Source organism: Strongylocentrotus purpuratus, unplaced genomic scaffold (assembly GCF_000002235.5).
Source record: "Strongylocentrotus purpuratus isolate Spur 01 unplaced genomic scaffold, Spur_5.0 spur5_scaffold_19, whole genome shotgun sequence".
In the NCBI taxonomy this organism is placed as follows: Eukaryota; Metazoa; Echinodermata; class Echinoidea; order Camarodonta; family Strongylocentrotidae; genus Strongylocentrotus; species Strongylocentrotus purpuratus.
Genome location: NW_022145604.1, coordinates 16558390 through 16630478, shown reverse-complemented (window position 1 = coordinate 16630478; position 72089 = coordinate 16558390). Strand labels below are relative to the sequence as shown.

General features: G+C 38.9%; 4 protein-coding genes across 5 annotated transcripts; 2 read left to right on the top strand and 2 right to left on the bottom strand.

Annotated features, from left to right (window-relative positions):
• The first annotated feature begins 4448 nt into the window (after nucleotides 1-4448).
• LOC105438523 lies at nucleotides 4449-10116 on the top strand. Its single transcript, XM_030989814.1, has 7 exons — nucleotides 4449-4511; nucleotides 5240-5345; nucleotides 5873-6079; nucleotides 6573-6773; nucleotides 7229-7453; nucleotides 8849-9066; nucleotides 10000-10116. The coding sequence occupies exons 1-7, from the start codon at nucleotides 4449-4451 to the stop codon at nucleotides 10114-10116; spliced, it is 1137 nt and encodes a 378-aa protein (XP_030845674.1).
• Nucleotides 10117-22340: 12224 nt separating this feature from the next.
• LOC586282 (DNA repair protein XRCC2-like) lies at nucleotides 22341-32849 on the top strand. The gene is made up of 2 exons (XM_030990429.1): nucleotides 22341-22392; nucleotides 31685-32849. Exons 1-2 carry the CDS (start codon nucleotides 22363-22365, stop codon nucleotides 32768-32770), a joined length of 1116 nt encoding a protein of 371 aa, XP_030846289.1. The 5' UTR covers nucleotides 22341-22362; the 3' UTR covers nucleotides 32771-32849.
• A 4171-nt stretch (nucleotides 32850-37020) lies between these two features.
• Nucleotides 37021-46600, bottom strand: LOC115918768. Its single transcript, XM_030989813.1, has 9 exons — nucleotides 46571-46600; nucleotides 45865-45978; nucleotides 45115-45289; nucleotides 44261-44335; nucleotides 43218-43324; nucleotides 41688-41787; nucleotides 40721-40981; nucleotides 39949-40275; nucleotides 37021-38617 (listed from the first exon to the last, which is right to left on the bottom strand). The coding sequence occupies exons 1-9, from the start codon at nucleotides 46598-46600 to the stop codon at nucleotides 38586-38588; spliced, it is 1221 nt and encodes a 406-aa protein (XP_030845673.1). The 3' UTR covers nucleotides 37021-38585.
• A 177-nt stretch (nucleotides 46601-46777) lies between these two features.
• LOC115926066 lies at nucleotides 46778-59848 on the bottom strand. Of its 2 annotated transcripts, none has more exons than XM_030990428.1 (3): nucleotides 59763-59848; nucleotides 47592-47819; nucleotides 46778-47120 (listed from the first exon to the last, which is right to left on the bottom strand). In XM_030990428.1, exons 2-3 carry the CDS (start codon nucleotides 47775-47777, stop codon nucleotides 46851-46853), a joined length of 456 nt encoding a protein of 151 aa, XP_030846288.1. In that variant the 5' UTR covers nucleotides 47778-47819; nucleotides 59763-59848; the 3' UTR covers nucleotides 46778-46850. The 2 variants fall into 2 exon arrangements, with proteins under 2 accessions (XP_030846288.1, XP_030846287.1); XM_030990427.1 differs by lacking the exon at nucleotides 59763-59848 and adding an exon at nucleotides 54966-55102 and having other exon boundaries at nucleotides 46779-47120.
• Between the last annotated feature and the right edge of the window lie 12241 nt (nucleotides 59849-72089).

The window sequence follows — 72089 nt, the reverse complement described above, 5'->3', positions numbered from 1 at the left end:
TCACTTTTCTTTGAAATTCAGTGCTTTTCCCCGCATTATTGCAATATCTCGAGAGCCATTGGAGCAATGAACACCAAACTTGATACTAGTATGTACATGTAGGTCAAAGGTTGTAAGAGGTCAATTGCCATGAAACTCTGTAATTTGTTATGCCCATGCAGTTATTGCGAAGACTAGACTGGACTCGGAAGGTAATGTCTGTACATGTACATTATTACATGTGCATTTACGTATAGACTGATCATCAGATTAATGATAATGAAAATAAATCTATGTCTTAAAGTACAGTTCTAGTAGTAGGGAGAGAGTGATAATGAGCAACTAATTGCAATTTGGGTCATAAAAATAGTGTAGTTGGGGCTAGAAGTAGGCACTGTACATAGTCACAAAAAGAGGAAAAATCTACTGTTATTGTTATTATTATTATAGTTTTTAATATTGTTATTGTTCTCATTATTTTTTTATTGTTATTATTATTGTTGTTATGTTTTTTTGTTTTTTTTGTATTATAAGATAATGACGTGGATCCTTATCAAATGATTGGTCATGTACACGTGACCAGGCATTTATTTTGCCTTGCGCGTAATTTGGATATAATGACCGGTCATTATCCAAATCATGTTATAAGACATCATTTCATAGCTCAAATAAAAGATAATCTTATAAAACAAATAATACACATCATTTTGTTCGGGCATTAGTAAAATTACCCACACTCGGTACCTTAATTCAAAACAGTCCAAATATCCTCGGCTATCGCCTCGAGCATGTTAGACTGTTCTAAAGGTACCTCGTGTAGGTAATTCTTAATAATGCACTTACTGATGTGTATTATTTGTATATTATGGTAATGATGGTGATGATGATAACGACTGAGAGCTTAGAATTTCTAATTGCTATATTAAACTGTTCTTTCTTTCTTTTTTCTTCACAGGTACAGGTTTCCAACTGTGACATGGATGCTGATTTGAGCATGTCTGTGGATGTGCAAGACACAGATTCAGACTTTTCTCAAGATTATATTCTCGGTTATGATTCGGTGAGTAGAAAACATTGAAGTGCCACATCCTATGCTATAGCAACTACATGTACATGTATACATGTATATGAATAGGTATGCTCTTCATAGAGTTAAGTTGAAATGAGAGAAAAGAGATATAGAATTGAGTGATTTTTGTCATGGTCACCTCTTGCACGGTACGTTTAGTGAATGCAAAAGTCTCTGCTTTTACAGTATTTATACAATTTGTTTAATCTCTAACTTTTTTGGAAACAGGGTTTTGCTGAGACCCTTGAAGAAACTAAAGACTCGCGGGCTGTGGATAATGTTCAGATCAATGTCAAGCTTCAAGATAAAATGGATACGCCTAATGATGTCATTAATCCAAGCTTGCTGGAGGTCAGTCTTTATCATTGTTTTAATAATTCATCTCTAGCTGGTCACGAATAACAACTTTTTTAACAATGTAAGAGAATAAATCATGGGTTAAAATATAATAATAATAATATCTGTCAATTAGGAGTGCTAAAAACAAAATGTACCATAGTGCTTACAAAACTACAGACAGTGAAGAAGAAACATGAAATTATGAAAATTGGTAAATCATTATAATTAAGTAAAGTTACTGAGGGTAGAAGTATTTTTTTAAGGGATCTTTTGAAAGAGGCAAGACAGGTTAATTCTCTGATGGAAAGTGCGATATTGGCCCAAGTTTTCCTAGTAGCCACTAGCTGTGAGACGGTTTTCGGTAGATGAGAGCCTGAATTTGGGAATAGTTAGATTATATTTGTCAGATGTTGAGCGAAGGTTATGAGTTGGTGTATATATTTGGAGGGTGTCATTAAGATTCAGTTTCCATGTGATTAAGAATTTTGAAGATATGCAAGCAGACCTTATAGTTTTAAAAAGAATGTGTTGTTGTAGAGGTAACCAGTGGAGCTCCTATAGCTTAATCAAGGGATTAGTACATCATGAGTACGAGATCCAAGGCCAAAGATTAATCTAACTGCTCGATTCTGGACAGTTTCAAGTTTCCTTTATCTTTTGTAGACAAAACATACAAACTTCATGTATTACAATAAGCTAACCTACTTGTAGATATAAAGATGTTTTGGTTCAATAATCTACAAACTAAACAGTTAAGTTGAACATGTAAATCACTATACATTTGCAAATTCAGTAATTTCGTATTTTTGTCTCGCACTAAATGAGAAGTGGGCATCTCCAGTGAAATTCACCATTATTTTTTTGTGTAACCATTATGCTTACATAACATATACATGTACTTGTATGTACATATTCCTTTTAAAAACTTTGATGTTTTAGGCTGACCTTGAGAGGAACGACCTTCAGGGTGGAGAAAGACATGGAGAGACTGTAGGACTCACACAGACAAGGAAAGACTACAGCCCCAAAGAGGTATGATCTTGTTGACTACATATGAAAACCTAGCCTTGCTGAAGGTCAATTTTCATGAAAATCGTAGATAACTTGTCTCGAGATATCAAGGGCCATGTTGGCTTTAGCTTCAAATCTGGTGTCAGCCTGTTATGAGTAGATATGGGAATCTACAGGACAAAGGTCAAATGTCATGGATCTTATGAACCCTTTGTGGTGTGAACTTGCGCTGTAATGCACTACTTCGAAAAGAAATTACTTGACTTCGAAGGTCACATTGTCAGCTTTTCTGAAAAATCCTCAATCAACATCTCACTGTTGTGACATCTGAAGAATTATTCCTGGTGTTTTCTTCAAGAGTAAAATGCATCATCGGGAAAGTTGCAATGACTAATGAGGAGTACCTGTATATAGACATTTGAAAGCAAATGAGCATAATAATTACCCTTTGCAAGCCGATAGGGTAGACCAGTGAACAACCTGTAGTCTTCATAAGGCATTTCACTTTTGGTTGTTGTCTATATTCTAAAACAAATTAAAATTGTTAACATATTGTAGAATTGCTATATATTTGTCAATTCTATTTTTTCATGCAAACAGCAAGCTTTGTTGACTCCATACACCATTCCTCTGAAGGAGATCTTGCAATCCGATAAAAATGGAGGGATCTTCTGTTTGGATGATATCCTACAGATCAATCGTGATGTCATGACCGACCTTGCTGATCTACATGATAAATCCATAGTACATGGAGATGTGCAAGGTGAGGATGCTATTTGTTATTGTATCCATCATATAAAGAATCTGACTGAGGCCTGATAGCTCAGTGGTAGGGTAGTGGTCTCATAACCGTGAGGTCCCGGGTTCGAAAACCAAGTATGAATATGAGGGATATATTAAACAAATATTGACTATCTCTATATCAAGACATAACTAAATATTTGGGGTCTTGGCCGTTGCATTAGTAGTCTAATAATCACGGGCTACTTGGGCAGTGGGACAGCTATCTTTGCACAAGTGATGTTTTAGTCTTTATCCATCTTGTTTTTCATTACAGCTTGCAATATCTCCATCAATCTTGACGACATGAAAGCATCTCTCAGCTCTGAAAAATCCAAGGAGCAGAACAACGGTAAGAGTGTGGATGCTCTTCTGTGTGGTTGTGTGGTTGGGGGTGGGGGCGGGGGGGGGGGGGGGGGGGGAGGATGGAGGAGTTGAGGGGTTGAGGAATTTATTGTCTGTCTGTCTTGTCCACATGTCAGTCACTATATGTTTTATGTGATTAATTTTATTTTTTTTTAAAAACACAACAACAATACCAATTAACGACAAAAGAAAAGGTACAGGGAAAAAGGAGAGAAGAGAAGGGGAAGAAGGACAGGAAAGGAAGAAGAAAATAAAGCAACCTCCTAAAACCCAAGCTTTCTGTTGGGGGGGGGGGGGCAGAGGGTGGGGTTAGAGCTTGTTGTTATGATGTTAATATTAAGGATAATGATTGTCTAGATTTACACAATTTCTCTACATGCACACATTGTAAAGTCATTACCCTCTTCTCTGGATTCTTTTCTCTTGCGCAATGCATGTGCACACAATTTTTTATTATAGCACATGCTCTAGCCTTCTTCCAGGTGGAATATTTATTTTATTGCTGTCGAGGAAATCATGCACTATAAGCCAGAACATGAATTCAGATCTATAGTGGTGACTGAATTGCACTATGACGAATCCTTATACCTATGCCAGGGCAGTCCACAAACCAAAATTCAAACATGGAAATTTGTAACTTGAAAGGAGTATGAGTGGATTGTAGATGCTCTCTGGTGCAATCTGGGCCATATTTTGAAGCATTTCAGACAATTTATGACTCACATTTTAGAAATGATTTTGGTTGAGAATAAATTTAAACTTGTAACTGATTTTAATACCTGACACCTTTTACATGTTAAACCCGTTGTGGACCACCCGACCTACACCATTTCAATTGTTATTTTGTTTAGAGACTGCACTTCTTGAGGAATCTACCGTTGATGTGAAAGCAGTGTGCATGGTCATGGGTTGTCTCTGCGAATTCTACAGGAGGATGAAACCTCAAGACTCTCAGAATAGCAACCAGGTACATGTTACAACTTTATTGTATCATTAGGAACGAGAAGGAGATTTTAATGTGATGTGTATGGCAATTCCTGATTGTATTCTGTGCTTTAATAAAATCTGTAATGATTCTTTCGTAATACCTTAAACGAGAGGGAAAATTATTTGCTTATGGTCACAGAAAAATGAATTGTTTGGATTCTTCAAGTAATATCAAAGGCTAATTATCTTAGTTAAATATGGAGGAGAGTTGCAATGAGAAACATATTTTCTTTAAATTACGATTAAATCTAATCTTCTGGTCTGTAAGTGCATGAACTTGCATAGAGGGAGAAATTAACTTGTGGCGATTCTAAATCCATATTGTACGGTTATTTTTGCGAATTTTAGAACATGCACACAATTTTCAGCATATCGTGATCATTGCATATCGTGATCATTAACGTACAATGTAAGTTACATTGTATGTCGCACACACCATTAACCACTATAGTAAGAGCCATGGGGGCTTCTAAGGCTCCCCCTAAGATGTTGAAAGATGAATCATTATGATGATTGACAAATGATCTTTAAAAAGATGAATGACAACATATTTTTTTTCTCCTTTAGGGTTGCTATATACCGCTGCGAATGGGAACAAGGATATCTTTCCATTATTAGCAGATGTCAAGATTACATTTAATCCCTCTGAATGATTTTACCTTCTTATCATGAAGTTCTCTTTTTCTGTGTCTGTTCTACAATTTATAGAAAGCAGAGACAGCATTAGCATTGTTCGCTCTTCTTCGTAGAGGGTACAGAGATGGTATATCAGCAAAGGCCTTTTTGGAAGAGCTTGGGCGAATCGTAGTTGATGGTAAGACTTATATCCTATACCTGTGATAGACACTAGAGTCTTTAGGAAAGAGAGGAGTTTAATACATGCTTTCTGTATGGACCTGCTGTTAACTTATTGTGCTGTGTCTATATGCAGTGATATAGCCTAAATTTGCTAATTCGTTAGTTTGAAAACGTACATGTAGTATCGTGAGAGGTTTAAATCGTACAGCTGCTACTGGTAGTTTTCTGTCTGTCTTTCACTTTTAAAAATGCACGCATACCAATGCTTCTGTCATCCAACATTGGTAATGACACGGGTTATGTCAGCCCAAATAGCCCACATTTTCTATCCAATGGTGAGTAATACTTCTCCATGTGTTCTTATACCAAGCATTTAGACATACAAAGCATTAACATACATGTACATGTAGGGCTGTTGGCGCAACGAATACATTGGGTATGAATCTGAGATTCATTAATTAACGGTGCTTATTCAACACTCTTCAGTAATTAAGTAATTCAGTAATTAACTGTACTAATTCAATATTTTTCTCATGAATACAGATCGAGTAGGCGAGCAAAAAGAGGCTGAAGCTGTCACTAACAAGATTCCAGAGCTGGGATCTGAAGCTCATGTCAGCAACAAAGTTCCGCTGCAAGCATCAAGAGACACCAACAATGGAAACAAGGCTAGGGACAAAGTCAGTGAGCTAGATAGCAGAGCCATGGAAGATCATTGCTCTACATATGGAGCAACCACCTATCATGAAGGTATGTCCTTGTCAGTGAGTTTTATATCTATAATGATACTTGTAATGATCAATAACTACTGATTATACTTCAACTGTGCATCGATCAAAACATAGTCAGTTTGGAAATTTCCAATAGTCCCAAATTATTCATTACACCTGAAACAAGCACAGGCTGCAGAAAGTAGAAACAGACAAATTAATAATACATGCATACCAATGCCTCTGTAATCCAATCCAACATTGGTAATGACATAGGTTATGTGAGCCCAAATAGTTCAAGTTTTTTATCCAATAGTCTGAGTAATACTTCCCCATGTGTTTATATACAAAGCATCCAGACATACATGTACATGTAGGGCTGTTGGCCCAACAGTTGATCTCCCCCACTCCACCAAAATACATTGGGTATGAATCTGATATTCATTAATTAACGGTGCTTATTCAACACTCTTCAGTAATTAAGTAATTCAGTAATTAACTGTACTTATTCAATATTCTTCTCATGAATACAGATCAAGATAGTAAGCAAAAAGAGGCTGTCACTGACAAGATTCCAGAGCTGGGATCTGAAGCTCATGTCAGCAACAAAGTTCCGCTGCAAGCATCAAGAGACACCAACAATGGAAACAAGTCTAGGGACAAAGTCAGCGAGCTAGATAGCAGAGCCATGGAAGATCTTTGCTCTACAGATGGAGCAACCATTCATCATGAAGGTATGTCCATGTCAGTGAGTTTTATATCTATAATGATACTTGTAATGATCAATAACTACTGATTATACTTAAACTGTGCATTGATCAGAACATAATATACATGTTAGTTAGTTTGGACAATTCCAATATTGATTACACATGGAGCACAGGCTGCTGAAAGTAAAAACAGACAAATTAATAATACACACATACCAATGCCTCTGTAATCCAATCCAACATTGGTAATGACATGGGTTATGTGAGCCCAAATAGTTCAAATTCTTTATCCGATGGTCTGAGTAATACTTCCCCACGTGTTCATATAAAAAGCATTTAGACTATGCAGGGCTGTTTGAACGATTGATCGATCTCTTGAATCTGCAGAAATATATTGGGTATGAATTAGAGTGTTGTTAGATTCAGTAATTTACGGTGCTAATGGGAATACTTATTGAACATTCTTCTCTTGAATACAGATCGAGTTAGCGAGCAAAAAGGGGCAGGAGATGTCACTAACAAGATTCCAGAGCTGGGATCTGCAGTTGTCAGCAACCAAGTTCCGGTGCCAGCATCAGCAGGAGCTACAAACAACGAAGGTCCACGAAACGAGTCTAGGGACACAACCGGCGAGCTAGATAGTAGAGAGATGGAAGATGGCTACTCTACAGACGGAGCATCCATTCATGAGACGCTCTTGGCAGGTAATGTCAGTGAATTTATCATTGGATGATACTTGTAATGATTAGTATAACTATACTGATCATCATACTTCAACTGTGCATCTATCAGAACATGATGTACATGTTAGTCAGTTTGGACAATTCCTATTCCCACAAATTATTCATTACACATGAAACAGGAATAGCTAGGCTGATGAAATTTTAAAAGAAAAAATTTTAAGATTTTTCTTCATGTGTTCATCATAAATCTTATACAGAAATGCATAAGTGAAAGTGTGAGAATAATGACACAAATAAGGACATCATGAATGTTTGAAAGTTTGGTCACCAAATGCATGAAAATGTAAAATTTGTAATGTGATCATGTGACTTTGATGAATTAAAAAATATTGTGAAGTGGTGAATAGTAGCCACTTTATGTATCATCAGAAAACTATGGAAACTTGGCATGCCAGCCAAGTTGTCATTTTGAAGGAGAGTGCAAATATACAAAGGTTGCTGCTTCGATCTACTTTGAGTGCATTTATTGGCCAATTTTTTACCTAGAATCAGTGTTTTCAAACGTCTTTCAGGCAAATTTTTAAGGTGATAAACACAAAGCCATTTTCAAATGTCTTAGATATGGGCATATTGTAACGCCGAAAAAAGTGTGTTAGTACAAGCATGTGTGTTCAATTTCTCCTTCTTTTACTATTTATGTTATTCTTTTTATATTATTCTATCAGTTTTTAAATCTTTCGTCAAAGTCGGAGAGGATATATATAGTAACTATACCTTCCGTGTGTGCGTGCGTCCGTTTGTGCGTCCGTTCGTAACAAATTTGGTTTCTGATTGATAACTTCAGTAATGTTTCACGGATTTTAATGAAGTTTTATATAATGGTACATGGTATCAAAAATACAGGCTAAGTTCGATTTCGGAGTATGAAGGTCAAAGGTTATAGCTCATTACATATGTGAATCTGGTTTCCAATCCATAACTTTAGTATTGTTTGACGGATTTTAATGAAATTTGATATGAAGGTTCATGATATCAAAACACAGCCTAATTTCAATTTCGGAGTATGTAGGTTAAAGGTCATAGCTCATTGAATATGCGAATCTGGTTTCCATTCGATAACTTGAGTAATGTTTGACGAATTTTATTGAAATTTATTATGAAGGTACATGGTATCAAAATACATGTACATTTCTATCCAATGGTCTGAGTAATACTTCCCCATGTGTTCATATAAAAAGCATTTAGACATACATGTACATGTAGGGCTTTTGAAACGATTGATCTCCCCCACTCCACCAAAATACATTGGGTATGAATCTGAGATTCATTAATTAACGGTGCTTATTCAACACTCTTCAGTAATTAAGTAATTCAGTAATTAACTGTACTTATTCAATATTCTTCTCATGAATACAGATCGAGTTAGCGAGCAAAAAGGGGCTGGAGCTGTCACTAACAAGATTCCAGAGCAAGTACCTGAAGCTCATGTCAGCAACAAAGTACCGCTGCAAGCATCAAGAGACACCAACAATGGAAACAAGGCTAGGGACAAAGTCAGCGAGCTAGATAGCAGAGCCATGGAAGATCATTGCTCTACAGATGGAGCAACCACCCATGCAGGTATGTCCTTGTCAGTGAGTTTTATATTGTAATGATCAATAACTACTGATTATACTTCAACTGTGCATCGATCAAAATTTTAATGAAATTTATTATGAAGGTACATGGTATCAAAATACATGTACAGCCTAAGTTCGATTTCTGAGTATGTAGGTCAAAGGTGAAAGGTCATAGCTCATTAAATATGCAAAAACACCTAATTATATATGTGAAAATGTGGTTAACCTTCCTTGCCTAGTAATATAATAGTATAGTCCAATGGAGGTAACTTGTTCTGACGTACATGTATATATATAAGCCATTTATACCCTGCGAGGGGATGCTACACTTTGCGTTGACTTGTTTTAATTATTCTATCACTTTCTCTCTCTGTCTTTCCTTGTGTCATTCTTTGTTTCTTCCTTCTATCACCTTCTCTTTTTGTCTTTTCCTATTTTATTCTTTGTTTCTTCCTTCAATCACCTTTTCTTATGTTATTCTTTGTTTTTATCGTTCTATCCTTTTCTTCCTACCATTCCTTATATTATTCTTTGTTTTTCCATCTTTCTTCTTCTCTTCTATCTTTGCATTTTCTATTCTTTATCGTCTTCTCTTTGTGTCTTTCCTTATGTTATTCTGTGTTTTTTTGTGTCATTTTGACGATTGGGTACTAGTTTTCTGACGAACCTCAAATCGTGGATGAACACGTTCTCATTTGGCCTGAAATTGCCGAAATGACGTCACAATATTCTGAGAACCTGTAAATGGAATACAATAAAACTTGAATTCAAAAAATTGTCTCTGTTTTGGTTTGTAAAATCGCTCTATGGCGGAGGCGTGCAGTCAAAGATCCATATAATTAATTATTTATAATTACATGTTTTTGAGTTATATTCCGATTTCTTTCACCGTTTCTGTTTTTTTCTTCTCTAGTGTTTGAGATGGAGAGGTTCCAATCTGAATGACAGAGCAAGGCATCCAACGATGCGCTGGTCAGACCCATCTTTGAGTACGCCAGTAGTTCATGGGACGGGACATCCTTCTCATCGAATCGATACAACGGAAGACCGCCTGATTCTGAATGAATGATTAATAATAATAATAATAGTGGCTACTTGTATAGCACACAGGTCCACCTTTCGGTGCTCATGGCACTTATAGAGAAAAGTACATGTAACAGACATAAGAAAGAAAAAACAATAAACTGAAAAACAAATTCGAAATTCTCCTACACATAGTAAATTAGAATATTGCAATAATTACAACGAAAGAAACAAATACGTTTCTAGTTGTAGTTTGAATGTTTCTGTCGACGACAACTAGTTGACGTAATTTTAGAGGGAGCTTATTCCAGAGTTTTGGACCCATGGCTAAGAAAGCCCGTTCCCCCCAAGCATGTTTTATTCTGGGTGTATTAAGTAATAGTGTGTCTGATGAGGAGCGAAGACTTCGTGTGGGGTTGTATTTTGAAACAGAGTTGCTCAGGTATGTAGGGGAAGAAAGAGAGTAAACTGAATGATGTACTAGTAACATAATTTTAAAAATAATCCTTTCGTCAACTGGCAACCAATGGAGAGAACGGAGAATTGGTGATATGGAATCAGATTTTTTAGTGAATGTTAATAGGCGGGCTGCAGAATTTTGAAGTTGTTGAAGTTTTGTGACATCTTTTTTGGAAGGTTACAGAACAATGAATTTGCAAAATCTAAACGAGAAGAAATTATAGCATGAATCAAGATCTCAGCCGCAGGTTTAGATAACACTTTCTTATGAAACTTAGATTACGTAATTGGTACCTTACACTCTGTTGAACATGTGTTATGACTACGAAAGGACATTTCCTGATCAAATATTACACCCAAATTTTGAGCTGTCTTTGATGGAGTGACTGTGATACATGTTTTTCCAATATGGAGATGACACGATTGATAAGTCAACCTTCCCTAACATGTGCTTGGCACCTAATAATAAAAACTCAGATTCATCATCATTCAGCTTAAGGCCATATTAGATATTAGCCAGGATTTGAGTTCTTCAAGACATGTTTCAAGTTTTGAAACAGTTGATGACAGTGAAGACATTGTCGGTTTAAAAGAAAGATAAATTTGGATGTCATCTGCGTAGCAATGGTAACTAATACAATGTTTGTGAAATATCTTGTTGATTGGTTGCATATAAAGAGAAAAGAGCAGTGGTCCTCCTACCGAACCTTGGGGTACACCATACTTCATAGTAGTTTTAGCAGAGGTAGAATTACCAATTTTTACATACTGAGATCGTTCAGAGAGATATGATATAAACCAATTAAGGACGGTACCCTTGATACCTAATGATTTCAGCCTTCGAGTCAGGATAGAGTAATCTACTGTATCGAAAGCTGAGCTCATATCTAACATAATAAGAGCAGTAATATTACCGCAATCCAGTTCTCTAAAAATAGTATCAGTTATGTTGACAAGTAGTGTTTCCACACTATGACCAGGCATGTAGGCAGATTGACATGGGTCAAACAATTCATTATCTCGCAAATATGCAGTCAGTTGTGAGAAAACAACCCGTTCCAGCAGTTTACTCAAAAAAGATAAGTTTGAGATTGGGCGGTAATTTTTGAGACACTCCTGATCTAAGCCCGATTTTTTCAAGGTTGGATAGATGACAACTGTCTTACAAACCTGTGGGACAATACTTGAACTAAGGCTAGCATTAATAATGCTTGTGATGACAGGTGCCAAGACTGTGCTACACTTCTTAACCAAATCTGTTGGGATTGGATCAAGCTCACATGATTTATTTGGTGAGTTCTTGATAAATGTTTCTGTCTCACTGATAGTGACCGACCAAAACTCACTCAACTCTGATTCGACTTCACAAACAGTGTCATCCAGCTGTACAACATGAGTTTGGAAGCACTATCGGATTGTTAGAATTTTGTCTACAAAAAATTGATTAAAACGATTGGCAAGCTTCAACCGATCACCATGAGTGAGATGTTCTGGTAAAGGAGATGGTTGTTTTCTGTGTAGTAAATTATTAGCAACTTTATACAATTTCTTTGTGTCTTTCCCACAATCCTCAACTTTTTTTGAGTGATAGTTTGACTGAGCAATCTTAATCAAGGCTTTTACATGTTGTTTTGGGGTACGATACATCTGCCTGTGAATCTCCAGTTTGGTGGACCTTGATCTTCTTTCTAATTGTCTACGAAGCAGTTTTGCTTGAGCTATATCTTGGTTATACCATTCAGTATTTGGGTGAATTGTAACACGGAGTTGCTTCTCAGGTGCCAATGTATCAAGTGCAGATGTGAGTAAGGTATTTACAAATTAACTTCTTCATCTACACTATTTGCATGAGAACCGGTTGATATAAGAGACTTTACATGAGTGTCATCTAAAAACTGTTTTGGGTCTACAGATTTCAAGTTCTGTGTTGTAACAAGCTTTTTGTTAGTAGATTCAAATGTGAAACACCTCTCCTTCCATAGCACAACCACGACCATACAAATCAAAACGAAGTACAGTTAACCCTGAGTATACCGACGCACCAGAAACAGAAACAGATGCAAGGTTTACCATATGGGGGATGGGTGGAAAATGCAGAGCATGTTCGACATATTTAGGCTTGTTGGTCATACAACTGAAGGATAATCCTGGTGATAACACTTGAGTGGGTATCCCGCATGGTGTTGAATTTCTCATTAATAGAGCCCGCTACTTTGAATATTCTAAGATTTAGGGTTAGGGCTAATGTGGGGTTTTAGGTTACGTTTAAGTATAGCAGGGTTCCCACAGTGGTGGACATAATTTGGAAAGTCATGGAAAACGGCGAGAAAATCTCCCAAGGTAATATTGAAAGTCATGGAAATTGATCATAGTAATGGGATGTGTGTGGCAGCCATGGCAGCCTTCCAGGTTAAACTAACAAGGTTGTGGTATTTGTATGCAGCTTGGATGCCGCAACCTAAACCAAAATGGTACTGACCCGGTCATAGGAAAAAGGCTGTTGGTATTGGAATTGGTTCTCAAATTTCTTGTTAGAAGACGATATGTTACTGTAGGGCCATTATCTGAACTATTTTTAGGCCAGATACACAGCATTATTTGAATAATTCTCTATTGTTTAAATGCATTCGACCATCAAATCTTTTACGATGTAAAAACAAATTGTGGTCCTTTCTATCATGGCTTTGAATTAAGTGATCATTCAATTTATTCTATTACCTCCAGAAGGTTGCCAATGATGTGCAGCTCCAATGGATTTTTTCAGCGGTATAAGAGCACGCCGGTTATTATGGGCAACTTGATGTTGAAATTTGATACTTATGATGACTCAACAATCACCCATATACCTCAATACATGTAGTTTTACATTCATCGATTTTGTTTATGATTTTGTTGTTGATACATCAAATATTGATGATTTAGTTGAAGTGTGTTCATTACAACTCTTTATAACCGAAAGTTTGTAGAGAATTTTTTTCAAAAATCATGAGCATAGAAAGGTCTGAAGGTCATTGTGGCAATCAACTGCAGCTTCTCTACACAGATGATTATCAATTTAGCAAGATATATCAATTATAGGTGCTTTGTGCATTGAAATAAGTATTATATTTGATTATTTTTACGAGATTGTTTTAAGAGGTATTTGGTAGACTTTACCAAGTGTCCATTTTTTATTGTTTTTTTGTTACAACTAAGTTTACGGATTTTTATAAGTTTTTAAGAAGATTATATATGCTGTGCTGAAATAGAGGAAGTCTTGGAGAATATCATGAGATGTTTCAATATGAAATTGATTTATACTCTAAAAAGTGCTTTCATGAAGTTTGCTCAAGTGATGATCAATTAAAGCTGTTGGTTTAGTTGTTTATTATAACATGTATAATAAAGCTCTCAAAGTGCTCTTAAAAATAGTTTTTATAAACCATTTCTTGATCAAAGAATGGAACTTACAATGGACTGAAATCCCGAGAAAGATTCTATTGAGTTTAAAACTCGCTATTATGTTGTATGTGTCCCAATCTATCATTGTCTGTGCATATACCTTTGCTACTTTGGCAATATTTATGTTTGAACTTTGAAGAGTCTTGTTGTATAAATCTTGTTGATCAAACTTTTAAAAAGTTTTCTGTAACGCCCATCACATATATATTGAGCTTCTACAACATTCTTTCATTAAGGCTGAAAGGGGCCAACATAAATTTACCATTAAAAACAATAAATACCTTGGTTTTGGTATGGTTGGTATGTTTTATTCTGCAATATGTGAAATGAGAGCAATTGAGGGGTTCGACTATTGAAGATAGAGAGAGAGAGAGAGAGAGAGAGAGAGAGAGAGAGAGAGAGAGAAGGAGAGGGACCGTGAAACAGAAATAGAAAAGAGAGAGTACAGAGATTAGATTAAGAAAGAGAAGAGATATAAAGCAGGGGAAAAGACAGAGATATGAGACAAAGCAAAATGAAAAGAGAGATTCGGAAATAGAAATAGAAAGGAGATTACAAAGAGAAATAGAATAGAAAGTGAGAAGAGAAATGTGACAAAAGGGACGGGAAAGAGAAGAGAGGTATGATAAACGAGACAGGAAAGAGAAGAGAGAGTGGTAGGAGGATCAAGAGGATGAAACGAATGAGGAGACAGTGCGGACATGTGCCGCCGCCCCCCCCCCCCCAAAAAAAAATATATATATATATATATATGTAGCGCCCACCCGGGAGGGGGGCATATACCTTTTAAGGAAGACAAAATAAAGATAGGTGATGACTAGGATGCGTGGCAAAACAAAGTCATTTTATTCTTAATCCTTTACAATATCATTCTATTCTAACAATACTTAATTATATACGAACACAGATAAATCTACCTTTTCTCATACATTTAATTTGTTAGCACTCTTGTGTTCTCTTTCTGAAGTATATCGCTATGAACATCATCTGGGAAACTTTCATAACGTTAAAATCTCTAAAAGAAACTTCTCTTACTTCCGTGCTTTATTTAAAAGCGCAATATCACTCTTCATCGATCTCATAATAATAACTTGGCTACTAATAAATAACTTAACCAACGAATGTCTATAACAATGAGATATCAGTCAATCTACCATAGCTTCTAATAATATAACTCATCACTTAGCGTCTCTATTAAGAAATCATATATAGACACAATACAAAAATGTTGGCATAACCATCCCTATACTATTGCCTAATGTGTTTCCTACTTTACGCTCCAAGATTGAGGATCTTTTGTGCACATAGACCCTATTTTACATTCAGCCTTCACTAATCTCTAAATTTACAAATAACTTCTTGTCTCAGGTATTCACATTAATCCTGAATAAACTCATAACGCTTCCTAAACTATTCATGTATTTTCCAATAGTCATCTGCATCACTTTGATCCAATACTGCCTTTTTTCAGCGAGATAACTGAGCTTGAAAAGATACATGTACATCTTTAACAACTTTGATATCCTAAACTTCTTACAATATTTACAGAACTGGCAAATAGTCTTAGTCTGCACTACATATAGCACTAGCAAACTTACAACCAATGTCACGATTTCCTCCTATTGTAATTCCATCTTCACATACATAGACTTCATATTCTTAGCTATTCATATTCTAATTCTAATTAACAAACAATAGTTATCTAAATACATGTATATTCATTTCATGGTTACATACAAAACATTGAGGGAGTGAAATAGAGAAGGGGTATATAAACAATACACAGAGGGAGGGGGAGATAAAGAGAGAGAGAGAGAGAGAGAGAGAGAGAGAGAGAGTATAGCAACGTGCTTTGGCATAATACCTAGTAAATGGCACAATAAGAAAATATATACACATTTATATGAAAAAAAAAGACAAATATATTGACAGTAATAAAGTATATTATCTTCTCATAACTTACTTAAAATGTTGGCTAAGTCAAACAACATGAACATCAATTTCACAAACTCGATAATAGTTTCTTATTTATACTACAAGTGATTATGTTGTTGTCATCAATGACATTATCTCTTCCCATTTCTTATATTTCCACCCATAGTCAAAATATCATATAATCCAACATATCATAGAAAAAGACCATTAATATGTCTTTTTGCACACTACAAGTCAGGCGCGTAGCCAGGGGGGAGCGGTGGGGGCGGTCGCCCCCCCCCCCCCCCCAAAAAAAAAAAAAAAAAAAAAAAAAAACGCCGACCAAAAAAAAAAAGAGAGAGAGAGAAAGAGAAGAAAAAAAGTAAAAGGACGTAGGAAGAAAAAGGGAAAGGAGTCGAGAACGGTACAACGAATCGTCTTCTTTCTCTAATAATTTAATGAAACGTCAAAGCTTCCGCGCTTCGCGCGGAACGGGGGAAATTGAGTTCAAATTAAGGATTAAGAGTCGAGAACGGAACAAAGAATCGTCTTCTTTCTCTAATAATTTAATGAAACGTCAAAGCTTCCGCGCTTCGAAAGAGGGGGACTGAATACAAATAAGGATTAAGGGTCGGGAAAGGTACAACGAATCGTCTTCTTTGTCTAATAATACGTCAAAGATTCCGCGCTTCGCGCAGGAGGGGGGGGGGGGAATGAATTCAGACAAGGATTAAGAGTCGAGAACGGTACTTCGAGTCGCCTTCTTTCTCTAATAAATTAATGAAACTTCAAAGTTTCCGCGCTTTGCGCGGGAGGGGAGGAAACTGAATTCAGATAAGGATTAAGAGTCGAGAACGGTACATCGAATCGTCTTCTTTCTCTAATAAATTAATGAAACGTCAAAACTTCCGCGCTTCGCGCGTGAGTGGGACTGAATACAGATAAGGATTAAGGGTCGAGAAAGGTACAACGAATCGTCTTCTTTGTCTTATAATACGTCAAAGCTTCCGCGCTATACGCAGGAGGGGCGGACTGAATTCAGACATGGATTATTAGTCGAGAAAGGTACAACGAATCGTCTTTTTTCAAAGCTTCTGCGCTTCGCGTGGGAGGGGGGAAACTCCCCCCTAAAATGAAATCCTGGCTACGCGCTTGACTACAACAAGATTATGTGAATAGTGAAGCTAATAGTTTAGAAATACACATTTTATGAATAAAATAATATTGAATAATACTTTTTAAGGAAGACAAAATAGAGATAGATGGTGACTGGGATGCGTTGCAAAGCAAAGTGAGGGGCCACTCCTGGTATCCCAGCTGGTGTATAGATTTAGTTGTGGCCTGTCGAATGTGGAAGAAATCTTCGAGTTAACAAGTCCCCAGGATTTCTTAAGTGTAAAAAGCACGAGTATATTAAGTTTTGCAATAAATAAAAAGAGCACATCCTGGTTGGGTTTAAGAGCAAGTCCCCTTCAATGATATTCAGTATGAATGTAATATTTTTCGTCAATTAATTGCTAGGGTGAAATGCCAATTATTGAGTCGACTAGGTGTCACCTCACCCACCCCCAGTGGCGGGCCCAGGCCCCCTCGCCCCCCCCCCCCCCTTGAGAAAAAAAATCATGTAAAAACAAGTGATTTTTACCTTTTGGGGGGGTGCAAATTTTTAAATTTTTAAATAAGTGTCCTGCCAGGCTCACAAATAACGTATCAATATATGCTCATCTGAACGTAATTTATCCGCCCCCTGAAACCCCACGCCAATTCGTGACCTGCCAGTGTCACAAAATAAGGTATCAAAATATGCTCATCTGACGGTAATTTATTGTATGAAACCCCTGAGATTCTTTGGGCTCCGCCCCTTGGACCCCACACCAATTTGTGTCTTGCCAGTGTCACAAATCCTGCCTGCTATGACAAACTGCAGTACCCTGGTAGCTGCTGATCTCCGATAGAGCGGAGGAAGAAGAAGAAGAAGAAGGTATCAAAATATGCTCATCAGACCATACTTTTTTGCCAAAAAACCCCTGAGCTCCCAGGGGCTCTGCCTCCTGGACCCCACGCCAATTCGTGACCTGCCAGTGTCACGAATAAGGTATCAACATATGCTCACCTGACTGTTAGTAAATGCCTATACCCCCTGAACTTCTGGGGGTTCCACCCCTTGATCCCCCACGGGGCTTCGCCCCTAGACCAGGGGCGTCGCTAGACCTTTTTCAGTGGGGAGGGGGGTGTAGAGGCCAACGATTACCGACAAAAGTAGCCACCAATTACCGACAAAATTAAATTTCCAATATCTACAAAGTCAACCCTATAAACCTGGGGCCGAAGGCTAAATTGTTTTTCATATGGACTATCTATAGTACTTGCATATGCGCAAAATGGTCATTTTTCCTCGACGACATTAATATACGAATTATTTCTTAAATTTAGTCAGCATCATAGCTATATATTTTAATGCAGGCGCAGAGCTAGGATCTTATTTTAGGGAGGGGCGGTAGTGAGCAAGAGAATCACTTAAAAGCGCGCTCATAAGGGGGTGTGGGCAAAGACGTTTGTGGGTGATGAGCCTCCCGCACGAAGCGCGGAAGCTTAGACGTTTCCTTAAATTATTAGGAAAAGAAGACGATTAATTGTACCGTTTTCGACTGGTAATCCTAGGCTGAATGAAGTTCCCCCCCCCCCCTCCCGCGCGAAGCGCGAAAGATTTGACGTTTCATTAAATTATTATGAAAAAAAGAAGACGATTTGCTGTACCATTCTCGACTGTTTATCCTTTTCTGAATTCAGTATTCCCCCCCCCCGCGCAAAGCACGGAAGCTTTGACGTTTCATTAAATTATGAGAAAAAGCAGACGATTCGGTTTACTGTTCTCGACTCTTAATCCTAATCTGAATGAAGCTTCCCCCTCCCGCGCGAAGCGCGGAAGTTTTGACGTTTCATTAAATTATTAGAGAAAGAAGACAATTCGTCGTACCGTTTTCGACTCTTAATAAGCCCTACGGTATTCATCTGAATTCAGTTTCTCCCTCTCGCGCGAAGCGCGAAAGCTTTGACGTTTCCTCATATCATTAGAGAAAGAACACGATACATCATACCGTTTTCGACTTTAAATAAGCCCTATTAATTTTGTCTGAATTCAGTATTCCCCCCGCGCAAAGCGCGGAAGCTTTGACGTTTCATTAAATTATGAGAAAAAGCAGACGATTCGGTTTACTGTTCTCGACTCTTAATCCTAATCTGAATGAAGCTTCCCCCTCCCGCGCAAAGCACGGAAGCTTTGGTTTTATTAAATTATTAGAGAAAGAAGACGATTCGTCGTATCGTTTTCGACTCTTAATAAGCCCTATTCATCTGAATTCAGTTTCCCCCTCTCGCGCGAAGCGCGAAAGCTTTTACGTTTCCTCATATCATTAGAGAAAGAACACGATTCGTTGTACCGTTTTCGACTTTTATTAAACCCTATTAATTTTGTCTGAATTCAGTTTCCCCCTCTCGCGCGAAGCGCGGAAGCTTTGACGTTTCCTTAAATTATTAGAGAAAGAAGACGATTCGTCGTTCCGTTCTCGACTCGTCTAAATGAAGTTTCCCCTTCCGCGCGAAGCGCGGAATTTTTGGCGTTTCATCACAATATAGAGAAAGGAAGACGATTCCTCGTACCGTTTTCGAATCTTATAAAGCCCTATTCATCTGAATTCAGTTTACCCCTCTCGCGCGAAGCGCGAAAGCTTTGATGTTTCCTCAAATTATTAGAGAAAGAACACGATTCGTTGTACCTTTTTCGACTCTAAATGAGCCCTATTAATTTTGTCTGAATTCAGTTTCCCCCTCTCGCGCGAAGCGCGGAAGCTTTGACGTTTCCTTAAATTATTAGAGAAAGAAGACGATTCGTCGTTCCGTTCTCGACTCGTCTAAATGAAGTTTCCCCTTCCGCGCGAAGCGCGGAATTTTTGGCGTTTCATCACAATATAGAGAAAGGAAGACGATTCCTCGTACCGTTTTCGAATCTTATAAAGCCCTATTCATCTGAATTCAGTTTACCCCTCTCGCGCGAAGCGCGAAAGCTTTGATGTTTCCTCAAATTATTAGAGAAAGAACACGATTCGTTGTACCTTTTTCGACTCTAAATGAGCCCTATTAATTTTGTCTGAATTCAGTTTCCCCCTCTCGCGCGAAGCGCGGAAGCTTTGATGTTTCCTTAAATTATTAGAGAAAGAAGACGATTCGTTGTTCCGTTCTCGATTCGTCTAAATGAAGTTTCCCTTTCTGGCGTTTCATCACAATATAAAAAAAGGAAAATGATTCGTCGTACCGTTGTTTTAAATTTTAAACCTCTGATTTCTTTAGCTGATATTATAGGAAAGTGAAACTTCGAGAAAATACAAGTATTGTAGTTGTAGTCACTCTCGAAGTCGTCACAGCGGATAAGAAGTCGCAGTTCGTAGGGAAAAGAAAATTGTCGGCCGACCGACAATAATCTCACCGACTTCAAACTTATGCATTGATGAGGATCGAGCAAGAATACCGACACAGCTATCTTTTATGTTTTCGTACGTTATAGAAATTCTACAAATTCATCATTATTTTCCTCTTCTTCCTTCTCCTCTTTTTCTTCTTCTCCTTCTTCTTTTTCTTCTTGTACTTAATATCATTTCTATCATCAGTTTAATGTTGTTATTATTATTATCTTTAATAAGTAGTTCTTTTAATTTTCTTACCTGTCTGTAAATATTACTATTTTAACTTATTAATTTTATACATGTCTGTAAGGGACCCCACTGGAAATAAGCTCTCGAGCTTTCGTGGGTTATCCTGTTCAAGCTGACTTTTTTGATCTGTTATTATTGTATATTGTTGTATGTTGGAAGCTTGTCGAATAAAAATCAATCAATCAATTCAAGCTGACCCGACACAGCAACATATTTACCCATGTCTTTCTTGCTCCCTCGACGAGACGACTCCACCCAACAACCCCCTTTTCTCTTTTACTCCCACTCCTCTCTCAGACTCTTACCTCCCCTCTCTCTCCAGGCTCTTTCATCCCCCGTTTCTTTTGTTTCCCTTTCAATCTTTTTTCTTCTTTTTTTTTCCTTTTCTTTCTTTTCTTTTTTTCCTTTCTTTCCTCTCCCCCCTCTTTTTCTTTTTTCTCTTTCTTTCTTCTCTTTCCTTTCCTTTCTTTTCCTTTCTTTCCTTTCTTTTCCTTTCTTTCTTTTCTTTTCCTTTTCTTTTTTTCTTTTCTTTTCCTTCCCCTCTCTTTTTTTCCCTCTCTTTTTTTCCCTCTCTTTTTTTCCCTCCCCCTTTTCTCTTTTTCCCGACGGCAGCGCAATTTTACCGACAATATCCTGACAGGTGGGGGGGGGGGGGGTGTCGCACCCCCCCCCACACCCCCCTTTGGCGACGCCCCTGCCCTAGACCCAACGCCAATTTACGCTACGCTCTACCAGCTGATCATAAATACCACCCCCATCCCCACCTAGCTATAGAGAAACGTTCCGCGCCTGAGTGCCCCAGCCCCCAGGCCATGCCCCAACTTTGGTTGTGGCCTAGAAATGTGAAGCCTTTTCCTTTGCGGTGAGAGACTACTGGCCGGAATGCTTCCCCGCCCCCCCCCCCCCCCCCCCACTCAGTGCTATTTAGGGTACGCATATGCTTGTTCCCTCTTTTTGAAAGCACCCCCTAGCTATCTGAGGACTGCCAACATTTCCGATCGAACCCCCCTTTCGCTGGATTTTTGCGGGTTTTTTGCGGGCTTTTCCTGCCTTGGAGACCCCCATAAATCATGAAAAATGCTCAATGTACCCCCCTAAATTCAGAATAATTTCTCAGGAGTCCAAAGAGATGAGAGAAAAAAAAAAAAAAAAAAAAACCCTTTTTAAAGAAATCTCTGGGTGACAAGTTAATACACCCCTTTTTTTACAATTCTCGGGCAAGATTTTGTCGCACAAAAAGTACCCCTTTACCGGACATTTTGGTAACACGCATGGGGTCCGTCCGTTCTCGGAGTGGGGGGGGGGGGGGGCCGGGAATGCTTCAGGGAGTGGAGATTGTGCAGACAATATAGTATATATGTAAAGCACTTATAAAAGCGGAATATTATTATTAATTATTATTATTACTGATTTTTACCATCGCCCAGGGGCGGATCCAACTGGCGGCAAAGGAGCTGGGGCCAAAGAAAAGGGTCCCAATTCGGGATAAATTATTAAGCGGCGAAAGAGCCAGCCGTTTATTCGATTGAATAAACGGGAAGAGGGGGGGGGAGGGGGGGGGACATTTTTTTTAAAACTCAAAACCCGGGCCCCCAGCACCCCCCCCCCCCCCCGACCCCTCGGATCCGCCACTGCCCTCTCCCCAGCAAGAGAATCTTAAATTATGAAAATCTGATAGCAGACGACAGAAGTAATTCAGTTGACAGCTGCCAACTTGTATATTATACGCGTATTATTAGCGTAGAGGGCAAAATGATAAATTCAGATGGCGGCGATTTCAGAAACTGGAGCGCAGGTAATGTGTCTTAAATGTCAATTCCATGGAGATTCAGATCCATTTCGAAACCTTTACTATTTAAATGGTATTTGTTTACATGAAATCCGGGCTTAACTTTAGAATACCCCACCAAAACGTAGTATCTCCGTTGGTCGCCAACGCGCCAACGTACCAATTTAGTGTAGTCCCTTCCTTTCGTATTCGTGACCAGTTTCTGAATTTGCTAACGCATCAAGTCGAGCATGGAAATATGGTTATTTGTTATGTTTTAACTCCTTCCTATTACCTCTTACACATCAAAGTATTTTATTTATAGATTGTTAAAGATGTTCTCACCTTAGTTGGAATGTTTTACTCTTTATATTGCTTGAAAATCGTCAAAAAGCAATGTAACAACTGTCGGAAAGTATCAGTAAAGAGTGAAAAAAAATCGGAAACTTATGGTGTCCATTAAATGGCAAACAAAGAAAGGAAATAAGGCGCGTTGGCGCGTTGGCACGTTGGCCCGTCCCTCATTGACAAACTGAATTAAAATATGAAATAAGTAGCCTAAAAGTAATGGGGGAAAAAAATCAGGAACTTGTGGTGTACTTTAAATGGCAAACAAAGAAAGGAAATAAGGCGCGTTGGCGCGTTGGCACGTTGGCCCGTCCCTCATTGCCAAACGAAAATAATATAGGAAATAAGGAGCGTTGGCACGTTGGTCCGTCCGTCATCTGGCCATTGACCGAATAAGGAATATAACATTCACATTTGTCTTTCTAGGCACGATGGAGATTTACAATTTTATTTCTTTAAAAGTACTTGGGGGAGCTGTTTCAAATTAATGCGATATGAAATTAATGATTGAAATGTCACGTTATTAACTTCATGTTTCAGTGTTAGTACGTTGGCATGATGGCGATTTATGATCCATTGTCAGTACGTTGGCACGCCACTGGTGATTGAAATTTCATTAATAATTAGAAAACAAAGAGGATTTGTTGTACCATTCTCGACTCTTATTTCTTGTCTGAATTCAGTTTTCCCCCGCGCGAAGCGCGGAAGCTTTTGCCTTTCATCAATTATTGGAGAAAGAAGACGATTTGATGTACCATTCTTGACTCCTTATTCTTGTCTGAATTCAGTTCCCGCCACTCCCCCCCCCCCTCCCCCGCTCTCGCGCGAAGCGCGCAAGCTTTGACCTTTCATTAAATTATTAGAGAAAGAAGACGATTCGTTGTACCATTCTCGACTCTTAATCCTTGTCTGAAGTCAGGTTCCCCCCTCCTGCGTGAAGCGTGGAACCTTTGGTGTTTCATTAATCGGTTCCCCCCCCCCTCCCCCCGCGCAAAGCATGGAAGGTTTTAGCTTTCATTAATTATTAGAGAAAGAAGACGATTTGTTGTATCATACAGACTCTTATTTTATGTCCTAATTCAGTTTCCTCCCCCGCCCCCCCCCCCCCCCCCCTCCCCTCCTGCGCCTCGGACATCGTAGGATCGTTGGCAGGCAAAACAATCTCGGCAAAGTTTTGTTCAACACATGCATGTTGGTGAGAGACAACGACCAACGATGTGCTACGCACAGGGTTTGGTGACGTCACACAGTGTGGACATCGTTGGCAGACAACCCAATCCTGGCAAAGTCATCAAAGGAGAGAGGAATGAAGTACAGAATAATAGAAAGAGTCTATAGTCCGAAGACAGATGAGAATTAAACAGAATTATTATTATTAATATTATCATTATTGATAATATTAAAAAGAAGAATAAGAGAAATGGGAGAAGATGAAGATCGGAGAACAAGTAGGGCCTAGTGGTCGTGGGTAAAACAAATTGAAAACAAAAGAAAGGGGAATATATAGATCGAGGAATAATACTACAACAATGATAACAATAAGGGTGCGCATGCGCACATGGTAACGTTAGGTGAATGTAAATCGGCAAAGCAGTGAATTGGCTCAATATAGCGTTAAGATTTTTTAATGCCTGATTTATGTCTTAGTTTCAGAGAAAAAAACGTTGGGAGAATTTACTGTTAATCACTGTTAGAGAGTGTTGCACAGTGACGCCTTCAAAGAAAACCATAAATATCTTTGTGGTTTAATTGAGAAGATGAAGATCAAAGGAGAAGAAAAAGAAGAAGAAGTGGTCGTGGGTAAAACAAATTGAAAACAAGAAAAGAGGAATAGAGGAATAATATACTATAACCATAATATATCAATAAAAATCCATCTACCACAAAAATCTGTACATTTTGATGTACACCCCCTACTAATTTTTTTTCTTCCCTTTTTTCCATTTTACCAATATTTTTGTCTCCATATTTGTATTATTATGTATCCATTGAGGGTAGTCATACTATCAAGCTTTGCTTACTTTGTCAACCCTCCTGTTTGATGTTTTCGATTAGTTACGGCCAACCTTACTTTGTTTAATCTTTTGTCATGTATAAATGTTCAATGATTTGTTTGTTATATATTTGTAAAACTGAAAAAGAAAAAGAAAATCAAGCAATAAAAAAAAAACCTGATTGATGTTTCTGATTAGTTACAGCCAACCTTACTTTGTTTCACATATACTCTTTTGTCATGTATAACAATGTTTTGTTTGTTATATATTTGTAAAACTGCAAAAGAAGAAGAAAATCAAACAGAAATGGGACCCGGTGTCCTAGGGTTAGGGTTAGGGTGAGAGTTAGGGTAACGCGGAACCCGGTGTCCTATGGTTAGGGTTAGAGTTAGTAACGCAAACTCCAGTGTCCTAGGGTGGCGCGGGACCAGATGTCCTAGGGTGACGCGGGACCCAGTGTCCTAGGGTTAGGGTTAGGGTGAGAGTTAGGGTAACGCAAACTCCGGTGTCCTAGGGTGACGCGGGACCCGGTGTCCTAGGGTGACGCGAGACCCGGTGTCCTAGGGTGACGCGGGACCCGGTGTCCTAGGGTTAGGGTTAGGGTGAGAGTTAGGGTAACGCAAACTCCGGTGTCCTAGGGTGACGCGGGACCCGGTGTCCTAGGGTGACGCGGGACCCGGTGTCCTAGGGTTAGGGTTAGGGCGAGAGTTAGGGTAACGCAAACTCCGGTGTCCTAGGGTGACGCGGGACCCGGTATCCTAGGGTGACGCGGGACCCGGTGTCCTAGGGTGACGCGGGACCTTGTGTCCTAGGGTTAGGGTTAGGGTGAGAGTTAGGGTAACCAAACTCCGGTGTCCTAGGCTGACGCGGGACCCGGTGTCCTAGGGTGGCGCGGGACCCGGTGTCCTAGGGTTAGGGTTAGGGTGAGAGTTAGGGTAACGCGAACTCCGGTGTCCTAGGGTGACGCGGGACCCGGTGTCCTAGGGTGATGCGGGACCCGGTGTCCTAGGGTGACGCGGGACCCGGTGTCCTAGGGTGACGCGGGACCCGGTGTCCTAGGGTTAGGGTTAGGGTGAGAGTTAGGGTAACGCAAACTCCGGTGTCCTAGGGTGACGCGGGACCCGGTGTCCTAGGGTGATGCGGGACCTGGTGTCCTAGGGTGACGCGGGACCCGGTGTCCTAGGGTGACGCGGGACCCGGTGTCCTAGGGTTAGGGTTAGGGTGAGAGTTAGGGTAACGCAAACTCCGGTGTCCTAGGGTGACGCGGGACCCGGTGTCCTAGGGTGACGCGGGACCCGGTGTCCTAGGGTTAGGGTTAGGGTGAGAGTTAGAGTTAGGGTAACGCAAACTCCGGTGTCCTAGGGTGCCGCAGGACCCGGTGTCCTAGGGTGACGTGGGACCCAGTGTCCTAGGCTGACGCAGGACCCGTGTCCTAGGGTTAGGGTTAGGGTGAGAGTTAGGGTAACGCAAACTCCGGCGTCCTAGGGTGACGCGGGACCCGGTGTCTTAGGGTGACGCGGGACCCGGTGTCCTAGGGTTAGGGTTAGGGTGAGAGTTAGGGTAACGCAAACTCCGGAGGGTGATGCGGGACCTGGTGTCCTAGGGTTAGGGTTAGGGTGAGAGTTAGAGTTAGGGCAACACAAATTCCGGTGTCCTCGGGTGACGCGGGACCCGGTGTCCTAGGGTTAGGATTAGGGTGAGAGTTACAGGTAACGCAAACTCCAGTGCCTAGGGTGACGGGGACCTGGTGTCCTTGGGTGTTCAAAACAAAGAATAACTTGTGGAAAGATAGAAATGGAAGATTAAACAAAATAATAATATGGAAAGAAAATTTAAAAGAAGGAGGAAATAAAAAATACCATAAGGAAAGACAGGTGCTAATAAGCAAAATGTAAATGGAAAAGAAAGAGAAATAAAGAATAACATGAGGAAATTAGAAAAAGAAGATAAAAGAAGTTTTAAACAAACAAATACATAAGGAGCGGTGGATATGGAAAACCCGCGCGAAGCGCGTAAGCTTTGACCTTTCAAAAATTATTAGAAAAAAAAGACGATTCATTGTACTATTCTTAACTCTTAATCCTTGTCTGAAATCATTCCTACCCCCCCCCCCCCCTCTCGCGCGAAGCTTTGACGTTTCATTAAATTCATAGAGAAAGAAGACGATTCGTTGTACCATTCTCGACTCTTAATCCTTGTCTGAAATCAGTTTTCCCCTCTCGCGCGAAGCGCGCAAGCTTTGAACTTTAGTAGTAGTAGTAGTACTACTACTAGGTACTACTACAGATTCTGAAAATGCCTTGTTTCACTATCATTATAAGTATAACTTATCACTCGGTATCAGCAGTCAAGCTTGCAGTTGAAGCATAATCAACAGCGTTAATATTTTGTAAACCAAAATAAATAACAGAGAAAATGGCAAACATATTATGTAAATAACCCACTTACCAAATTAGGAGAGCAGTCATGAGATAATTCGTTCATATGATTGTATATGAAATAGGATGAATATCGCCTGACCTTTATAGTTAACAAAACGTTTTACATTTGGTCGAGTATAAAACAGTTTCGATTAGTCATTTAATGCTTAGGATATTTTACTATTAGACGAATATTTAACTGGTACAAGCGAAACTTTCATTTAAAATTATAACGTTTATAAAAGTATATACACATAATTATGTGTGATGTACGTTGTATGTATGTTTATCAGAGGCGGCGCTCCCGGAAGGGGGCACAGTGCCCCCCCCCCCCCACTTTATCAAGTTCTCCAAAAGTGCCCCTTTTAAAACAGGAAAAGTGCCCTTTTAACTTTGTAAGAAGTGCCCCTTTTTACATAAAAAGTGCCCCTTTTACTTTGAAAAGTGCCCCTTCCCCTTTCCACCTCTGACATAAAAAACCCTCTTCTTTACACGTACCCCTTTTCGTTCGACAAGTTCCCATTAAGTGTTCATTTTCCATTCTCATAAGTGCCCTTTATAATCTGTAATAATTTAAGTGCCTCTTTTCAGATAGAAGTGCCCCTTTTCACCTCTGATAATTGCCCTATTCAAATCTGATAAGCGCACCTTATATCTTCACATGTGCCCCCTTTCCTTTCTAATAAGCGCCCCCATTTAAAAAAGAGCCCCTTCCCTTTCTCATAAATGCCCTTTTTCATCTGTGAAAACAGTCTCCTTTTTATTTATGAAAACAGTCTCTTTTCATTCTCATAAGCCCTTTTCTAAGACGATGGCGATTTAACTTCAAGTCTCTCAACTATGGCTCGTTGGCACGTTGGCAATATAAATTCAAGTCTCTCAACTCATGTTGGCTCGTTGGCACGTAATTGGCACGTTGGCGATATAAATTCAAGTCTCTCAACTCATGTTGATTCGTTGGCACGTTGGCACGTTGGCGATTTAACTTCAAGTCTCTCAACTCATGTTGGCACGTTGGCGATATAAATTCAAGTCTCTCAACTCATGTTTGCTCGTTGGCACGATGGCACGTTGGCGATTTATCTTCAAGTCTCTCAACTCATGTTGGCACGTTGGCACGTTGGCGATATAAATTCAAGTCTCTCAACTCATGTTGGCACGTTGGCGATATAAATTCAAGACTCTCAACTCATGTTGGCTCGTTGGCACGTTGGCACGTTGGCGATATAAATTCAAGACTCTCAACTCATGTTGGCTCGTTGGCACGTTGGCACGTTGGCGATATAAATTCAAGACTCTCAACTCATGTTGGCTCGTTGGCACGTTGGCACGTTGGCGATATAAATTCAAAACTCTCAACTCATGTTGGCTCGTTGGCACGTTGGCGATATAAATTCAAGTCTCTCAACTCATGTTGGCTCGTTGGCACGTTGGCACGTTGGCGATATAAATTCAAAACTCTCAACTCATGTTGGCTCGTTGGCACGTTGGCACGTTGGCGATATAAATTCAAGTCTCTCAACTCATGTTGGCTCGTTGGCACGTTGGCACGTTGGCTATATAAATTCAAGTCTCTCAACTCATGTTGGCTCGTTGGCACGTTGGCACGTTGGCGATATAAATTCAGTCTCTCATCTCATGTTGGCTCGTTGGCACGTTGGCGATATAAATTCAGTCTCTCAACTCATGTTGGCTCGTTGGCACGTTGGCGGCACGATTGCGATTTCCATTCAAGACTATATCTCGGCACCAAGTTGTAGTACTTTAACAAGTTGAAGCGTTGGGTTGGCGGATCAAAAAAAAACCTTTAGTTCGCATGGTGGGGTATTCTAAAGTTGTTCCGAAATCCGTAATTTGAATTGATAAAAACCAACTCGAGACCGCCGCAAACCGTGAAATACATGCTGATGAGTGCCGCTTTTGACAGCCTGTCTGCAACCGATGACCATGAGCTATATTAGCGCCTAGCCTAGCGGCCTGGCTCAACGGCCTAGGGTCCACTCGAGCCGAACGAGCTATTGGCTATCCACCTATTGAACTGGGCCTGGCTGGGGGAGGGGGGGGGGGGGGCCGGGGGAGCAGATAATATTATAATAAGACTGGGCGCTGGTTCAGAAGTATATCCAGACTTTGACACGTAACTCTGGCATGGAGATAACTTACTAAAGTAAAACATAACCTTAAACCAAAAGCAAGTAGGGTCTAGGCCTAGATCTAGACTCAAGGCCTAGCCCTAGATCTAGATCTAGTAGTAGGTCTAACTCTAGGCCTAGATCTACTAGATCTAGACCTAGATCTATTTCTACTTCTAAGTTCTACCAGACCTAGACCTCTAGGTCTACTTAGATAGAGCCTAGCTAGGCCTAGGCCTAGTTCGTTAAGCCTCTTATTTGGGTAGGGTCTGCTCTAGCGACCCTACCCAAATGAGGCTTAACGAACGAAAGAGACAGAAAATTCAGTCTAACTAGACCTAGATCTAGGCCTTCACTTTTTTCAGTACTAAATTCATCAAATGTCATGATTTGGCGCTTGTTCAGAAACCTATCCAAAATTTGACCCGTAACTCCTAGACCCTCTAGATCTACTAGGTCTAGTCTAGAGTCTAACTAGACTAGACCTCTAGGCCTAGAGTACTAAAGGAGCCCGTTTTCGGCCACTTAAGACAAAATCCTATTTTTAGGACTCTTTATTTCGTATTTATTATCATTTCTTGTTCAAATCATGAAGCAAATATTATTATTATTTAAACAAAAAAAGAATCCCAGAAAAAAATCACGAATTGCCATGACAATATTCATTTCAATTTTCACTGTTTTGGAGCCCGTTATCGGCCGAGCGTTTCAGTTTACGGCCGCATGTACAAAGTCAATAGGAAGCGCTCGCGCGCGCCGTGCGTTTCCGCGCTGATGTACAGCACAAGCGGGCGGAGCAGGTATCCCACGCCGGAGCTCCCTGGTGCTCGCCTGGCCGAAGACGGGCACAGCGGTGATCGGAAGTTGGAATCTGAATTAGACAGAGATATCGTGTGTGCGTTGCGGTGTGCGGCTGCATTGATTTAATACATGCGATGAGATACTTTTGAGCTTGCGACCAGCACAAAATCGGGCTTTGAATCTGAAAAATACTTGAAATAAAGCTCATTTTATGGTACCCATATTTCTTACAGACACGCGTAAGATACTCGATTTTTCAGATTTGGGTAGCGGGACCGGCGATTACATCGCTAAAATGTGATATTTTAGGATATATTTTCCATTGCAAATGTGGTTCTTCAGTGACACTGGCATGGTATGGTATGTGTGGGATATGTGTTATGCTATTATGCGATGTATTTTAGAGTGATTTTACCTTGCATCCAACCAATCGGCCGAAAACGGGAGCTGGCCGATTACGGGCTCCTTTACTCTATACCCAAAATGAAGTAAATATTCATTAAAATAGACCTAGATAGTAGATGATAGATCCTAGATCTAGTCTAGAATCTATGTCCAAATAAAGATCATGAGTTAAAAGTTGTTATGTTTATTAGACTCTAGATCTACCTGTTTCGTGTCAATTGTATTTTCTGAAAAACGTTGATATTAGTATACAATTTTTCATAGGTTTCATGGCAAACCGCTGCACAATACAAATGCATACCAATGGTGGGTTGCGGGCGGGCGTGTGCCTGTACTGTGTGAAGTTATCTACCGTAATGAGGATCTGAGAGATTACGGTACATGTAGATACTTCACACAGGCGTGCGCCCACCATCGGTGTGCACTTGTACTGTGCAGCGGTTTGCCGTGAAACCTAATATCAAAGTTTTTTGGAAAAATACTCCAAAAATAACAAGAAAATTGACACGAAACTTTATTTGGACATTTAATGAATATTTACTTCATTTTGGGTTTGTTTTAGTAGGGTATCTCCACGCCGGAGTTACGGGTCAAATTTTGGATAGGTTTCTGAACAAGCGCCCATGATTTAAAACTAAAAAAGTAAAAGCTGTTATGCTTCTTACCTGTTACGTGTCCATTTTCTTCTTTTTTAAAATTTTTTTTGAAAAACGTTGATATTAGTAGGGTGTCTGTACGATTTTTCAATTTTCAATTTGGGTTCGTTTTTCACCATTTTTGTTGGATATTGGAATAAAAAATGTAATCAGAATAGTACATTTCGAATTTAAAGACTCACTGATGTTTCTATCAAAAGATACAGCCCCTCAAAAACTCTGCAATATTCATAGCATTTTGGTCAGAATGGACAAAACAGTGGTTCACGCCAAGTTATAATTTTTGCTCAAAATCATCGACCAATTTAGCATGAGTGCGCAATGCACATGGACTGCATAGGATGTGTGCAATCTCTATGGGAAGGATTTTAGCACACAACACTGAGTGCGTGATCAGACACCCTAATATTAGTACATGTACAAGTTACTTTCTCACAGGTTTCACGGCAAACCGCTGCACAATACAAATGCATACAGATGGTGGGTTACAGTCGCAACACATGCGCGCGCCCGCATGGAGCTAGTTGTTTATATTAATTCTTTCTTTTTTTCATCTTTCACAGCTCTTTGCTCGACTCGGTGAGAAACCCTCTCTTGCTAGACTGAACCCCAAACTAATCCCACCAGGTTTAGAGCCTAGGCCTGGAGATGTGGTAGAGATCTACGGCAACAGTGGCTCTGGTAAAACTGAGCTTCTCCTGAACCTGGCTGCAATGTGTATTCTTCCAGAGCGGTGGAAGACCATTGATATTGGCGGATTAGGAACCAGTGTTGTGTTCATAGACACTGATCATCAGTTCTCAATGCTCAGATTGTTTGCTCTTCTGGAGAGGAAAGTTGCTGAAGCTATTGATAATAGGACAAAGCGTAAAGGTAGGATTGGAGATCATGATGGAGGTACATCAAGCACAACACATTTTAATTCCGAGTGTGCCAATCAAAAGGACAGTGACAGCAATAAGGAAACATGCTTGCAACAAAATGTGAACTTAAATTTGCACAGTGCTTCTTGCAGGACTACTGAAACTGCTGATCGATCGATTGATGAAGCCAAGTTTTCTCCCCCATCTGAAGAGGAAGTAGAAACTTTTTTAAAGGCATGCTTGAAGAAACTCTACATGGTCAAGATTGCTACAAGCAACCAGCTGGTTATAACCCTCCACTCCTTAGAATCCTTACTGGCCAGCCAGTGTGACATCTCTGTGCTCATGATGGACTCTGTATCAGCGTTCTACTGGGTAGATAGGATGAAAGGAGATGGTGCACATCGCCAAGGTGTCAATCAGAAGCTGGCATTTGGGGCCCTCTCCAGACTAGTTGAAGACTACCACCTAGTCCTGTTCGCTTCCAAGGCAGCTCTTGTAACTAAGCAACCACAGAATGAATTCAGTTTAAGACTTGACTCTACCGGGGAAACGGATCATTCCAATCGAACTTCAACCACGAGTGTGAAGTTAAGCACAGACCATCATGAGTTTATGAGCCAGGAATGGACAAAGCTTGTCACTCATAGGATGATATTAGAACGACATGATCACATGACCTCTGATGGACCAAACAGCTCCTATCTATCAGTGCTCAAGCACAAGGCCTCAGGAAATATGTATTCATGTCAATTCATTATAGATCAACAGGGCATTAGGGTATAGTTTATGTCCTGTCTATAACGGGGCAGTTCACTCTGGCATCGGGGCTTAAATAAAAGCAGAAATGTAATAAACAGATCAGACCTCGTGAGCTTCCTTCCACGCTTTAGGAATTTCATAAATATCCATCTTCCTCCGAAGTAATGACGTTGAGATACCTGTGACTTAGATTATTGTTGGACCCCACAATGAAATGGATGTTTTTCTTTTATTAGCAATCAAGAGGATGGACATTTTTGATAATTATGCAATATGGGGGAGGGGCGGGCTACTCAAAAGTGTAATTAAAAAGTTGCCAATCTGCTTTTGATTAATTCCCACTTTATAAAATTAAAATTCATTTTAATTTATTACATTTCATTTATCCAGTCCAGAGCTGATTTTCTCCAAACTTTGACAGTTCCACCGATCAGTACAATGAAACCCAATGAACTTGATATCAGGGTGGACTTGTCCTCTAATAGAAACTTCTCTGAAGTGCAATATTTATTTCAAATAAACATACTGTACATGTATGATGATTTTCACAGGACCTCAACCAAGTGTCATATCGTTATTAAGTGTCTGATTTGCAACAGTATTTTGTGTACATGTACATTTCCCCAACAATTGTTCATATATTTTATTTTTAACAGTTTACTAAATAATTTTTGGTGAAGCTAAGTTAGCTACTGGGTAAATAGATACTTGATGTAAGTATTGGCATTGAATTCCGTTTGTTGGATGATGGAAGATAAGATAGGGTGTTTGACTGTACATTATTTGTTTAAGCTGGTGATGAAACACCAGCTTACAAGCTACCGACTACAACTAGTGAGAAGACTTTACATGAATGACATCAGGGCCCCCATCTTATAAAGAGTTGATATCAATTGCAAGAGATAGGAGACTGCAAACTTTCAATTGATTTGGATAAGTTTTTATCAATCATAACTCTTTATACTTTATAAGATGGGGCCCAGATTGTAGGTGAAGTTACTCTTACAAAAAGATTAATTTTAGGCCTACATAAAAAAGTATGGAGTTTTTAAGAGCATACATTTGGTGAAACATGTTACATGCACATTGCTACCACCTATCTTTAAAAGCCATCTACATCATCTTATTCCCCTGGGAATAAGTGGTAGAAAGAAGAACAAGAAAGGAGGGCAGAGAGGAAGTACATGCAAGTTGTAAAAGGATAAAGTATATATTAAAGAATGCGAGATACAAAGTACGTACAAGAGATGTCTCAGATATGGTGGATGTGGTAAAAAGATATGTTGAGATGAAAAGCCAACTTATTTAGTGATTACCGTACCTCTCTCTCTCTATAGATGTACACCATTTTGCGCTTTCTCTCGTTCCTTCCAACAACAAAAAACAATTTACTCTCGCTTGTATTGAAGTTTTTTTTTTAATTGCTATCAAATAGAAAATTCTCTCCATGTATACTTCTTCAACTTCAATGGGTGGTATTCTCAAGCGGACTAACTTTAGTCAATGGTTTAATCCTCTGATTAAGTATGGAATGCCAAGTGTCCACATGAATATGTTTTTGAATAATTGAATCTGTCACTAAATAAAAATAAAATGTAATAACATAATTAATAAACAACAATATAACTATGAAATAATTCCATTCCATTCTTAGTCGGAGGATTAAACCATGGACTAATGCTAGTTTGCTTTCGAGATTACCACCCAATCAGGCTTAGAATGGACCAGACACCTCATCTCCTTTGCTTCTTATTATGCATGTTGAGGGAATTTGATGTGATCATTTTCTGAATCTTCAAGCCTGTTGCAAGAAAGCTCTGGATATCTCATTAGAACCCTTGATAAAAAATACCAACTTGAGACATGAACATGTATTTGAATGAGATGTCGGCAGACAAGAAGTTGCGATGGCTTCCTGTATAAACAGACCTGTCTTTCGTTTACTCTCATAAGCATTCATACTAGAAGTAAAGGAAAGGGATATACATGTACATGTCTATCCCTTTCTATCGTATTCATTCTTGTTACCGGTATACTTATTTGCATGAATTAATTCTATGAAGGATGAAATGGGACAGTATGTTTGTTTTGTCTACAAGTGTTTATTGTTCACTTTCTAATTCTCTTTTTTTCAGTATTACAATAGATTTATGAAAATATATATACATCGATCATCCTCCACGATAACCAGTTCTGGTCATGCGATTGCATTGTGAAAGAAATGTGGTATCGATCAGAAAAGGTTGATCATCTAGCATATGTATTGGTGTGTACTGCAAAGTTCTGGAATTATCAAAATGAAAAGAAATTTGGCCCAGTCTTGGTAAAGTTACAAGCACTGTACACAGAAAGATGTATGGGACTAGGGGATATAATCATTTACCAAATATATCAATTAGTTGGCGGTTTCCCGGCAAAATTTGTATCATCACGTATTATTCAAAATATATTCTTTCACATGATTGGTAATCAGAGCTTCCACATTTCACTTTTTTTGAGAGGGGGGCGTTTCCAAAACTAGTCTTTACCTTTAAGTTAAACATAGCATGCAACAAAGGAAATGTTCTTAACATAACAGCCTCAAGTGATTCTTACAACATTAGATCTATTTGTGGGTCATTCATGATGAATATGAATGACATTCAGGATAGGTTTTTTAACATGTAGAAGATTATTAAATCGACTGTAAATGATATAGTTCAACATTGCAAAAAATAACTGCCGTTTCAGACTATTTACAAGAACAACATCAACATCGCAGTTCCATAATATTCCATTAAAGTTAATGTCTGAAGTTTATTGGACTATTAAAACTTAAATCTAAATAGAGTTGGTTAAGATAGCATTGGCAAACTGTTGTCACATCGGGCAAACATGTTCAGAAACTTTACCCAATGATATGAAATGAGGCTAATGGCCTGACAGAATATGATAAACACTGTAATGATATTAACAGAATGTTAACTTCCAAGATAAACTTGAGTTCTGGTCATGCGATTGTCATGAGAAAAAAAATTACCGCCCCTGGTATCAGGTACAGTCAAACCTGCTTTAATGACCACCTGTCTACAAAAGGCCACATTTTTTGTTTCCCTTGAAAAAGGTTTGTCATTGAAACATGTACTAAAGGAACCTGTCAAAAAAAGACCTCCTGTATACAAGGACCACTTTTTATGTTTCCCTTGAGCAGTCACTATAGACAGGTCGACTGTAATAGACATTTCAACAATTAGCACTTTAATTACCTTTGCCAATGCTGAACAATTTATATACAGATCAAACAAGACATCAATAATCATCAGTCCTTATAACGGAATGTTGTAGAAGCACAACACATGTGGGGGGGGGGGGGGGGGGTGGGGCATAATAGATATATATAGAAAACTTTCTCAAAGTTTGACCAACCAGATACATACAAGACACTTCAAACACAAAATAATTGCAAACATAGCAAAGGTATATACACATAAAGAGGTGGATTATTACAAATAAAACATCATAGCAAGTTTTAAACTAAATAGATTTTTTCTAGGGATATCAGCCCATTCATTGGCCAAGCAATGGTTTATAAAAAAAAAAATTCTGTAAGAGCTCTTTTGAACGCTCTACTTTCTAATAATAACAAACAACTAGACATACAGCTTAAAGTTATCAACACTTTTAAAGCAAAGATATTGCATCATCATATGGCACTTCGTGACGGCATTTTCAGAGCATGAAATATATTTCAAAACACCAAATACATTTGATATTGAAACATCTCATGATGTTCTCTAAGTCTTCCTCTATTCAGCACACCATACTTTGTTGTAAAAATAAATATAACTTGGACACTTTGTAAAGATGAAGTTGAGTTCTGGTAATGCGATTGCATTGTGAAAGAAACGGTGTGGAATCCACAAGAAAAGACTTATCATCTAGCATATAAGAATTTGTGTGTATTGCAAGGTTCTGGAATCATCAAAATGATAAGAAATTTGGCCAAGTCTTGGTAAAGTTACAAACACTGTACACAGAAAGATGTATATGGGACTACACGAACATGTGGCGTAAAAATCCTGCCCTGGATTTTTACGATGTTACATGACATATTGAGAATATGAAGGCATTTGAACAGCCATGCTTTTCAGGGAACATGTCTTATCTGATGTTCTTCCACACTTGCATAATAAGAATGATAACACTCACAAATTATTTTTCACCTCTTCCCAGAACTCAACCTCTTCTTTAAGCAGCACAGAACTAAACAAAATATACCTCTTAAAACCATCTTGTAAAAATATAAATATTAGAGATACCGGTAATCTCTTCCTTTAATGCACCTACAATTTATATATCTTGATAAATTAATGATAATCTGTGTTAAGAAGCTGCAGTTGATTGCAGCATAAGATCTTTAGTTTCTATGCTCATCATGATTTCTCTACAAGAAAAGCTTTGAAAAAAAAATCTGCACCAACTTTCAGTCAAAAAGACTACAGACTTCAATCAAATCGACAATATTTGATATATTCAATAATAATATTCATAAACAAAATATGACAGAAAATGAATATCAAAACTACACGTATTGAGAATTTGAGTTGCCCATAATAACTCGGGTACACTTATAGCTGCTAACAAATAATCCATGGAGCCACTAATTACAACATTTATTTGAAACCTTTGGAAAATTTATCAGAGAATAAATTGATTAATCACTATATTCAAAGCCATGATTGAAAGGACCACAAATTTTCTTAGATAGATTTGATGGTCAAATACATTTATACAATAGAGAATTATTCAAATTTATGGTTATGGTACAGATTTTTACACAAACAACATTGATTTAAATGACCTATCATTTAAAGCCCCAAAACAGTTTGGAAGATATACCCGGTAGTAATATATTTCCCCAAACAAAATAATTTTACATCACATGTTTTCAAATCATTCTACTCAGAAAAATAATGCATAGGTTGCTTTGAGGTGTATGTTGTAATTGTACAGCACATGCTTAAAAAACAATACCAGTAAATGCTCTAACCTAACTTAGACCCTGTATCACTGTACCATGCAAGGTTCCCACAGAAATTTGAGAACCAAATTCCATGGTTTTCCATTACTTCCATGACCCTTAACAGCCTTTTTCTATGACCAGGTATTAAGTACATTTTGGTATGGGTTGCGGCATCCAAGCTGCATACGAATACCACGCACAACCATTATTAGTTTGAACTGAAAGGCTGCCATAGCAACACACAGCCCATACCCATGACTTTCAATGACTATTGGGAGATTTTTCATTTTCTATGACTTTGTCCACCACTGTGGAAACCCTGCTATACTTAACCCTAATCTAAAACCCCAAATTAGCCATCACCCTAAATCTTTAAAGATGCATACTAGCAGGCTCTCATGAGAAATTCAACACCATTCGGGTGTTTTACCCATTAACAAGTGTTGTCAATCACCAGGATTATCCTTCACTTATTTGACCAACAGGTTTTGTGTGATGCTCTGCATTTTCCACCCATCCCCCATGATAAAGACATTATCTTACATTTACCTCACCCGAAGAGTCTCTGACAGAATAAGGGGTATTTCTTGATGGGACTACGAGTTTGCTGTGTGCAAGACTTGTACACTCATAATGTTATTTCCAACAAGTCTGGTGTCAGCAAATTATGACCTTCTGCATGTGAAAACTGACGACCATCTCCCTTTAACAAAATAACACCTAGAGCGAATATCATATCACCTTTGTAATTACTCCACATGATGTCAGATGGATTTTAAACTTTGTTGTTCTGCTTCTCTTCTGGACAAAAAACCCTGGATCATCGGACGACCCTTGTTATTTAGATTGGAACATCTCCATCTCCATATCTAAAGAAGAAAGGAAAACAGAAATGGTGAACAAAAACAGAATATATACCTCTAAAACATCTAATAATTCTAAAAAATGAGATAATCCCAACAAATATGCTTGTTTGTAGTTACAATCAGCACAAGAGCAATATAGATGTTCATGATATCATTTTTTATCTCTGCACCTATGTTACAATAATACACGAGTGGAAGAATTATTTGTTTTTTAAAAGAAAAGGACACAATTAAAAGCTATTCATTAAGGGCTTCAATCACTTTGGGAATTTCTATATTTTCAAAATGCACTGTAGAAATCCGGGGTAATTTGTCATTATTTCAAAACTGGCTTATACAAGTACTTCTTGTATACTACCCTTAAATTAACCAAGTAGAAGCAGCGAACTTAATTTATTTGCACTCTCCTTTAATAGTTTTCTGTTGATACATAAAGTGGCTACTATTCACCCCTTCACAATATTTTTTCAATTCATCAAAGTCACATAACCATTTTACAAATTTGACATTTTCATGCATCGGGTGACCAAACTTTCAAACATTCACAATGTCCTTATTTTGGGTCATTATTCTCACACTTTCACCTATGCGTTTCTGTGTAAGATTTATGATGAAAATCGTCAGAAGCCATATCTTTTTTTTTGTCTGTTTTTACTTTCAGCAGCCTGTGCTTTTTTCATGTGTAATGAATAATTTGTGAGTATTGGAAATGTCCAAACTGATGAAGAGGCTGTTCACACCGGCAGAGATAGCACGGTCTGGCGTGTGCTAGACCGCGCTATCTCTGCGGTGTGGAAGGTTTCGGTCCGCCCAACAGCGAGCCATGGCGAGCCAAAACAGCGTGCCACTGAAGCACCTCTTGGAGGTGGTCCACGAGAGATAGCGCTATCTCTGCCGGTGTGAACCCGAGCTACGATAGCACGCCGGAAGTCATCGTTCTACACGCAGGGAATTTTATACTCATTCTGTTTTGGTGCGATCTGAATCCGAATCGGTACAACTCAACACTCCTAGTTCGTAATAGCGCGCAAAATCTTTGACCGCTCTGACCTCATGACGTCATGCGTCATGGCAACAGGACCTCTCAAAAAAGGGGGTGCTACGATAGACTGGGCTATCTCACTGCGGTGTGGATCCGGCGAATGCCAATGGGCGGACTGTGGGTCGCGCTACAATAGCGCGATCCACGGTCCGCCCACGGTCCCCCCTTGCGGTGTGAACATGCCCTAACATGTACATCATGTTCTGATCGATGCACAGTTGAGGTATAAAGATCGGTAATTATCGATCATTACAAGTATAATCAAAGATAAATTCACTGACTTGAACATTACCTGCCATGAGCGTCTCATGAATGGATGTTCCGTCTGTAGAGTAGCCATCTTCCATCTCTCTACTATCTAAATCGCCGGTCGTGTCCCTAGATTCGTTTCCTGGACCCTCGTTGTTCGCTCCTGATGCTGGCACCGGAGCTTGGTTGCTGACAGCATCAGGTATTTGGTTACTGACAGCATCAGGAACTTGGTTGCTGACAGCATCAGGTACTTGGTTGCTGACATAAGCTTCAGGTACTTGCTCTGAACCCTGGCTCTGAGCTGCAGATCCCAGCTCTGGTATCTTGTTAGTGACAGCTCCAGCCTTCTTTTGCTCGCGAACTCGATCTGTGTTCAAGAGAAGAATGTTGAATAAGTATTCCCGTCAGCACCGTAAATTACTGAATCTAACAACACTCAGATTCATACTCTATGTATTTCTGCAGAGTGGGGAAGATCAATCGTTGGGCCAACAGCCCTACATGTACATGTATGTATATGAACACATGGGGAAATATTACTCAGACCATTGGATAGAAAACTTGGGCTATTTGGGCTCACATACTTAACCTGTGTCATGGCCAATGTTAGATTGGATTACAGAGGCATTGGCATGCGTGTATTATAAATTTTTCTGTTTTTACTTTCAGCAGCCTGTGCTTGTTCCATGTGTAATGAATATTGGAAATGTCCAAACTAACTAACATGTACATTATGTTCTGATCGATGCACAGTTGAAGTATAGTTTTTTATCATTACAATTATCATTATAGATTCACTGACATGGACATACCTGCATGGGTGGTTGCTCCAACTGTAGAGCAGTGATCTTCCATGGCCATGTCCATAGACTTGTTTCCTGGACCTTCATTGTTGGCGTCTCTTGATGCTTGCAGCGGAACTTTGTTGCCGACGGCTTCAGGTCGCGGCTCTGAACTCGGGATCTTCATTGATAGACCCTGGCTGATGGCAACTGCAGATCCCAGCTCTGAAATTTTCTTTATTGGTGGTTGTCGCGGAGCCTCTTCTTGGGGAGCCTCTTCTTGCTCACCTACTGTATTCAAGAGAAGAATGTTGAATATGTATTCCCACCAGCACTTTTACAATAGCACCAATTGAATGATAACCATAACATTCTTATACAGTAGGCTTGTGGATGCACCATGTAAGAGAGAGGGTGGATTGAGGAGTCCTGAAAGGACTCTTGGTAATCTTTCTTGAGGGTGTGTTGTCCTGAAAAGGACTGTTGGTGTAGTCTTCAAAAACATTCTTAATTAGAAAGGAAAGACTTGTACCATTAATTACTGAATCTAACAACACTCAGATTCATACCCAATGTATGACTATTGATTGTGGAGCGGGGAAGATGAATCGTTCCAACAGCTCTACAGGTACATGTATGTCTAAATGCTTTTTATATGAACACATGGGGAAGTATTAATCAGACCATTGGATAGAAAATGTGGGCTATTTGGGCTCACATAACCAGTGTCATTACCAATGTTGGATCAAAGAGGCATTGGTATGGGTGTATTTTTAAAAGTGAAATACAGACAGAAAACTACCAGTAGCAGCTGTACGATTCCAACCTCTCACGATACTACGTTTTCAAACTCACGAATCAGCCAACTTAAGCAATACCACTGAATATAGACACAGCACAATAAGTTAACAGCAGGTCCATACAGAAAGCATGTATTAAACACCTCTCTTTCCTAAAGACTCTGGTGTCTATCACAGGTATAGGATATAAGTCTTACCATCAACTACGATTCGCCTAAGCACTTCCAAAAAGTCCTTTGCTGATATACCATCTCTGTATCCTCTACGGAGAAGAGCGAACAATGCTGTCTCTGCTTTCTATGAAGTGTAGAACAGACACAGAAAAAGAGAACTTCATGACAAGAAGGCGAAATCATTCAGAGGGATTAAATGTAATCTTGACATCTGCTAATAATGGACAGATATCCTTGTTCCCATTCGCAGCCGTATATAGCAAGCCTAAAAGGAATGTTGTCATTCATCTTTTAACCAACCATCTGTCTTTTTGTTAACTGTTGTCTTTTCAGAAATCATTCTTATTTATGCAAATGATATTTTGTTGAAAGATGAATCACTTTTAAGAAAGACAAATGATTTAAAAAAAATTAATGAGGACATAATTTTTTTCCCTTCGGTAAACCGCAGTGTTTTGAAAATATTTTGTTATGATGACGTAAAGTCTAATAAAGTCAACCACCACCAATTATATACTTTAATAATAATCATTACAGAGTATCACAGAAATAAATGTAAATAATCTATTGAAGTGCCCCCGTTATAATAAGTGTGGTCTCAAAGTGCACCAGATGACCTGGTGATGCCTTGTGCTATAGTGGTAAACGGTGTGTACGACATACAATGTAACTTACGTTAAAGATAAAGACCAGTTATGGTCATGCGATTGCATTGTGAAAGAAACGTGCAATCAATCAGAAAAGGTTGATCATCTAGCATATACACTGTAAGTATTGGTGTGTACTGCAAGGTTCTGGAATCATCAAAATGATAAGAAATTTGGCCCAGTCTCCGTAAAGTTACAAGCACTGTACACAGAAAGATGTATATGGGACTATACGCACACGTGCGTTTATCTCTCACAGTCCAATAGATAAACTAATTTACCAAATATATCAATTAGAAGGCGGTTTCCTGGCAAAATTTTTATCATCATGTATTACTCAAAACATATTCTTTCACATGATTGGTAATAAGAGCTTCCATTTCATTTTTTTAAATTGGGGCATTTCCAATACTGGTCTTTACCTTTAATGAATACGATATGCAACATTTAATTACCTTGATGAAAATATTTATGCGTGTTCTTAAATTTGCAATACCAGTAACTGATTCACAAATTTCGCGAAAATAGCTGTACAATATTGGATTAAGAATCGCTATAAGTTAATTTCTCCCTCTACGCAAGCTCACGTACAGACCAGAAGATTAGATTAGATTTAATCGTAATTTAAAGAAAATGTTTCTAATTGCAACTCTCCTCCATATTTAACTAAGATAATTTGCCTTTGACATTACTTGAAGAATCCAAACAATTCATCTTTCTGTGACCATCAGGAAATAATTTTTCCTCTCGTTTAAGGTATTATGAAAGAATCATTACAGATGATAGACATTCAAGCACAGAATACAATATTTCTAAAATTACATTTGGGGTGCTCAGGAATCGACATACACATCACATTAAAATCTTCTTCTTGTTCCTAATGATACAATAAAGATGTAACATGTACCTTCTGAGAGTCTCGAGGTTTCATCCTCATGTAGAATGCGTAGAGGCCACCCATGACCTTGCACATTGCTTTCACATCAATGAGAGACTCATCAAGAAGTGCAGCCTCTACACAGAAGATAACAATTAATTTAAAGGGTGTAGGTTGGGTGGCCCACAAAGGGTTTTAACATGTAAAAGGCGGCAAGTTTGAAAATCAGTTACAACTTTAACTTAATTCTCAGCCAAAATCAGTTCTAAAATTTAAGTCATAAAATTGTCTGAAATGCTTCAAAATATGGCTCAGACTGCACCAGAGAGTATCTAAGAATCCCAGAGCTCCCAGAGACCATACATGTAAGAGTGGCCTGGAACATGGCCGGCTGCAAATGGACTTTTACAGCGCTGTGCCAATCATTTCATACTCCTTTCAAGTTGCAAATTTACATGTTTAAATTTTGGTTTGTGGACTGCCCTGTCAATGTCATAGGCATAATGATTCATCATAATGCAATCCAGTCACCACTATAGATCTGAATTCATGTTCTGGCTTAGTGCATGAAAATAAATTTTCCACCTGGAAGAAGGCTAGAGCCTGTGCCACATCAAAAATAGTGTGCACTTTGTGGAACAGAAAAGAATCCAGACTGTACAGTGCGTGTAGAGAAAATGTGTAAATCTAGACTATTGTCCTAAACATGAACATTATTACAAGAAGCTCCACCCCCACCCCCCCCCCCCAAAAAAAAGCTTGAATTTCTTTTTGAGGGGGTTGCTTTATTTTCTTCTTCCTTTCCCTTTTCCCTTTCCTTTCCTGTCCTTTCTTCTTTTCTCTTCTCTTTTCTCCTCTCCTTTCCCTTACCTTCTTTTGCAGGTAATTTGTATTGTTGTTTGGGTTTTTAAAAAATAAAATAAACCATTAATCACATAAAACAGAGGGGCTGACATGTGGACAAGACAGACAGACAGACAGACAATAAATTCCTCAACCCCTCAACTCCTCCATCCCGCCCCCGCCCCCTCCTCCAACCACACAACCACACAGAAGAGCATCCACATTCTTACCGTTGTTCTGCTCCTTGGATTTTTCAGAGCTGATGAGAAAGGCTTTCATATGGTCATTGATGAAGATATTCCCAGCTGTAATGAAAAACAAGATGGATAAAGACTAATACCCTTTTCTAACTGCACTTATTTTCATCGGATGCATCCGGACGCATCCGATGAAAGTGCCAGTTAGAAAGCAACAGAGGAGAAAAGGGCGATTAAATAGCCGATGAAAAGAAGAGAAATAGGCGATTAAATTCTCATTCTATCGGTGTGACACCGATGAAATTGCCAGTTAGAAAACGCTCGGGAGAAAAGGCGATTAAAACAGCGATTAAAATGGTCAAAGGTCGCAGTATACGCGCGCTTTATCGTAACCAGCTGTGTTTGTTGACTTATGGTTGAACATGCTGCATGCTAGCTAGATGGAGCGCGGGCTTAATAATTACGTAATAATTCTTCACTTCCGGCAAGGGCTCGCCACAGCGAGTGAATTTCACCGGCAGTTAGAAACCGACAGGGGGAAAACTGCGGTTTCACTTTTGTTTACATAAGGAAAATTCAATTGGTATTTTCATCGGTGTGACTCCGATAGAGTGCAGTTAGAAAAGGGTATAAAACATCACTTGTGCAAAGATAGCTGTCCCACTGCCTAAGTAGTCAGTGATTATTAGATTACTAATGCAAGACCCCAAATATTTAGCAAATGTCTTGATATAGAGATAGTCAATATTTGTTTAATATCCCTCATATTCATACTTGGTTTTCGAACCCGGGACTTCCAGGTTATGAGACAACTACCCTACCACTGAGCTATCCGGCCTCCGTCAGATTCTGTATATGATGGATACAATAACACATAGCGTCCTCACCTCGCACATCTCCATATACTATGGATTTATCATGTAGACCAGCAAGCCAGCTCATGAGATCACAAATGATCTTTACGATATCATCCAAAAGGAAACTCCATCCATCTCCATCGGAAAGCAAGATCTTCTCCAGACAGACGGTGTATTGAGTGAACGTTTTCTTCAACAAAGCTTGCTGTTTACATGAAAAAATCAAATTGACAAATATATCGCAATACTGGTATATGTTAACACTTTCAATTTGTTATAGAATATATAGACAACAACCAAAAGTGAAATGCCTTATGAAGACTACTGGTTATTCACTGGTCTACCCTATCGGATTGCCAAGGGTAATTGTTATGCTCATTTGCTTTCAAATGATTATATACTCCTTATCAATCACTGCAATTGTTCCTGATGATGCATATTACTTTTGAAGAAAACACCAGGATTAATTCTTCGAATGTCACTATCGAGACATTGATTGAGGAATCTTCATAAAAGCTGACAAATGTGACCTTCGAAGTCAGTAATTTCTTTTCAAAGTACTGCATTCCAGCGCAAGTTCACACCAAAGAGGGTTTATAAGATCCATGACATTTGACCCGTGGCCTGCAAATTCCCATATCTACTCATTTAATGTCCTTGTACAGGCTGACACCACATTTGAAGCTAAAGCCAACATGGTTCTTAATGTCTCAAGACAATTTTCATGAAAATTGACCTTCGGCAAGGCTAGGTTTTCATATGTAGTCAACAAGATCATACCTCTTTGGGGATGTAGTCTTTCCTTGTCTGCGTGAGTCCTACAGTCTCTCCATGAATTTTTCCACCCTGAAGGTCGTTTATCTCAAGGTCACGTAGACAGGTTAATATTGTAGGCTGTACTTCCCAAAATATCAAAAAAATTAAAATGCATACATTACATTTTGATGTTGCATGTAGTGTCAGCATAAGGGTTAAAGGGGAAGTTTGACCTGATATTAAGTTGGTTTTAGTAGCAGCAGAAAAATGAGAGGAATTACAGGTCGGCGAAATTTTTAGCAAAAATCTGATTAGAAATCAGAAAGTTATGATGTTTGAAGTTGCGATCAATCAAACACAGATTGGCAACTCTGTGACGTGTCTAATTGCAAGCTCCCCTTCCATTTGCTCTGTAATAAATATTGAGAAATTTCTATTTTTGCCTTTAAGAAAATTTCAATCAAACATTCATCGTAAATATGTTTTTATTCAACTCTAGCTGTATGAAACAAATTTATTCTGTTATACTAAATTTGTACATGTACAGTGACTTACATGTAAGGAAAATTGTCTAAGGTCTGCTTGTATATCTTCAAAATTCTTAATCATATGGAAACTGAATCTTAATCAACCTCCAAATATAAACACCAGCTCGTAACCTTAGCTCAACAACTGATAAATATAAACTAAGTATTCCCAAATCCAGGCTCTTACAGAAAAAATGTCTCACAGTGACTGCTATGAAAACATGGGACAACATTCCGGTTTCAATCAGAAAATTAATCTGTCTTGCCTCTGTCAAAAGATTCCTTAAAATATACTCCTTCCCCCAGTAACTTTACTTAATGATTTACCTATTTTCATAATTATATGTATTTCATGTTTCTTCCTCACTTTCCGTAGTTTTGTATTTTAAGCACTATGGTACATTTTGTTTTTAGCACACCTAAATGATCAATATTTTTATTAATATTAGATTTTAGCCCATAATTTATTCTCCAACAATATTATTATTTGTGACTAGGTAGAGATGAATTTTGAAAAGATTGATAAAGACTGACCTCCAGCGAGCTTTGATTATTGACATCATTAGTCTCGTCAAGTTCATCTTGAAGCACCTTATCCGTCTGCACACTATCCACCGAAAGCCATGCCTGATAGTGATGTTCATTTCGGAGTCCTACTCCTAGGGTCATCCGACTCATTCCCAAGTTCATAGCTCTGCTCTGTGGGTCACCGACGGCAAGGAGATGATCATCAACCTGCCCATCAGAACCATTCTGATCATAAAAAAGTGAGAGATATATGATACAAATTTCATAATTATTGTAAATTAAGCAGAAACTTTTGCATTCACTAGACGCACCATGCAAGAGGTGACCATAACAAAAAATCCCCCAATTCTATATCACATTTCTCTAATTTCAGCTTAACTCTATTCAATTCAGTCATTCATTCAAAATAACATTCATCTTCTTCCGTTCAATTTGACAACATATTTGACATTTGTTCAAACAATACAATTTAAATAGGTAGGAAAATTTTAAAAATTGTATTACAAGGAAGAACGTGCGAATCCCAGTAAGCATAGCTTGGGTATGTCCAAGTTCACATATACATAATATAATCTATGAAGAATTCAAAAGGAATATACCTATTCATATATTTGTATGTACATGTACAGGTACATGTAGCTGTAGATGTAGCTGCTGTAGCATAGGATATGTGTCATTTCAATGTTTTCTCCTCACCTCAACAAGATTGTAGCCTTTTTCTCTAAGAAGAGGCTGATACCTCTTCATCTCCTTGAGGTTTATCAGAGAAACATCGGAATCTATTTCTCGCTCAGACGTCTTGGAGTCCTCCAGATTTTTCAGGGAAACATCTGAATCTGTGTCTTGCACAGACGTGCTCAGATTGGCAGCCATGTCATACATGTACTACATGTAGTTGGAAGCTACCATGTACAGTACACGTACCTGTGAAGAAGAAAAAAAGGTTAAAACTATTTAGAAATGCTACATGTATTAGCTTCAGAGATTATCATCATTATCACCACCATGATTTTCATCATTATAATCATTATAATCATAATCATCATAACAATAACAATTATAATAATAACAATACTTACATGTATGATAACTTTTTTTACTTGCTTGTGCCTCTCCTCAACAGATACAGTGCCTATACCTCTAGACCCCGCTAAACAATTTTTACAGGCCAATATACAGTTTTTGTCTATATTTGACACTTAACATGGATTTTGAAGTCAATACGTCTTAATAGATTTCCCTTTGTCTTTCCGATGCTGGTAGTCGGCTAGAAGATATTTTAACAAGCAAAGAATCGACCCGATCGAATCAGAGTAAAAATATTTTTTTCATGAATTCATAATTTACACAATAAAAACTGCAAACAGGCCAATCTTCGTCCTTCTACACGTACATGTACATGTACACCTATTGCATGCACTACAAGTCAATGAACATATAGCATTACAACATCACAAATAAAACTATTTCCTGGTGTCTCATACCAGCTCACTTCCTCTAATAAATATCATTTTACATGAAATGAGCAGAGGCGGCGCTCCCCCCCCCCCCCCCACACTTTTTGGAGTACCACCAAAAGTGCCCCTTTTGACATAGGAAAAAAGCCCTTTTTACTTTGACAATTGAGTGCCTCTTTTCTTTTAAATAAGTACCCCTTTCCCTTCTAATAAGTGCCCCTTTTCACCTCTGATAAGTGCCCCTATTTTGGCAAGTGCACCTTTTCCTTTAAATAAGTACACCATCCCCTCCTAATAAGTGCCCCTTTTCACGTCTGATAAGTGCCCCTTTTATTTTGACATGTTCTTTTTTTCCTAGTGATAAAGAAAGAGAGCCCCTTCCCCCTCCCATCAATGCCCCCTTTTCCTCTGATAAATGCCTCTATCAAAATCTGATAGGTGCCCCTTTTCCTTTAAAGTGTCCCCTTTTCAATCTCATTAAAAGTGCCCTCTTTCATCTCAAGTGCCCATTCTCAGGTACAATAAGTGCCTCTTTCATTTTGAAATGTGCCTCTTTCCTTTTCTAATAATTAAGTGTAATTTTTTCTTCAGATAATCGTACCTTTTCGTTTTTATAAAAGGCCCTTTCCTCTCTCATAAATGCCCCCTTTTCACCTCTGATAAATGCCCCTTTTAAAATGAATAGGTGTTTCATTTGCATTCTCATAAGAGCCTCTTTTAATCTCTATTGAGTGCCTCTTTTCAGGTGCGAGCAGTGCCCCTTTTCATGATAGCCCTTTTTACTTTGACAACTGCCGTTTTTTGTTTCTAATAGGAGCACTTTCCTTCTAATAAGTGCCCCTGTCCCTCTTCAATATTAAACAGCTCATTCCCTTTCTCATAATTGCCTCATTTTACATCAAATAATTGCCCTTTTTTTTTACTTTGACATATATATGTCCCTTATCCTTTCTAATTAGTATACATTATTTCCTTCTTCTAAGTGCCCCTTTTCCTTGTTTATAAAAGCACCTTCCCCTTTTCACCTATGATAAATGCCCCTATTAAAATCTGATAGGTGCCCCTTTCCTTCAACATATTCATCTTCTTCATTCTCATAAGAGCCTTTTTTTACATGACCTACAGTACATGTACATGCATGTACAGTACATGTATACCCAGATGCTGTGTGTCTGGACAGGTTTTACATCTGGACATTTGATTTAAAACAGCAATTTGAAGGATTTTGCAAGCAATATATCATAAATCCTCAAAGAATTATGTTGGACAATATTATAAATGACAAACATTCATGATGGTATTGCCATTTGATCACTATTTTTCATTAAAACTGAAGGCAGAATAGAAGGCTTTGTGTTTGATGTTCATTGCTCCCATGGCTCTCGAGATGTAGTAATAATACAGCAAAAAACACTGAATTTCAAAGAAAAGTGAGTGTGACCTATCATTTTTAACCTATGTCCTTCCCCAGAATGTAATCAGTTTGTCTCCTTATGGTGATAGTATATGAATTGTTTATAAATGAGATCTTTTTTTTTCCTAATCATCATCATCATGGGTGTGCAGCAAGGGCCGTCTGTGTATGGGGGCGGCCACGGTTTGCAAATTTCAATATTAGTAAGTAATTCCCCATACCACAGAAACTGTCATACTTTCAACAAAGTAGAACCACTGATTACCCCTCCCCCCCCCCCCCCCCCCCAAAAAAGCATCAAATTAAGAACTTGGATTAGATTTAGAATTATTTTGCCCAATTGTAATAATGTCACCTGATTCCCAGTTTAAATCTTGCCCCCTTTTTGATGACAGGAGGAGGGCGTGCTCCGACACAGAGTGTAATTTGACAAGAGTCAATGTCAAGAGTCAATGTCAACACATATTTTCATTCATAACTACAGTACCGGTATGTTGCACTGGCAAGAGTACACACACAATATGCACCATGTATCGATATCCTACATACATGTACATGCATGCATGTCCATGTTAGAGAGCTTTGTTCTTTGTTCACGAAAACCACAGACAGTTACGACACACGCCAAATTATTATAAACAAATCACAATGTCATCTGACGTCTTCCATATCATTAAATACACACTTTGATCTTCATACAAGAAGTCAAATTATCCACTTACAATTCCACTTGAATGAACACAATGTCAGCAAACAATGCAGTTTTACAAACACTTATGTATCAGTCCAAAATCATAATAGCGCTAGCCTGGCTATAGCTAGATCAGGGAGGTGGGAGGACAGTATCGAATGATGTTGACGTCACGTGATGTTGACGTCACGTGATGTGACAAGTTCATGTCAAGTACAGTTAAAGGGTGATGCATATCAATGCATGCGATGGAGGTGTTTCATTCACATAATAATATATTGTGCACTACATGAATTTAAAGTGAGCTAATGTAACCCATTTATTGAAACTTGAATTTCTGTTAGTAGTTTTCTTAATGATTTCTACAAAGAGTACATGTTGCAAAAGATTTTTTTTTTTTTAATGTAAAAAAAAATGAGCTGATATGAAAACAGGTAAAAGTTTTGCAACTCGATTTCTACACTACAATAAAATTTCTTCCAGATGACAAATTATTTCCAAACTTAAGTTATGAACCAACGCCTGTACAGTACGTACAGTGGAGTTTACTCCACGGTAGCATGGGGGGGGGGGGGGTCTTTTCAGCCTTACATGTACATGATTAAATTGTGCTAATAAGTCAAACCCATCAGGAGTCAGGACGTTTTTTTCTCTCATTATAAGATGTATTTTTTCACACTGCGACCTCACAAATCTTCAAAATATTGCTCGCTTTGCTCACTCGCAAATAAATATTCCGACCATCACACCCAACTGCAAGGTAAGATGCTTAAGCAGTATCTTAATTGGCCCCTGTAAAGAAAGAAACAAATATTGTAACAATACACCCATGACAAAGGGCGTATCCAGGATTTGTTAAGGGGAGGTGTTTTTTGCCAATACGTGAGAAAATATTTAGGGACGAATCAGCCAGCCGGTAATAAAGCAGGGGGGGGGGGTGAGGGGGTAGCACTAATTTTTGGCCGGGGGGGGGGGACCATAGATACAACACAGATAAAGGGCGTCTTTAAAATTCTAAAACACCCCCCTTTTGCCAAGGAGGGGGAGGGGGCGAGTGTTTGAACATCTAACACACCCCCTGTTTGCTACGATCGAGGAGGTGTTTGAACACCCAAAACACCCCTCGATAGGCCAACGCCCAAGATAATGTAATCATAATTATGAAAATGTAGGGGTTTAGATGTACATGTACCAATGTCTGAAAATGTATGTTTTTGCTTTTGAGGTTTCTATACAATGTATATGTACATGTACATGTACATGTAGGTGCCCTTTTGGGGGTGCCCCCCCCCCCCCCCCTCCCCCCTCCCTCCCACTGGAAGATGCAATTATAACTAGGCTGGGCATACAAAAATACAGAGTTTCATGGCAATTTACCTCTTAAAACCTTTGGCCTATATGTACATGTGTGCCCAGACGCTCTGTGTCTCGCAAGTTTTGTATCTGGACAGTTTTTTTTTTTAAACAGCAATTTGAAGAAGTTTACTGCAAGTAATATTTCATAAATTTATCTTAGAATTATGTTGGACAATATCATATATTTATAAAATAATAACAATTCATGATGGTTTAATATATTAATTGCTATTTGATCACTATTTTCATTAAAACTAAAGGCAGAGCACAAAAACACATACAGTGTATGGCAATATACACAGCAAAAAACACTGAATTTCAAATAAATTTGTTTGAGACAAAATCCATTAAAAAGTCATACGCCAGAAAACAAAGGTTAAAGTTAAAGATATCATGGAGAAAGTCAGAGAATCAAAGTGGAGATGGGCTGGGCACGTAGCAAGACATCAGGACAATAGATGGACAAATCGTTTAACAGAATGGCAACCAAGGATGGGAAAGAGAAGAAGAGGAAGGCAGAAGAGAAGATCGACCTAACATCATACATGAGAACGGCCGCTTGGACTATGACAGCTAGAGACAGAAGAGAATGGAAATGTTATGAGGAGGGCTTTGTCCAACATCTGGATGAACTATAGCCTGTTAGATAGATAGATACCCATAGGAAAGTGAAAAGTATGCCGCAGACCTGCCGCAGACCTGCCGCAGATCTGCAGCAGACCTGCCGCAGACTTTTAGTCTGCGGCAAAGAGTATGCCGAAGTATGCGGCAGAAAGAAATTTTGCTGCAGACTTGCCGCATACCAGTATGCCACAGGAACAGTCTGCGGCAGATCTGCGGCAGGATGAAATTTTGCTGCAGACTTGCCGCATACTAGTATGCCACAGGAACAGTCTGCGGCAGATCTGCGGCAGGATGAAATTTTGCTCCAGACTTGCCGCATACTAGTATGCCACAGACAGGAACAGTCTGCGGCAGATCTGCGGCAAGATGAAACTTTGCTCCAGACTTGCCGCATACTAGTATGCCACAGGAACAGTCTGCGGCAGATCTGCGGCAGGATGAAATTTTGCTGCAGACTTGCCGCATACTAGTATGCCACAGGAACAGTCTGCGGCAGATCTGCGGCAAGATGAAACTTTGCTGCAGACTTGCCGCATACTAGTATGCCACAGGAACAGTCTGCGGCAGATCTGCGGCAAGATGAAACTTTGCTCCAGACTTGCCGCATACTAGTATGCCACAGGAACAGTCTGCGGCAGATCTGCGGCAGGATGAAATTTTGCTGCAGACTTGCCACATACTAGTATGCCACAGGAACAGTCTGCGGCAGATCTGCGGCAGGATGAAATTTTGCTGCAGACTTGCCGCATACTAGTATGCCACAGGAACAGTCTGCGGCAGATCTGCGGCAGGATGAAATTTTGCTCCAGACTTGCCGCATACTAGTATGCCACAGGAACAGTCTGCGGCAGATCTGCGGCAGGATGAAATTTTGCTGCAGACTTGCCGCATACCAGTACGCCACAGGAACAGTCTGCGGCAGGTCTGCCACAGGAAATCCCATTAAAGTCTAATAGGGCCAATTGAAACCAATCATCTCATGCATATTCATTATTACTTTACACGTGTGACAGAAAAATACATTTATCATGATTTGTTAAGCAAATTAAGACAATGCACATCATTTTTGTGATTTCTATTTTCCTTTTGCCATTATTAACCAATAGATTATTTTGTCTGATCATGTTACAATTACATTCACGTTTAAGCAATAGATATATTGATTACTAACCAAGAAACTATGATTACTAACCAAGAAACAATATACATATTTAGTATATATATGTGTACGAGCCTGTGTCACTTTAAATGTTACTCTTGAATACACTTCAAATGATCAATGTGATGAAGTTAATACAATTGAGAATAGAATATACCTAATTGGTAATATATATATATATATTGGTATTACCTAATTGGTAATATCGATATTGCCAATATCGATTACGAAGTATCAATCAGTTTATCACTGGTTCTTCTACATGCATATTGCCACGTACTGGATATGAAAGAGTATGCGGCAGGTCTGCAGCAGGTCTATATGAGATATGAATATTCATGACGAAGAGTCTGCGGCAGGTCTGCAGCAAGTCTGCGGCAGACCTGCCGCAGACTCTTCATCATACTGAAAGAGTATGCGGCAAGTCTGCAGCAAGTCTGCGGCAGACCTGCCGCAGACTCTTCATCATACTGAAAGAGTATGCGGCAAGTCTGCAGCAAGTCTGCGGCAAAACTAATTTGCATGTGAAAAAGATGACTGTCTGCGGCAGGTCTGCTGCAGATCTGCGGCAAGTCTGCCGCAGGAGTATGCGGCAGGCTCATTTCTTTCCTATGGGTAGCCTTTAAACCTTTGACCTACCCCAGAATGTAATCAGATTGTCTCCTTATGATAAAAAACATAAGATAAAAAAATATATATGTAAACTAAAAAATCTATTTTCTTTCCAATAATCATCAGAAAAAAACTGAGGGCAAACTTTTTGCCAGATTCTGGTGAGAATTAATTGGCAAGTTAATCCCCCCTTGGGCGTGCAGCAAGGTTTTACCGTTTGTGTAAGGGGAAGGTTGACAAATGTTAATATTATTAAAGAATTCACCACAGAAACTGTCAAAATTTCAACAAAGTCGAACTATATTATGTACAGTAGATCTACCCTTCCCCCCCCCCCCCCAAAAAAAAAAAAAAAAAAATTAAATTTTTTTTTTTAAAATCAAAGAACTAATTAGATCAGATTTTGAATTATTTTCAAAAATGTATAACCTCAAAAACTGATTCCCAGTTTAATCTTAACACCTTTTTTACGAAGAGGGAGGGGGGGGGGTGTGCTCTGTCACAGAGTGTAATATGACAGGAGTCGGTGTGAACAACACAAGTTTTCAACACAAGGCAAATAGTACACACAGCACATGCACTAGCTGGTATGTCATGCTTACCGGTACACGTACATGTACATTCAGATAATAGCATAGAGACCTAAATGTTCAAAGTGCGCACGTCAAATTATTGTAATCACAAACCACAATGTCATCTTCCCTATCATAATATACACTTTATAATCTTCATACAAGAAGTCAAATTATCGACTTACATTTCCACATGAATGCACACAATGTCCCAAAGGTAAGACCAGCTATTAATGGTCCTATAGTTCTCAGACAGTTTTATCAAAACAAACAAAATATCATAATAGCGCTGGCCTGGTTAGAATGATGTCATTCATTGACGTAATGCATGTTATTTACATGAAGTTCAAGTCACGTGTGATGATGCATATCGATGCGCGCGAATGGGAGGCTTCTTTCATTCACATGATTATTGTGCACTACAGTGTACATGTACATCAATACAAATGATTGAACCCATTTATTGAAACTTTGATTTTGTTTATAGATCTTATCAATTTGTACAATGAGTTTATATTATTGCAAATAATTTCTTTATTTTTAAAGGAAACCAAAACCTTCATACTAAGTTACTTTTATTGTAAAGTTTAAAAGATTTGAATAAAATCAGTGAAAATTTGAACAAAATCGGGCAAGGAATAAGGAAGTAAGCGCTTTTTTAAATGACTAGTCACTAGAGGGCGGTATTCAATTTGATGACATCATCTGTGAACAACTCTCCATGCCTTTTGTACATAAAATTTCACAATTTTTTTGTTTTCTTCGTATTTATTTGTGTTCTTGATCCGACTTCAAAGCATGTGAAGTAGAATATCATTTTGCATTCTATATCTTGCTTTCGGGGGAGTACATTATCTCAATCACAAGAAAGAAGGAAAAACATGAAATTTGATGTACAAAAGGCATGGAGAGTTGTTCACAGATGATGTCATCAAATTGAATACCGCCCTCTAGTGACTAGTCATTTCAAAAAGCTCTTGGCGTTGTGGCGTGCGCCTGTAATCCAGCTAAAAAGTGGAAGTTACAAACTGATTCAGCCGAGGACGCAGGTTCGAAACTGAGTCACGTCTTTCGGATGGTGACGTTTAAAGGTCGGTCCCAGACGTAAATAATCATATCTGATTGATACACGTCTGTAAAAACCCAATACACACACACACTCTTACTTCCTTATTCCTTGCCTGATTTTGTTCAAATTGTCACTGATATTTTTCAAATATCTTAAACTTTACAATAAAAGTAACTTAGTATGAAGGTTTTAGTTTCCTTTAATGTAAAAAAAATAAGCTGATATGAAAACAGGTAAAAGTTTTGCAACTCGACGGATCTAAAGGGCCTTTCGCGAAAATATTTCATCCATTTCTGCACTACAATACAGATATATTCACAAATTTCTTCCAAATGACAAATTATTGTAGCTTGTAACTTTACCAAGACTGGGCCAAATTTCTTATAATTTTGATGATTCCAGAACCTTGCAGTACACACCAATACTTATATGCTAGATGATCAACCTTTTCTGATCGATTCCACACCGTTCCTTTCACAATGCAATCGCATGACTAGAACTGGTCTTTATCTTTAAGCAGTATCTTGGCCCATGTAAAGAGAGAAACAAATATTGAAACAATACACCCATGATCAAGGGCGTATCCAGGATTTTTTAAGGGAGGTATTTCTTTGCCCAATTTGTGAGAAAATATTAAGCAGGAAATCAGCCAGCCGGTAAATAAAAAGGGGGAACTGATTTTTGCCTGGGGTGGGGGGAAGGGGGGGGGGCCATAGATAAAACACAGATAAAGGGTGTCTTTAAAATTCTAAAACACCCCCTTTTACCAAAGGAGAGGTGGTGTTTGAACACCTAAAACACCCTGTTTGCCAAGGAGAGGTGTTTGAACACCCAAAACACCCCTCCCCCCTCGATACGCCAATGCCCATGATAACATAATCATAATTATTAGAATGTAGGGGTATACATGTACCAATGTCTAAAAATTCATGTTTTTGCTTTGAGGTTTTCCTACAATTTATGTACATGTGGGTGCCCCCCTCCACTTTGGAAGACACTCCGCCCCCCCCCCCCCTTGGAAATAAGACTTAAGTACTAAATACCATTTGGGGTTTAGAAAAAAAAAGAATGAATGAGAAATTGAGACTGTTTCTCCGATATAGAATTGCTTTAGTTACATGTAGTTGGTCATCATTCTCTACTGCTAGAACATGTACAAATTCATTTTCGCTATGACTATAGTCTAATAACATGTAATTATGTATAAACAGCACTAGCTATGCCCCGGGGGGGGGGGGGGGGGGGGGGGGGGGGGGGGGTACTCAGATTATAGTCGGACGAGGGTGTGCGGCTGAGACCTCCGAACCCATACCCACATCCAAGGGTCCTTTTGCTGAAATAGGTACCCATGTCTAAGGATTTTTTGTCAAAAATGGACCCATGTCTAAGGATTTCAAACTTCAAATATTACATTTTTTAAGCTGTAATAATACACTCCAGCAAAGCATATGGAGAGTCAACGCTAATGCATATTGACCTCTAGCACTGCACTACGCGTTAATAGGCAGCATTTAAATACATGAATAGTCAATACGCTCATAACACAGAGATGCACACAATCATGCCGATGCGGCTGATCGGCAAGTTCGACAGTGGACTCACAATTTGATTTTTTTAATTATTCTTTCTAACATCGGAAAGTTAAAAAATGTATATTACTGCTATTTAGATCTTATTGATTGTCACTAAAGTATTGATTTTTAGTGTTATTGGTTGAGTTTTACACAGTGGTGTTTGAAATGTTGAGAATCAATACTAATAGCACAGCTTTTAATACACAGCCAGGATAGTAATGCACCTATGTGTGTAATAATACAATGGCCAATAATTTTGCAGTTTCTCGATAAAGTTCTTTATTAGTAAACTGTACCATACTACATGTAGTTTACAAGTAGTTTACACACATAAAGATGAAAACACCATGCAACATAATAATACTGTGCTAGCACCTCTAGCATCTGTTTTAATTGAAGGACTTTTCCTGTTAACGTACCCGTACACGAGCTCTCAAGCATTGGCTATATAGCTCCCTGCTTGAGCCCCGCTGCTGCCCGGCTGCTGGACAGAGGGTACGCAGGGTATAGCTGCCGATCTTTCAGCGTGCGAAGCGCTACAAGTTTCCGGGGGTACGACCCCTATACGGGCGGATACCATACCTAGCGCGCATTATGCCATATGAGTACCCGGTATAGAGCCCATGGGGTCCTGATATATGTGGTACCCCGGGATCTAGTTGAGTTTACGAGCTACGTACGTACACCCACTGACTTAGAGGTCAGTGCGTACACCTCGTACACTGGAAATGCAATCACCGAATTCGAAGGGTCCATTTATTTAGAGATGGGAGAGATTTAGGCATTTTCAATGTAGGAGCAAATCCCAAAATCCAGGAGAAAATGAGGGAGAAAAGAGGGGAAAGGAATAAATGAAAAAAGGGACCCATGTCTAAGGATTTTTTTAATGAAAAGGGGACCCATGTAGGATCTTTCCTGAAAAAGTCACCCTTCCGAGCGGCACATCCCCGTATACCCAATATACGTGAGTACCCCCCCCCCCCCCCCCCCCCCCCGGGAGCTATGCCCAGTATTCGCTGAGCTGGGCATGCAAAAATGCAGGGTTTCATGGCAATTGACCTCTTATAACCTTTGACCTTAAAGCTGTGTGTCTGGACAGTTGATTTAAAACAGCAATTTGAAGAAGTTTACAACTTCACAAGCAATATGTCCTAAAATTATCTTTTAAAGAATTATATTGGACAATCTTATATCTTTATAAAGGACAAACATTCATGATGGTTACATGTACGGGTATATTGCTATTTGATCACTATTTTTCATTGAAACTGAAGGCAGAACAGAAGGACACCCCCCCCCCCCCCCCCCCACAACATAATGAGTTTATATTACCGTATTTACAATTTCAACACTCTAGACTCAATTTAAAAAACTATACCATAACTTTAAATCACCTTTAAAAAATAACCATGCTAACCATGTCATAATTCAGCAAAGGAAATAGAACCACCGATTACCCACCCCCCCCCCCCCCCCCAAAAAAAAGGGGGGGGAGAAGAAGAAGAAGAAACTTCAAGTTCAAAGAACTTTGATTTTAATAATACTAGATTCTAGATTTATTTTAGAATTATTTTGCCAAAATGTAATATGACACCTCAAATACTGATTCCCAATTTAACTAGCCCCCTTTTTGATGAAGAGGTGAGGAGGTGCTCTGCCGATCTGTCGCAGAGTGCACACAGGAGTCAGCGTCAACCACTCCAGCAAAGCATTAGAGAGTCAATGCTAACGGCTTTATTGGGTATTGACCTCTAGCGTAGCACAAAGTAAAACGAGGCAGCAATTGCACTCATGAATAGTCAATACACTTATTGCACACTTATGCACACAACAAATACGATGTGGTTGATCGGCAAATTTGACAGTAGACTTACAATTTCAATTTTTAATTATTCTTTCTAACATCGGTAAGTTAAACGAATTGTATTTTTCTGTTATTTAGGTGTCATAAATTGTCACTAAAGTACCGATTTTGATTGAAATCGGTGGAGTTTTGTACAGTGGTGTTTGAAATGTTGAGAATCAATAGCACAGCTTTTAATACACAGCCAGGATAGTACTATTAGTAATGCAGCTATGCCTATGTGTGGGCGTACCGCTAAATTTTTACTCGTGCATTCAATGCACGTGCGCTGCACAGATCAGACTTACCGCAAGTACACACAACATTAACAATGCACATGAATGGTATCATGCTTACACACATAGATAATAGCTACATTGTTGTTCAATGCAATTAAAGTGCGCACGTCACGATCACAATCATATGTTATCTATAATCTGCCATATCATAAACATACACTTAAATCTTGATACAAGAAGTCAAATTATCCACTTACATTTCAACATGAATGCACACTATGTCCGGGAGATTACTAGGCAAGACCTAACACTGATTATTTGATTAATTTTACAAACACTTGTCAGTCCGCGGATCCGAAATCACAACAGCGCTGCCCTGGCCTGCTGGCTATAGATAGAGGTTGACGTCATTATGTTACAAGTTCAAGTCGATCGAGTGCGATGCATATCGATGCGCGCCGATATACATGAATACAAATGAGCTATTAATGTAACCCATATAGATCTCACTTTGATTTTATATATCATATATAATATATATTTTACAATGAATAAATTACTGTTGCAAATGGTTTCTTTAAAATGAGCTGATATGAAAACAGGTAAAAGTTTTTGGGAACAACTTTAGAATACCCCACCATGCGAACTAAAGGTTTTTTTTTGATCCGCCAACCCAACGCTTCAACTTGTTAAAGTACTACAACTTGGTGCAGAGATATAGTCTTGAATGGAAATCACAATCGTGCCGCCAACGTGCCAACGAGCCAACATGAGTTGAGAGACTGAATTTATATCGCCAACGTGCCAACGAGCCAACATGAGATGAGAGACTGAATTTATATCGCCAACGTGCCAACGTGCCAACGAGCCAACATGAGTTGAGAGACTTGAATTTATATAGCCAACGTGCCAACGTGCCAACGAGCCAACATGAGTTGAGAGACTTGAATTTATATCGCCAACGTGCCAACGTGCCAACGAGCCAACATGAGTTGAGAGTTTTGAATTTATATCGCCAACGTGCCAACGTGCCAACGAGCCAACATGAGTTGAGAGACTTGAATTTATATCGCCAACGTGCCAACGTGCCAACGAGCCAACATGAGTTGAGAGTTTTGAATTTATATCGCCAACGTGCCAACGAGCCAACATGAGTTGAGAGTCTTGAATTTATATCGCCAACGTGCCAACGTGCCAACGAGCCAACATGAGTTGAGAGACTTGAATTTATATCGCCAACGTGCCAACGTGCCAACATGAGTTGAGAGACTTGAAGATAAATCGCCAACGTGCCAACGTGCCAACGAGCAAACATGAGTTGAGAGACTTGAATTTATATCGCCAACGTGCCAACGTGCCAACATGAGTTGAGAGACTTGAAGTTAAATCGCCAACGTGCCAACGTGCCAACGAATCAACATGAGTTGAGAGACTTGAATTTATATCGCCAACGTGCCAATTACGTGCCAACGAGCCAACATGAGTTGAGAGACTTGAATTTATATTGCCAACGTGCCAACGAGCCATAGTTGAGAGACTTGAAGTTAAATCGCCATCGTCTTGGAAAAGGGCTTATGAGAATGAAAAGAGACTGTTTTCATAAATAAAAAGGAGACTGGTTTCACAGATGAAAAAGGGCATTCATGAGAAAGTGAAGGGGCTCTTTTTTAAATGGGGGCGCTTATTAGAAAGGAAAGGGGGCACATGTGAAGATATAAGGTGCGCTTATCAGATTTGAATAGGGCAATTATCAGAGGTGAAAAGGGGCGCTTCTCGTATCTGAAAAGAGGCACTTAAATTATTACAGATTATAAAGGGCACTTATGAGAATGGAAAATGAACACTTAATGGGAACTTGTCGAACGAAAAGGGGTACGTGTAAAGAAGAGGGTTTTTATGTCAGAGGTGGAAAGGGGAAGGGGCACTTTTAAATATTAATAGGGGCACTTTTCAAAGTAAAAGGGGCACTTTTTATGTAAAAAGGGGCACTTCTTACAAAGTTAAAAGGGCACTTTTCCTGTTTTAAAAGGGGCACTTTTGGAGAACTTGATAAAGTGGGGGGGGGCACTGTGCCCCCCTCCCGGGAGCGCCGCCTCTGATAAACATACCTACAACGTACATCACACATAATTATGTGTATATACTTTTATAAACGTTATAATTTTAAATGAAAGTTTCGCTTGTACCAGTTAAATATTCGTCTAATAGTAAAATATCCTAAGCACTAAATGACTAATCGAAACTGTTTTATACTCGACCAAATGTAAAACGTTTTGTTAACTATAAAGGTCAGGCGATATTCATCCTATTTCATATACAATCATATGAACGAATTATCTCATGACTGCTCTCCTAATTTTGTAAGTGGGTTATTTACATAATATGTTTGCCATTTTCTCTGTTATTTATTTTGGTTTACAAAATATTAACGCTGTTGATTATGCTTCAACTGCAAGCTTGACTGCTGATACCGAGTGATAAGTTATACTTATAATGATAGTGAAACAAGGCATTTCCAGAATCTGTAGTAGTACCTAGTAGTAGTACTACTACTACTACTAAAGTTCAAAGCTTGCGCGCTTCGCGCGAGAGGGGAAAACTGATTTCAGACAAGGATTAAGAGTCGAGAATGGTACAACGAATCGTCTTCTTTCTCTATGAATTTAATGAAACGTCAAAGCTTGCGCGCTTCGCGCGAGAGGGGGGGGGGGTGGGAATGATTTCAGACAAGGATTAAGAGTTAAGAATGGTACAATGAATCGTCTTTTTTTTCTAACAATTTTTGAAAGGTCAAAGCTTACGCGCTTCGCGCGGGTTTTCCATATCCACCGCTCCTCATGTATTTGTTTGTTTAAAACTTCTTTTATCTTCTTTTTCTAATTTCCTCATGTTATTCTTTATTTCTCTTTCTTTTCCATTTACATTTTGCTTATTAGCACCTGTCTTTCCTTAAGGTATTTTTTAATTTCCTCCTACTTTTAAATTTTCTTTCCATATTATTATTTTGTTTAATCTTCCATTTCTATCTTTCCACAAGTTATTCTTTGCTTTAAACACCCAAGGACACCAGGTCCCCGTCACCCTAGGCACTGGAGTTTGCGTTACCTGTAACTCTCACCCTAATCCTAACCCTAGGACACCGGGTCCCGCGTCACCCGAGGACACCGGAATTTGCGTTACCCTAACTCTAACTCTCACCCTAACCCTAACCCTAGGACACCAGGTCCCGCATCACCCTCCGGAGTTTGCGTTACCCTAACTCTCACCCTAACCCTAACCCTAGGACACCAGGTCCCACGTCACCCTAAGACACCGGGTCCCGCGTCACCCTAGGACGCCGGAGTTTGCGTTACCCTAACTCTCACCCTAACCCTAACCCTAGGACACGGGTCCCGCGTCAGCCTAGGAGACCGGGTCCCACGTCACCCTAGGACAACGGGTCCTGCGTCACCCTAGGACACCGGAGTTTGCGTTACCCTAACTCTAACTCTCACCCTAACCCTAACCCTAGGACACCGGGTCCCGCGTCACCCTAGGACACCGGGTCCCGCGTCACCCTAGGACACCGGAGTTTGCGTTACCCTAACTCTCACCCTAACCCTAACCCTAGGACACTGGGTCCCGCGTCACCCTAGGACACCGGGTCCCGCGTCACCCTAGGACACCGGAGTTTGCGTTACCCTAACTCTCACCCTAACCCTAACCCTAGGACACTGGGTCCCGCGTCACCCTAGGACACCGGGTCCCGCGTCACCCTAGGACACCGGGTCCCGCGTCACCCGAGGACACTGGAATTTGCGGAGTTCGCGTTACCTTAACCCTAACCCTAGGACACCGGGTCCCGCGTCACCCTAGGACACCGGAGTTTGCGTTACCCTAACTCTCACCCTAACCCTAACCCTAGGACACCGGGTCCCGCGTCACCCTAGGACACTGGAGTTTGCGTTACCCTAACTCTCACCGTAACCCTAACCCTAGGACACCGGGTCCCGCGTCACCCTAGGACACCGGAGTTTGCGTTACCCTAACTCTCACCCTAACCCTAACCCTAGGACACCGGGTCCCGCGTCACCCTAGGACACCGGGTCCCGCGTCACCCTAGGACACCGGAGTTTGCGTTACCCTAACTCTCACCCTAACCCTAACCCTAGGACACTGGGTCCCGCGTCACCCTAGGACATCTGGTCCCGCGCCACCCTAGGACACTGGAGTTTGCGTTACTAACTCTAACCCTAACCATAGGACACCGGGTTCCGCGTTACCCTAACTCTCACCCTAACCCTAACCCTAGGACACCGGGTCCCATTTCTGTTTGATTTTCTTCTTCTTTTGCAGTTTTACAAATATATAACAAACAAAACATTTTTATACATGACAAAAGAGAATATGTGAAACAAAGTAAGGTTGGCTGTAACTAATCAGAAACATCAATCAGGTTTATTTGTTATTGCTTGATTTTCTTTTTCTTTTTCAGTTTTACAAATATATAACAAACAAATCATTGAACATTTATACATGACAAAAGATTAAACAAAGTAAGGTTGGCCGTAACTAATCGAAAACATCAAACAGGAGGGTTGACAAAGTAAGCAAAGCTTGATAGTATGACTACCCTCAATGGATACATAATAATACAAATATGGAGACAAAAATATTGGTAAAATGGAAAAAAGAGAGAGAGGGAGAAAAAAGGGAAGAAAAAAAATTAGTAGGGGGTGCGTACATCAAAATGTACAGATTTTTGTGGTAGATGGATTTTTATTGATATATTATGGTTATAGTATATTATTCCTCTATTCCTTTTTCTTTTTTTAATTTGTTTTACCCACGACCACTTCTTCTTCTTTTTCTTCTCCTTTGATCTTCATCTTCTCAATTAAACCACAAAGATATTTATGGTTTTCTTTGAAGGGGTCACTGTGCAACACTCTCTAACAGTGATTAACAGTAAATTCTCCCAACGTTTTTTTCTCTGAAACTAAGACATAAATCAGGCATTAAAAAATCTTAACGCTATATTGAGCCAATTCACTGCTTTGCCGATTTACATTCACCTAACGTTACCATGTGCGCATGCGCACCCTTATTGTTATCATTGTTGTAGTATTATTCCTCGATCTATTCCCCTTTCTTTTGTTTTCAATTTGTTTTACCCACGACCACTAGGCCCTACTTGTTCTCCGATCTTCATCTTCTCCCATTTCTCTTATTCTTCTTTTTAATATTATCAATATAATGATAATATTAATAATAATAATTCTCTTTAATTCTCATCTGTCTTCGGACTATAGACTCTTTCTATTGTTCTGTACTTCATTCCTCTCTCCTTTGATGACTTTGCCAGGATTGGGTTGTCTGCCAACGATGTCCACACTGTGTGACGTCACCAAACCCTGTGCGTAGCACATCGTTGGTCGTTGTCTCTCACCAACATGCATGTGTTGAACAAAACTTTGCCGAGATTGTTTTGCCTGCCAACGATCCTACGATGTCCGAGGCGCAGGAGGGGAGGGGGGGGGGGGGGGGGGGGGGGGGGGGGGCGGGGGAGGAAACTGAATTAGGACATAAAATAAGAGTCTGTATGATAAAACAAATCGTCTTCTTTCTCTAATAATTAATGAAAGCTAAAACCTTCCATGCTTTGCGCGGGGGGAGAGGGGGGGGGAACCGATTAATGAAACACCACACTTCCACGCTTCACGCAGGAGGGGGGGGAACCTGACTTCAGACAAGGATTAAGAGTCGAGAATGGTACAACGAATCGTCTTCTTTCTCTAATAATTTAATGAAAGGTCAAAGCTTGCGCGCTTCGCGCGAGAGCGGGGGGGGGGGGGAGTGGCGGGAACTGAATTCAGACAAGAATAAGGAGTCAAGAATGGTACATCAAATCGTCTAATTCTTTCTCCAATAATTGATGAAAGGCAAAAGCTTCCGCGCTTCGCGCGGGCGGGGGAAAACTGAATTCAGACAAGAAATAAGAGTCGAGAATGGTACAACAAATCCTCTTTGTTTTCTAATTATTAATAAAATTTCAATCACCAGCGGCGTGCCAACGTACTGACAATGGATCATAAATCGCCATCATGCCAACGTACTAACACTGAAACATGAAGTTAATAACGTGACATTTCAATCATTAATTTCATATCGCATTAATTTGAAACAGCTCCCCCAAGTACTTTTAAAGAAATAAAATTGTAAATCTCCATCGTGCCTAGAAAGACAAATGTGAATGTTATATTCCTTATTCGGTCAATGGCCAGATGACGGACGGACCAACGTGCCAACGCTCCTTATTTCCTATATTATTTTCGTTTGGCAATGAGGGACGGGCCAACGTGCCAACGCGCCAACGCGCCTTATTTCCTTTCTTTGTTTGCCATTTAAAGTACACCACAAGTTCCTGATTTTTTCCCCCATTACTTTTAGGCTACTTATTTCATATTTTAATTCAGTTTGTCAATGAGGGACGGGCCAACGTGCCAACGCGCCAACGCGCCTTATTTCCTTTCTTTGTTTGCCATTTAATGGACACCATAAGTTTCCGATTTTTTTTCACTCTTTACTGATACTTTCCGACAGTTGTTACATTGCTTTTTGACGATTTTCAAGCAATATAAAGAGTAAAACATTCCAACTAAGGTGAGAACATCTTTAACAATCTATAAATAAAATACTTTGATGTGTAAGAGGTAATTGGAAGGAGTTAAAACATAACAAATAACCATATTTCCATGCTCGACTTGATGCGTTAGCAAATTCAGAAACTGGTCACGAATACGAAAGGAAGGGACTATAAATTGGTACGTTGGCGCGTTGGCGACCAACGGAGATACTACGTTTTGGTGGGGTATTCTAAAGTTAAGCCAGTTTTTGCAACTAATTATAGGCCCTAAATTTCGTGAAATATTTCATCGATTTCTACAAGTTAATTATTGGAATAAATTAAAGATTATGTATATTTCTTCCAATTAAATAACAAATTATTTCCAAATTTTTTGGGTGAGAATCAGATATTTACAAGATTTGATAAAGTGAAGAAGAAAATTTAATAAAAATATAAAAAAATAAAAAAGGCGGACAAAATAAACAGTAATATATACATGAAGGCACCAATATACATAATAATAACACTTTCTTTGCATGAATACAATAGTCGAGAGGTTGCAAAAATAAACAAATACAAAGAGAGTGAGGGGTATTAACAAAGAAAGGAAATAAAACTAAACATCAAAACGCCATTTCTTTCCACAAACTCCAAATACTTTTAGTTTCAAAATTAGAAATTGGAATCACCGGTATTTTTGGCCAATCACTGTGAGGAGATTTTGCCACTGAATTGGGACAACTTTGTCACAATCACAAAATAAGTGAACTATTGTTTCCTCTTTTGGTCACATAAAGCACAATTGGGTGATTTCTTCCAATTATTTCCAAATTTAGCTGTTAACCATGCCTGCCACTAAAACAAGGCTGAAAAATTAAGAGTTTACATTTATAAAAGCCATAGACCACTCATTGGCGAGTTATAAGAAACTTTGCCAAGTGTAATTGTAAAGAGCAAATTGTATTTTGTTGTGTGTTTTTGTTAATTGTTTACAGTCCTATTATAAACGCCAATGTATGATGTATTTATATTATCTTACGTTCGCCTACTCTCTCTCCCGGAGAGGAAGGAAAGGAAAAGTATAGTTTATCACTGCACAATTAACCTTCATTTAATACTCGCACCCTGGTAACGGTCGACGCCTAAAGTGGTACCCACAGCATCGATTGAACGGAAACTGTGAAACTCACTGAATCAATATTCAAGCCAGAGAAAAAGAAACAGCGCCACCTAATCATCAATAATGAATAACTTCCCCCTTTTATATACAGTACGTCCCAGAAAAAACGAAACCGAGAATAATCGATGTTTTATCATAATTTAATCACAATTATAAGTGATAAATGACACATATTTGTAAAGCTTAAAACATCCTCTTTCTTTTTGATGCAACTCTTATAATGCATATTTCACGCATGAGTGATTAAAATGAATTTGAAGAGAGGAAACCAAAAAGTCATTTGGCGGACGGTATCTGAATTTCAAAAAGAAAATCACATTTCTAGAAAGATGAGTTTCTGCTCTTTCATATGACACCTCAATCAGGAAAAATGAGCTAGGAATAACAAAGTTTCCATTTCCATTGCATTTCCATAATCTTATCAAACGAAGTCGTTTTCACTGGGTGCCTGCCATAGCAACAAACGGAATTAACAAAAGACTTAACTCCGTTTCGTTGACAATCAGCTATGCACGAAGTCTTTCGCGGGGGGTCAAGGGGCGGAGCCTCCGAAGCTCAAGGGGTATGGGCATCAGTGGCGGGTCCAGGAATTTCTTACGGGGGGGGGGGGGCACAAAATGGCATGGGGTGAAAAATTTTGTAAAACGGTGAAGCGACAGAGCGAGGCTTTAGCGGCGAGGGAGCGGAGCGACTAAGCGGGGTGGGTTTGGGAGGGGGTTCTGACCCCTCCCAGAGTAGGAAGCATTTGCAATTTTACAACCACATTAAACGCATTTTCAGGCACTTCCTGGAGTAATATGACGTAAAATTGCTTTCTCCTACCCCCTCCAAGAGTAGGGATCTTTTGCAATTTGAGAACCACATTTGGCGCATTAATGTCCACCGGCACTTCCTGGAATAAACGAGGCCTTCTGATTGGTAAGTTAGAGAAAAGTGATCTGTCACGTCGTGAGATGTTGTGCTTCGTTGCTGCACAATGCACAAAGACGGTGGTCCGGTACTTCACCAGTAGTACTTGCACAAATTATCTCGAGTGTATAAACTGTGTTGTTATCAGGGGCGTCGCTAGACCTTTTTCAGTTGGGGGGGGGGGGGGGAGAGGGGTGTGTAGAGGCCTCCGATTATCGAGAATACTAGCCACCAATAATATTACCAACAAGTATATTAATGCCAATGTGCCAATGTCTACAAATTTAACCCTATAAACCCGGGGCCAGGAACTAAGTTAATTTTCAATTTTCCCCTCAATTTTCTCGACTCTTCTTCCTGTTTCTCCCCTCCCGCGCGAAGCGCAGAAGCTATGACGTTTCATCTAATTATTAGAGAAAGAAGACGATTCATTGTACCTTTCTCGACTCTTAAAGGGCCCATGGAATCGAAATACAGGTGTATTCCTGTTGGTGTGCAGTCCTGCATACATCTCATATTTTGATATGTAAACTTCTGAATTTGTTTCAAAGATATTTTTTAAATATTTTTTTAAATATTTGTTTTTCAAACTTGCTAAGCTCCACCCCAAGAACCTCCAGATCTCATTCCCCTTGTGACATCATATGTCAGTCATTAATGAGCTAACTTGAGAAAGTAATATGTATCTTTGCTGAAGTCGACCACCTGTTACAATACGTAATACAATAGCAACATACAAGTTGCTATGTCAGACATGCTGTAGCATCACCAGGAAGACAAAGGCAATGATGATATACTGCACATTATGTATGGAAGCATGCAATTTTATTATGAACGTGTGCTAAGCTGGGGGAAATTACATACCATTGTCTATTCTGGAATATTAGTTTAGTCTGACCCCATGGCCCCCCAAAAAAAACATTTTGGGAAGGGGCTTTCCTAAAAAGGGGGAGGAGGGAAATCCCGTCGTAAAACAACATAGTATATGACTGTAATCATTTTGCATCGTTAGATAAGCTTCTTAGTGCTCTATAATAGAATCTAACATTCTAAATCTATTTTGTTTCTCTCGGCCGCTAGGCGCCGTCGTAATTTTACTACATGCATTGTTTCAAATCACGGTAAAAACTTTGTCTATCATAATTCATAATTATAATTGGCGCCTGAAATATGGGGGGGGGGGGCGGAAGACGCTTCTCTCTCATGAAGGAGACGGGACAAAATCAAAATTCGCCGCCCTATATCTCACAAGACTAAAAAGGCTGATCTATCAAGCTACAAGCCTAGCCTATGCTCGATAAATCGTCGCCTGCACCACGAACCGTCCTCTCTGCGCACTTTGATGCGAAAGTTAGTTTCGCAGAAAACGCATTTAAAGAAAAGCTTTTTTTAAACCGGCAATAATTATAACTAAAAGTAGAGCAAATTAAAAACCGATGACTTCATTCGATAGTTCAGGTCCCAAAGTTACATCCCATATCTTTATATTTTCTTGAACTTAATTATTTACGCCACAGCGAGCATTGTAACAGAGAGGACGGTTCGTGGAACAGATATAGTGCGCGATCGCGCCTCGCGTCTTTACCACGAACTGGCCGCTCTCCTGCGGACGGTTCGTGGAAAAGATGAAATGCACAATGCGCATTGCTATTTTCACCACGAACCGTCCGCTCCTATTACGCGCAACTGAAAACCGTACAAAATGAATGGAAGATGAAGTGACTGAGAATCGGAAAGTGTTGTTTACAGACATCGGTTTTCTAATTCACATTTTCAAACATTTTAGGGATGTTGAAATAATCCGGGTGATGATGAGAGTAAAGAATGACACATCTACTCTCACTCAATATCAATTCTTCAAAAATGATGAAATATTTTTTGTCCGTACTGCCTCATAAACAGAGAAGACGGTTCGTGAAAAAGATGAATTCCGTTACAACAGTAATCCATTTCACCACGAACCGTCCGCTCTTAACAAGATGTGTACAAACCGAATGAATATTTAAGAAAATCTCAATTAAAGTATGATCTGTGAGCATTCATAGTTATTTTAATTCAATATTGATTTTTTTTTTGTACTGAATAACAGGCAAAATTCGTTTATTGGAAATCAGTTCATTGCATGCAATAATTTGTCTTTTTCTTTTCTTTTTCTTTTATTTGAAATTTATTAGTTAGTTTATTAGTATTGCTATCTTACTGGACGAAATCAAAATGCTCTTCTTTTAACATTGTCCAATTCTGGATTGATAGTAAATCTTGCTTTCTTTCTTTCTTTGCTTCTTCTTTCTTTGCTTCTTCTTTCTTTGTTTCTTTCTGCCTTCCTTCCTTCCTTTACTTTTTCGTCTGCCTTCCTTCCTTCTCTTTACATTTTCTTTCTTTCTTTCCTCCTTGCTTTCTTTACCAAATTTTCTTCCTTTCTTTCTTTATTTCTTCCGTTCTTTCTTCTTTTTTAAATTTGTCTGCAGTAATTTCATAAGGCACTTTAAATTAAGAAAATCAGATAAATCAGACATGCATGGAAACAAAGGATTTAGATACACACGTCCATTGCCTGCTTCAAATATTAAAAAAAATAAACAAACATAGATTATTTATCAATTGTGTCTTTTTATCTTTTAATAATCATCATATTATTTCATTCCATAGTATTTGCAACATATTTAACAGAAATATTTACAGACAGAACAAAATCTGAAATAGGCAAGACGAATTACAATTCCTTTAAAAAAAAAATCACACACATTGACATTTTGGCATAATGTTTGTTTAGATCTCATTGAGACAAAAAAGAATGGACAATGATGGAATGTTATTTCAATTTTTGTTTTTTTTGTTTCTTCATATCCAGTCATCAAGAAGTCCTCGTGATTTGACTCTTTATATCAGTTGTATAAAGTAAAACCTTTGTCTCTATTAATGAAAAAGTGATATATTGGACATCAAATTAGAGGATTTTAATAAACCTATTCCTCACAACTCTGCATGAAATATATTCAATTATGCACATGTCTTAGGAATATTCAAAAGGATATATAACTTTTCCACATTCTATTCATTTTGATTTCCATAGAATCTTGTTAAACTTCATTGTTTGCAGATGGAAATATCAAAATTTCACCAAGATCTCTTTAGTCAGATTCATCACAATAATGAAATATTTAAAATTATGTATCACTTTTCTTCCATTCATGTAGTTATTCTATTTCCAATGTATACTTCATTGTTATTTTTTTAAAACTACACTATTTACAGATAGAAACATTAAATTCTAGTCCTTGATACATCTCGTATTTTCCATTTCTAAGTTTACTTCATTATGTTATTTCTAAACTGCATTATTGACGGATATAAATATTAAATTTCAACACATCATTTAACAAATGCATTATTTATTTTTAATTATTGTAATTATTTCATATCCGTAGTAAATTCAGAGTTCTATTTAAACTGCATTATTTACAGATAAAAAAAGGAATGAGCCAGATACATCTCATAGGAATGTATTATTCCAAAGAAAACATCATTTATCTTCAACACATGTTATCAAATCATTTCATCTTCATATAATTTTTTTCTCTTTAAAGCTGTATCATTTACAGATAAGAAATACCAATGTTCTGAAAGAGCCAGATACATCTCATAGAAATATAATATTGAAAAGAATGTATTATTTCTCATAAATTCATTTAATTATTTCAGTGTATTACATTTTGTTTTTAAACTGCATTATTTACAGATGGAAATGTTAAAATATCACTTGTCTTGAGTACAATAAGTATCATATTGACACAATATTCAAAAGAATTGATTATTTCTCGTCAATTCATTTAATTATTTCAGTGTATTACATTTTGTTTTTAAACTGCATTATTTACAGATGGAAAT

Bases quoted from the DNA above. Each gene is read 5' to 3' on its own strand.
- LOC105438523 (XM_030989814.1), top strand. From the start codon at position 4,449: ATGGGTTGTCTCTGCGAATTCTACAGGAGGATGAAACCTCAAGACTCT. The intron at 4,512-5,239 runs GTACATGTTACA...TACAATTTATAG, and splicing joins ACTCTCAGAATAGCAACCAG to AAAGCAGAGACAGCATTAGC. The intron at 5,346-5,872 runs GTAAGACTTATA...TCATGAATACAG, and splicing joins TGGGCGAATCGTAGTTGATG to ATCGAGTAGGCGAGCAAAAA.
- LOC586282 (XM_030990429.1), top strand. From the start codon at position 22,363: ATGGCGGCGATTTCAGAAACTGGAGCGCAG. The intron at 22,393-31,684 runs GTAATGTGTCTT...CATCTTTCACAG, and splicing joins TTTCAGAAACTGGAGCGCAG to CTCTTTGCTCGACTCGGTGA.
- LOC115918768 (XM_030989813.1), bottom strand. From the start codon at position 46,600: ATGTTGTCCCATGTTTTCATAGCAGTCACT. The intron at 45,979-46,570 runs GTGAGACATTTT...TGGGAAGTACAG, and splicing joins ATGTTTTCATAGCAGTCACT to CCTACAATATTAACCTGTCT. The intron at 40,276-40,720 runs GTATGTCCATGT...TCTTGAACACAG, and splicing joins TGGAGCAACCACCCATGCAG to ATCGAGTTCGCGAGCAAAAG.
- LOC115926066 (XM_030990428.1), bottom strand. From the start codon at position 47,777: ATGTATGACATGGCTGCCAATCTGAGCACGTCTGTGCAAGACACAGAT. The intron at 47,121-47,591 runs GTGAGGAGAAAA...TTTTATGATCAG, and splicing joins AAGGCTACAATCTTGTTGAG to AATGGTTCTGATGGGCAGGT.